The sequence below is a fragment of the Rhodamnia argentea genome, chromosome 3, assembly GCF_020921035.1.
Source record: "Rhodamnia argentea isolate NSW1041297 chromosome 3, ASM2092103v1, whole genome shotgun sequence".
Classification (NCBI taxonomy): Eukaryota; Viridiplantae; Streptophyta; class Magnoliopsida; order Myrtales; family Myrtaceae; genus Rhodamnia; species Rhodamnia argentea.
This window is the reverse complement of record NC_063152.1, coordinates 31,689,049-31,749,996: the sequence shown is the minus strand read 5'-3', so window position 1 is coordinate 31,749,996 and position 60,948 is coordinate 31,689,049. Positions and strand designations below refer to the sequence as shown.

General features: G+C 40.3%; 10 protein-coding genes across 12 annotated transcripts; 5 read left to right on the top strand and 5 right to left on the bottom strand.

The window, feature by feature from the left end:
* The first annotated feature begins 614 nt into the window (after window positions 1–614).
* Window positions 615–2,500, top strand: LOC115746413 (remorin-like). The gene is made up of 5 exons (XM_030682160.2): window positions 615–1,005; window positions 1,492–1,539; window positions 1,673–1,760; window positions 1,871–1,952; window positions 2,101–2,500. Exons 1-5 carry the CDS (start codon window positions 807–809, stop codon window positions 2,299–2,301), a joined length of 618 nt encoding a protein of 205 aa, XP_030538020.2. The 5' UTR covers window positions 615–806; the 3' UTR covers window positions 2,302–2,500.
* Window positions 2,501–4,451: 1,951 nt separating this feature from the next.
* LOC115746412 (tetraspanin-10) lies at window positions 4,452–7,220 on the top strand. 2 transcript variants are annotated; one of them, XM_030682159.2, is made up of 11 exons: window positions 4,452–4,749; window positions 5,149–5,261; window positions 5,380–5,434; window positions 5,542–5,597; window positions 5,985–6,032; window positions 6,105–6,153; window positions 6,267–6,350; window positions 6,432–6,499; window positions 6,763–6,888; window positions 6,961–7,036; window positions 7,135–7,220. In XM_030682159.2, the coding sequence occupies exons 1-11, from the start codon at window positions 4,696–4,698 to the stop codon at window positions 7,198–7,200; spliced, it is 795 nt and encodes a 264-aa protein (XP_030538019.1). In that variant the 5' UTR covers window positions 4,452–4,695; the 3' UTR covers window positions 7,201–7,220. The 2 variants fall into 2 exon arrangements, with proteins under 2 accessions (XP_030538019.1, XP_048131977.1); XM_048276020.1 differs by lacking the exon at window positions 4,452–4,749 and adding an exon at window positions 4,914–5,069 and having other exon boundaries at window positions 5,125–5,261.
* A 531-nt stretch (window positions 7,221–7,751) lies between these two features.
* Window positions 7,752–13,309, bottom strand: LOC115746410 (probable DEAD-box ATP-dependent RNA helicase 48). Of its 2 annotated transcripts, XM_030682154.2 has the most exons (10): window positions 12,094–13,307; window positions 11,714–11,814; window positions 10,893–10,948; window positions 10,597–10,818; window positions 10,235–10,441; window positions 10,058–10,144; window positions 9,516–9,611; window positions 9,230–9,445; window positions 8,855–9,037; window positions 7,752–8,443 (listed from the first exon to the last, which is right to left on the bottom strand). In XM_030682154.2, the coding sequence occupies exons 1-10, from the start codon at window positions 13,206–13,208 to the stop codon at window positions 8,213–8,215; spliced, it is 2,514 nt and encodes an 837-aa protein (XP_030538014.1). In that variant the 5' UTR covers window positions 13,209–13,307; the 3' UTR covers window positions 7,752–8,212. The 2 variants fall into 2 exon arrangements, with proteins under 2 accessions (XP_030538014.1, XP_030538015.1); XM_030682155.2 differs by lacking the exon at window positions 7,752–8,443 and having other exon boundaries at window positions 8,917–9,057; window positions 12,094–13,309.
* A 4,361-nt stretch (window positions 13,310–17,670) lies between these two features.
* On the top strand, window positions 17,671–18,766 carry LOC115746454. The gene is made up of 3 exons (XM_048276208.1): window positions 17,671–17,979; window positions 18,081–18,236; window positions 18,401–18,766. The coding sequence occupies exons 1-3, from the start codon at window positions 17,770–17,772 to the stop codon at window positions 18,512–18,514; spliced, it is 480 nt and encodes a 159-aa protein (XP_048132165.1). The 5' UTR covers window positions 17,671–17,769; the 3' UTR covers window positions 18,515–18,766.
* LOC125314175 lies at window positions 18,558–19,169 on the top strand. The gene is made up of 2 exons (XM_048275673.1): window positions 18,558–18,595; window positions 18,716–19,169. The coding sequence occupies exons 1-2, from the start codon at window positions 18,558–18,560 to the stop codon at window positions 19,167–19,169; spliced, it is 492 nt and encodes a 163-aa protein (XP_048131630.1).
* Window positions 19,170–22,511: 3,342 nt separating this feature from the next.
* LOC115746453 lies at window positions 22,512–23,284 on the top strand. Its single transcript, XM_030682215.2, has 2 exons — window positions 22,512–22,665; window positions 22,802–23,284. Exons 1-2 carry the CDS (start codon window positions 22,594–22,596, stop codon window positions 23,282–23,284), a joined length of 555 nt encoding a protein of 184 aa, XP_030538075.2. The 5' UTR covers window positions 22,512–22,593.
* A 4,296-nt stretch (window positions 23,285–27,580) lies between these two features.
* LOC115746567 (elicitor-responsive protein 3) lies at window positions 27,581–30,243 on the bottom strand. Its single transcript, XM_030682381.2, has 5 exons — window positions 30,003–30,243; window positions 29,065–29,130; window positions 28,708–28,834; window positions 28,111–28,225; window positions 27,581–27,868 (listed from the first exon to the last, which is right to left on the bottom strand). The coding sequence occupies exons 1-5, from the start codon at window positions 30,067–30,069 to the stop codon at window positions 27,800–27,802; spliced, it is 444 nt and encodes a 147-aa protein (XP_030538241.1). The 5' UTR covers window positions 30,070–30,243; the 3' UTR covers window positions 27,581–27,799.
* A 3,322-nt stretch (window positions 30,244–33,565) lies between these two features.
* On the bottom strand, window positions 33,566–34,383 carry LOC115746496 (protein P21-like). Its single transcript, XM_030682282.2, has one exon. The coding sequence runs from the start codon at window positions 34,303–34,305 to the stop codon at window positions 33,619–33,621; it is 687 nt and encodes a 228-aa protein (XP_030538142.1). The 5' UTR covers window positions 34,306–34,383; the 3' UTR covers window positions 33,566–33,618.
* A 6,092-nt stretch (window positions 34,384–40,475) lies between these two features.
* Window positions 40,476–41,345, bottom strand: LOC115746556 (protein P21-like). The gene has a single exon (XM_030682367.2). The coding sequence runs from the start codon at window positions 41,290–41,292 to the stop codon at window positions 40,612–40,614; it is 681 nt and encodes a 226-aa protein (XP_030538227.1). The 5' UTR covers window positions 41,293–41,345; the 3' UTR covers window positions 40,476–40,611.
* An 8,426-nt stretch (window positions 41,346–49,771) lies between these two features.
* On the bottom strand, window positions 49,772–50,731 carry LOC115746452 (HVA22-like protein i). The gene is made up of 5 exons (XM_030682214.2): window positions 50,696–50,731; window positions 50,437–50,540; window positions 50,289–50,345; window positions 50,116–50,179; window positions 49,772–50,002 (listed from the first exon to the last, which is right to left on the bottom strand). The coding sequence occupies exons 1-5, from the start codon at window positions 50,729–50,731 to the stop codon at window positions 49,772–49,774; spliced, it is 492 nt and encodes a 163-aa protein (XP_030538074.2).
* Window positions 50,732–60,948: the final 10,217 nt, after the last annotated feature.

The window sequence follows — 60,948 nt, the reverse complement described above, 5'->3', positions numbered from 1 at the left end:
ATGTTCACCATTTACAGAAATAGTCATGCATAAGTAGATGTTGATAATGAAAATATCTTTCGGTTAACTAATTTTTCTAAGCAATGTAACTAATCATTTTTGAAAAAATATTTTTTAAATTTTGTTATTTTTTCGTGGAATGAACGCACTCCGAAATGAATGAGTTGATTCTCTTTTCTTGGAATGCTGGAAATAATGGAGCAACATTAAAAACCATGATTAAGCTTAGCATTTCTGGCATTCATCACGATCGATATCCATCTTTTATTGGCAAGAGCTTGATTACTGAATATCCTAAAAATAGGGGGAAAAAATTGATTTTTTTTAGCACCATAAATGCGTATACCATATCATTAACCAATTTCTTTAAAAGCACCCAAGTGCGTTTTGCAACTTTTTCACCCCATTTACGACTCCTTTCCAAGGTTGCACCATAGTCAAAGGACAAGTGGCACATGCTGGGGATGAAACAATCTTTTCTGATAAAGTCCCATGTTTTGAAAATTAAAGAAAACACCAGAAAAAGGACCAGACAAATAATTTTTTCTTGTGACGTTCGTACCAAGATAGAATTAGTGAGTGATCAACTATATAAATCTTGGTCTTTGTTCCTGTTTTTACCAAACTTACAACCCACCTAGGAGTTTCCAGCACTATCGAGAACAGCCTGTTTCCATTTTTTTGTCTCCTCTCTCGACTCTTGACTTTTTGGGTTCTGGGCTTAATTGCAGCGAGTCTGAAAGTTTTTCATCAGACTTTTTCCCTGCTTTTGGTAAGTTTTGGGGGCTGAATTGGAGGAGTAACTGATGGCAGAGCAAGAGAAGAAAGCAGAATCTCAGGCACCACCCCCACCGCCGCCACCGCCGCCACCAACAACACGACCACCACCACCACCACCACCTCCTGAAGAAAAGACTTCTCGTGCTAAGAAAGAAGAAAAAGATGCTCCTGAGAAAAATGTTTCGCCAGCTGTTGCAGAGAAATATTCACCTGCAGTCCCTCGAAGTAATTGAAATCTCTCTCTCTCTCTCTCTCTCTCTCTCTCTCTCTCTCTCTCTCAGAGAGTAATCCACATGAGGATGTATGCAAACTTTAAAGAGATGATTGCGGTGTCTTGTTTAGTTTTTCAAAAGATTGTGGTTCTGAATGAACTCATGCCAAGTTGGGAAGCTGTAAGATCAGTAGTCCTAGTTTTGTTGATTGTTTTCAGTGTTCAGTTGATGTCAAGAAAAACACATTAATGCTTGAAGGGATGAGCAGATGATGAAAAGATTGTAAGTAAATCGAGTGAAGTGTCTGTCATGCTAGGTTAGAAACTGTTAGGTTGATCTTGATGAAGTTTGGACTGATTTGACTCACAGTAACAGCACAGTACAGCATTTGAAAAAGAAAGAAGCAAGAAAATTGTCTATAGGTAGACATCTCCTGAAACCCATATTTGTTTATCGCAAAAAAAATCTTGTCTTTAGTCTAGAATTTTGTTGTTTGCAGAGGTAGCAGATCCTGCGGAGAAAAATTCAGGGGGATCAATTGATAGAGGTATATTTTGAGAAAATTTATTTTAACAAAATTTGACATCTTTTTTTCTTTTTTCAATCCAGTGGGCCTAGATTTCACTTTAGACAGTGAAAACATTTTATGCAATCTCTGCTTATACTGCCTGTGTCCTCAGATGCTGTTCTTGCAAGAGTTGAAACAGAGAAAAGGCTGGCCTTGATCAGAGCATGGGAGGAGAGTGAGAAAACCAAAGTAGAGAACAAGTGAGAGCCCTCAACTCCTTACTACATATAGACTTGGAAGAATCAGAGTTCTGAACTGTCTGTTCTGGGCTCAGTGCCTCTAATTATACTTGCATTGGATTTTGAAACAGGACATATAAGAAGCTCTCAGGCATTGGAGCATGGGAAAACACAAAAAGAGCAGCTGTGGAGGCAGAGCTAAAGAAAATGGAGGTAATTAAGTCTTCTGCATTGTCTTAATCACACACTAAATTGAAGCACATGAAAAACTTGAACAGGGTAACTCCCTCAAAAATCGCCCGAACACAGAGCCTCTTAAAATGGGGGCTTTTTGTTAACATTCTCGCACGATGACCCACAGGAAAAACTGGAGAAGAAGAAGGCGGAAAATGCGGAGCTGATGAAGAACAAGATAGCCGAGATTCACAAGGCAGCAGAGGAGAAGAGGGCGATGGTCGAAGCCAAGAAAGGCGAGAGTTTCATCAAGATTGAAGAGACTGCGGCGAAGTTCCGGGCCACTGGCTACACTCCTAGAAAGCTTCTGGGGTGCTGCACCAGCTGAAAATTCCCATGGACATACGAAATTCTACTTGATGTTTTAAAAGAAATACAAAAAATAATGGATCTTTTAAGTGATTCTGCATTTTGCTTTGGTCTTTGGTGTTTTCATGATATTTCTTGTGCATAGGCACTACGATGTTGATGTGTTCTTTATGAGACAAAATGGATTTATATGGTGATCTCACGGAGATTGGCTACAAGACTCCTGCATATTCTGTCAAAAACTCATTTTGGCAATTGGCTATGTAACTGGTCGAGTTATTCCGGATAATGCATTCACAACGCAGGAGGTACTCCGCTTCATTGAGTATTGGAGAGTGAGGCGAAATAGGGAAAATTACTAGAAAAACCCTAAATTTATTGTAATTATATTAATTCAGTTTTAAATTTTTACTTTTGCTAATTTATTTCTAAACATTTTTTTTACTTAATTAGTCGTAAACCTTATCGCGTGTTGCCAATTGAGTCAATTCATTCAATTTTGGCCGAAAATTGCTGACATAGACTTCGGCCTTCTATGCGACACGGTTGGCGCTAGTGTGCACAAATTTTAATAATATTTAAAAAAAAATTACCTTATTTTTATTTTTTTTCTTGTCTTTTCTTTAATTTTTCAAAATTTTCCCTTGACTTAGGGCTGGCAAGGGTCACCAACCGACCCTCGCTAGCCACAAGCTCGTGCAGATCAGGTGAGGCTGTTGTAGCCCTTGACGGCCCTAAGTCCAGCCAAAAAAAAAAAGTAAAGAAAAGAAAAATGAAAACAAAAAAATATAAAATATTATTAAAAATGTCGACATTGGCACTAGATATGCCACGTGGGAAGGCCCGCATCCACGTCAATAATTTTCAGCTAAAATTGGCTGGACGGACTCAATTGGCACAAATACAAAAGGTTTGGGACGAAATTGGCAAAAGAAAAAGTTTAGAACCGAATTAACACAATTGCAATAAATTTAAGATTTTTTTTCTGTAATTTTCTCGACGAAATACCCACGTATAAATCCAAAATAAATCATGTACGTAAATGGAACTTCTGCTTCATATTAAAAAAAAAGGTTTAGAAGTCCTTTTGAAAAAAAATGCAAAATTCCCCTTTTTAAAATAGTCTTGTTAACGATTGTTCTCAAAACTCTTATTCAACACACTTAAGTAAAAATATTTCAATTTATCATGGTAGTGATTATACATAATATGAGAAAAATAATTCGTTGAAAAACATGAAATTTCTTTTTTATTATTTGCTTAACAAATGCTTTTGAAAGTAGTCCTTAAAGTAAAGCATATGTTAACAAATTCATTTGTTACAAATAATCGGAAGCCTTGGTTAAATGCGTTACCTATCCAAGCTCGAAGTTCGGGAGCAAAAGAAATTGACCAAGGCTCATTGGCTTGTACAAGAAAATCCGTAGAATCATTCATTTTTCAAGCTGTGGTGAAACCGTATTGCTTCTTTCAAATTGCACCTCCTAGGTTGCGTTTGGTGGTCCGATTAGAGTATGGATAGTATAACAAATTATTCTATTCAGTGCTTGGCAACATCTTCCAGACCGAATATACCTAGATAAAATGCCGAATAAAAAATACAAAAGAGGTGGTTGGCATACCCTAGATCGAAACCATCGCGAGTCCGCGACGGCCGCAGATCTGATCCCCACCATGCAGAATTTCCCAAAATTCCGCCTAGGAGTGCTCGTTCTGCAGCGTCTAGAGGAGGGTCTCGGGCAAATTCGCTATCGAGACCCGCGGAAGAAGCTCGAATCTGGCTCGGCACCTACAACGTCGCCGAGGACACAGTCCGATATTCATATTATGTTGGGACATTTATCAATTCAAAAAATAATGTATAAGATTTGTAATCTCATTTTATCTTATCCTACCTCAAACTATATTCGAATAATTAAAGGCACCCTCAACATAACTGCTCATGGGATAGTAAGAGAGATTTCCACTGACTCCTCCGTAGGATGACGCGAAATGACTGCTCTCGTGTCGGAGTCACACTACAAGAGTCAACCTTGTTAGTTGACGCGAGGACCAGAGAAAAGGTTGTGTTGATGATGAAAACAGATGGGGAGAGACATAAGACCATGACATGGATTGTCCCATGGAATGAGTACTGCTTCTTTTTTTCTCGGTGTGGAAGGTGGAAGGAGACATGCTGCGACCATGTGCCAGTATTGTTGGCTTTTGGACATAAATGCCCTTGTCTCCTCCATCCTTCCCACAAATTACCCCAACAAAACCTTTCTTCTCTTCCCTTGCACTGCAAGCGGCCATTTTTGCTCTCAAGGAACATCTTCTTCTATTACACGTAGCCGAAGCAGCAGACCGTTTCTCTTTCTTTCTGTGTCTCTTGTTGTATGAGTTCAGAGAGAGAGAGGGAGAGATTACATAGATGGGAGTCGGAACGAGCACGTTTGTCATCAGATGGATCAACTTTATCACTATGGTATAATTTCTAATTTCTTCTGGCTTTAAAGTCAGGATTATCCTCAAAGGAACCTCCTTTACGTTATTTACTTGCAATGTCAGAGTACCCATTTGTTTGTTGTTCACTTTTCCGGCTTATGTTCGTGTTTTTCCCAATTTTCCACAGTTTCTATGACTAGGTCATGGTGTCACTCAGAATGCCGGCCTCTTTGTTGTGCGCATTCTGTAGTTTTCTGCAAAGTCCTGTCTTCCTTTAGCTTGTAAAGCGTTCTAGCCATGGGTTATTTCGTATTGGGTACTCGTGATTTAGTTGTCTGGTATACTGAAGCTTCAGTCGAAGTCCTGTGCAGAAGTGGTAAAGGGAAGAAACGTGTGATCTTGATTCAGGCGTGAGTTCTATGTTTGCTTGTTCGTGCAGCTTTTGGCTGTAGCTGTTATAGGGTTTGGCGTGTGGATGAGTACTCATGATGACAATTGCCGAAAGTCTCTCACTCTTCCTGTTCTGGGTCTTGGGGCATTTATATTCGTAATGTGAGTTTTCTTTGCTCCTGTTCTTCATTTAATCTGGCACAATTCTTGGGTTAGTATTCCTCTGCATTGCCTTTTATCTCGGATATGTAATGGCTAGCTTGTTTGTTTCGACTTTCAGATCAATAATTGGCTTTCTTGGCGCATTAAAGAACAACTCGATACTGTTGTGGGCTGTATCCTTATCACATTCAGTGTACATTTTCATTTCTAGAGACAACTGCTATTTTTTCCCTTGCATTTTTTTTCCCTTTTGCAATGATCTTAACTTGACACTATACAGTACCTGATCTTGTTATGCCTGATATTGGTGGGAATCCTTGTCTTCACTGTGCTAGCGTAAGTACATCTTACAAAAGCCTTTGTTGATCTGTATTTTATGCTTCATGAGCTCAGGCAGACTTTTAGATGTTTGGAAAAAGAACTTAATATAAGTTGGCAGAAGGATGCTCAACCATTATTTGAAAATGGGGTACTCTAACTGAATTTACAAGCTACTGGTATTCTCTTGTTTCAAGTTTATAAAATTTTTACTCTAAAAAGATCTGCACATTTTATCAATGCTTGATGATTATCATTTTATGAAAGCTTGATAAATGATTATTTCGCATGCTAATGTTTAAGATTCAGATTATGAGTTGGAATTCTTGATAAATAACTTCATGAGTTTCATATCCTAATCCTGTGTTGACTCGGATGCTGAAATATTTTTGTGCACTTTTTTAGCTTCATTGTGACAAACAATGGTTCGGGGCACAGCGTAACCGGCTTAAAGTAAGCATTCATTTACGTTATCTGACAGCATCAGAGTTGAACAACCCTATTCTCATTACTGTGTCTTCTTAGGTACAAAGAGTATCAACTTCAGGATTACAGTTCGTGGTTTCTAAAACAAGTAAGTGTTGTATTAGAAATGTGCCTTTATTTTGTTGCATGCCATTCTTCTGATTTGTTTTTGTCTTTCTGCTGATTGTTATAACTTAAGACTCAATTGGCTTTTCTATTCAGTTAAAGGATGGACATAACTGGGAGCACTTGAAGAGTTGTCTTGTTAAATCTGAGGACTGCAATGATTTATCGAAGAAATATAAGGTCTAATTGGTCACTTGGGGTTCTGATTGGTCTAAATGATCATATTGACATTATTTGAGACTAACTGCTTTGTGATTCCAGACTCTCAGACAATATAAATCAGCAAAATTAACCCCAATTGAAGCTGGTTGTTGCCGACCTCCATCTGAGTATGTGCCTTTGTTGTCTCTCAACTCAAAGATCCTTTTTTGCTCATTCCCCTCCTTGCCATAGACCCCTACTATAGGAATTCGATATCCTTCTCAAAATTAGGTAATCATATTTGCAGAATTTGAAAAGATAGGTAACAAAAGCAGGAAATTGAAATCCATGCTGTTTCTTTTTGGAATTGTTTGATTGAAATTCTACATTGGCAAAAGTTCTTTGTAACTGATGTAAATCTTTATTGTCATGAACCTATTTTTTATCTTAGATGTGGTTACCCTGCTGTGAATGCGTCGTACTACGACTTGAGCTACCATCCCGTTAGTTCCAACAAGGACTGCAAGCTCTATAAGAACTCCCGATCTGTGAAGTGCTACAATTGTGATTCGTGCAAGTAAATGTCATTGCTTCAGTGCTTCTCTTATTTCTCCTGCTGTTAGGATATGTCTGACTGTTGCTGTCCTAGGGCTGGAGTTGCTCAGTACATGAAGACCGAGTGGAGGGTGGTTGCAATTTTCAACGTGATCCTGTTCGTTGTCTTGGTAAGGCAAGCTGAATCAGAAGATAAAGGGTTGTTCTATCTTACTTAGATTTCTAGTTGGTCTTTTTTCCTGATCTTCTTCTAATTGCACTTCTCCAGTCATTGATTTATTTCATCGGATGCTGTGCGAGGCAAAATGCTGCCCGGAACCATTCTAAAACTTGAGAAAAGCAGGCCTGTAATCCGAAAAAGGATTCACCATTGCGAAACTTCGAGAGACTTCTCTTCAAACAAGACTTGTCTGAGAGCAAGCCGGTGTCATTTTTCACACTAGATAAAATATGTTGGGCTTGCTTCTTCATCGTGATTTGTTCTGCGAACCCAAACATGTGCTTTGTGAGCTTAGTAGTTGGAAGAATGAATTGTAAACATTGAAGGTTTCAAATGCTTCTGTATTTGTCTGTTGTTGTCTTGTGGAAGAAATATAGATTCGTTAATATAAGTAAACTTCATATTGGTTTCTCTTCTTACCTTTTGAAGTTATACGTAATGAGAGATCTTTATTTGCCAATTGCAATATAAGGAGAATTTCGATATTTGATTCGGACAAGTGGTAGCTCCGTGAAGACTTTTCACGTGCAATGAGAAATCAGTAGCTGAAGAGGACAAATTATATGTTGAAGGGGCAATTTGAAGTCGATCTCTTCGGTATGTTGTTCACACAGTTTACCCATCTTTCACTCGGCTAAAAGTTAAATTTGCACAAAGAAGTGAGCAGCACCAATGTGTAATTATAAATTCGAAGTGCCAAGCTTCTACAGAAAGGGTTGATAAATACATTACGAATGAAGTCATTCATTACATCAAGTCCTGTGTATTGATTCGAACAGTGGATTGCTATCAGGTTAAACACCTAATGCCACTGCAAGATGGCGCTTAAATCTAGTGGCTCGACACTCTGAAGCTCTACCACAGGTTCCAGGAAATCTAAGGCATATTGGCAGGACAAACGAAACCGGGAGCTTGAAGATGACGACAATGCAAGCGGCAAAGCAGGAGGAGATCAGAATCACCGTGTGGTCCATGTCTCCTGATTGATTAACCCCGGTTGATCACTTTCTTCTGTATCAATGACAAGCACTGTTCTCTCGTAACAAAGTCAATTGAATAAGCACTGAACCAACATGAACAAGCCATTTCGGTTTTACTGAAGACTCAGGTGTCACCGAGACAAGGATCACTTGCGGATTCGGATGCCGGGAATATCCTTTAAACCCATTTTCAGTGCTGTCTTTCGGAAAAGCGCAGGAGGATTTTTCAGGCCAATGGACTCGCAGAATCTGTTAGCTAGCTCCACAAGTGTTGTTTTGTCTCTGCCAATCTCCCTGATCGAGTTATAGTAGCCAAGCCAAGCATGGTATGCTGCTTCTTTGACACTTGTATCAACTTTTGCCATCGAGTCCTCCATCTGCAGCAGAGAGAATCTTAAGCATGATAGAAAGGAAAGGCGAGCCAAACTTTGTTATTTACGAAGAGTGTCAAAAGCCAGAAGAGAAGCATTAGCGGAATTGATCTTTTGATCGTGAGTGAAACCACCATACTGCTTAGCCCGAGAAAAAAGAAGGAACTGTTAGTAGTTTACCTGCAAGGATGATTCCCCCGTAAAGAAAAAAACCCATATTGTCACTTTGATCACTTATTTTAAACTTGAGAAAAAGAAAAGGAAAAAAACTAACATTACAGCGTAAGTTAGGATATGTAAACATCAACTTATCAAGCATGACAGCAAAAGTAAAAGCTACTTCAGTCAGGTTCCATGAGCAGCATTGACATATAAGAAGCATACAAGTAGCAAAAGAAGAATGTGGCAGATGAAAACCTTGACTTTGACATCTGGATCCACAGATGGTACAGGGATTCTATCAATGGGAAGATCTTTCACTTCATCCAGGAAATATTCTTCCCATGGTGCAAGCAACAAAACACCTGTTCCTTCTTTCCCTTCACGTCCTGTTCTCCCAAGACGATGTATATACTGTTCTCTGTCCAAGGGTATACCCACCTGAATTGAACTCAATATTACTCCCAGAAGAAAGAATGACAACGCGACAAAGTGTGAGCAAAATCCACGATCATTTTTCCTTAGGATTTGCTCAGAAATTAAGTCCAATGCTAGCACCAGCCATCTATCAATTAAAATACTTTATTTTTTTTACCAGAAAAAGTAAATTAGACTCAAATCTTACTAGCATACCTGGAGGACCAATGTAACATCCGGGTAATTCATTCCACGGGATGAAACATCAGATGTGACAAGTATCAATCGCTTTGATTCCCGAAACTCGTCACATATGCGAGTTCTGTAAAGTTGAGGCTTCCTAGAATGCATCTCTCTAACATTCATCTTCATTTCGCGAAGAAGTAAATATAGGAGCGAAGTTACCATCCCCGTCGTACAGAATACAATGACCTGAGCACAGTGATATTGTTAAATGGGTACAAAATGAAATCATTATAATAAAGAATACTCTCATTTATACCTTGTAATCAGGTGCCTCCAAAATATGCTCCTTGAGAAAATGATAAACAACTTGAAAATGCATGTCATGAGGAGCAACTACATAAGACTGCTTAACCTGCAAGCAGGTAAAACATGTGTCCAGCTAATCAAAGATAAAGAGGAACTATGGATACATGACACATACAATATATTTCTCATGCTCTTCATAATTAGCTGAAATTAGTAAAAGAGTGGAAAATGAAATACATATGGCAGAAAATTAGTCCATTATTAACACACATGTTTGTGTTGTAACCACCTCCCACATTTGGAATACAATACATGACTACGAATAAAGGGCAATCTTGGCTCACTCATAGTTCCATATTTTGTCACTTTAAACTACTACATGCCTTTCGACCAAAAAAAGAACAAAAAAATACTACATGCCAATATACCCACTCATGGTGACAGTCAGAGTGACCATAGCAAACTTAACAGCTTGAGACAAGACCCGGCGAGAAATTTAGATGTCTTAGACTACTTATGATGATCAACGTTCAGCAGAACACCCCAACATACCTGGGCATGAGTCTCCACACAACCGACACCCACAGTGTCAATGAAAGCATGTTCTCTTTTTAAAACAAGCTGAGATATCCGGCGAACCTGCACAGTAATGATGAATCACAGAAATGTCATGATAAGCAGAGTTTCTATAATCTCAGGATCTTAAGAAGAAATAAGGATCAATTTTACCTCTTTTGGCATGGTTGCAGAAAATAGAAGAGACTGTCTTTGACGAGGAAGACAGTCAACAATTTTCTCCATGTCTTTGCGGAATCCAAGGTCTAGCAAGTGATCAGCTTCATCAATTATGAGCATTTTCAGCCCCATCAAACGTACGGATATACTCGATTTATTCTCCACATGGTCCAATAACCTTCCAGGAGTAGCAACAATTATCTGCAGAAGGATGAGGAGAGATTATATCTTTTGCATCACACTCAAGTTATGCGTAGATACGTGTATCCATCTATTTTTACACGGCATATACATCCAATGTCATAAAGTGATACTTTATCAAGAAAAAGATTCAGAACATGTATATGAAGGCTAACCTCGCATGACTCAGATTCCAAACGTTTCTGGTCATCTTTGAAACGTGTACCTCCAACAAGTGTTTGCACACCAATACCATCATGGTACTTTATCAAAGCTCTAGCTTCTGCAGCTATCTGACTGGCAAGTTCTCTCGTGGGGCACAGAACAAGAACATATATTGGGGGCACCCGCTGATTTTTATTGCTACGTGACTTTAAAGCTGTTTCAATAGCAGGAAGCTGTTTGAGTATCAACAAAAGCGTTGTGGAACTTGATGAAATGAATGATGATAAGAAAGGAGCAGCAATCCTACCAAAAAAGCTACACTTTTCCCAGTTCCAGTTTTAGCTTTGACCACAGCATCCTTGCCTGTCACAGGTCAGACCCTAAAATCATCGTCTACCAACATAGGATCATAGCATCGACTGGGGAAGACAATGCATGGTAGGGTGAAAGCATTAATCTAAAAAATGTACAAATATGGTATTCGGAAATAAGAAATCTCTGTGCGTTAAAGCGTTATCGTGTTCACATTTTTTTTCATTTGCATAATCACAACAATTAAACTTTTGAAATTGAGAGAGATATTTGACTCAAGAAGGAAGACACGGAGAAGAAAATATAGTGCCAACTGCCAGCCGAAATTAAAAATGGCGATTGGGCCAAAACAAGAAAATAAAAATGGTGAAGCAAGCTGTAGATCTCATTACAGGGTACAAAATAGTGACACAATCAGAAATATCAATATATTGGTGACCCGAAATCATGCAGAACCTTTAAAATCTTATCTCTTTGAGACCTAAACTCCAGAACGGATCAAAGTATGTAAGCGTTTAACTACTTCTGAAGCATTTGACCATCTTTTGTCTTATCAACTCACAAGCTTGCAGTTGTCGGAATATTACCATCTTGCTGACTCACGAGGCAAACAGAACTCATCCATAAAAAATCATAATTGCTCTATGGCTAGTGCATGGAAATGGGATGGTGAATTGTGTAAGCTGCTTTTCGTGAAGTAATATGTTAGTAGGAGATCTAAAACCCAGCAAGTTGCACTTGTCCTTTATAATGGGCTGATTCAGCCCTAAAATTAGGCGACATAGTGATTAATATACAAGATGAGGCAGCTACTACCGTCAAGTGAGAGGGTAGCTTCCTGGACTTTGGTCATTCGAGCATACCCAGCTGACGAAAGAGCCTTAATCGACAATGGTGAAATGTCACATTCATCAAACCTGGAAAACGGAAACACAAAATTACCAGAGGGCACACAGTAAAACCCACAGTGGAACCCATCATTACATCCAACAGCTTTGGACTTTCTCAATGCAAGAAAATCAGGGAATCGATGAGCTGTCTTTTGGAAACAAAATCCCGTCATCAACCAATCCACTCATTTGTCACGTAATAATCTTCTGTGAATCCAATTACACTGTTCTTTGCCACTCAAACAAAAATATAGTAACTAAAGAAGTCGATTTTTGACTTGACATTCATCTGGAGAAATATCATACCTTTTCTGAGTCAAAATGGAAACTTCCTCCATGTCTTCACCCTGATCTTCTGCCAATTTCTTATTGTTAAGCTCATGCCTAATCAACCCTACATGTTGTAAAAAATTAGTCTCTTCCTCAACAAACTTCAGCGGCACCCTCTTCTTAATCTTGTTATCATACTTCCCGAGAGAAGCACTACTTCCCCTCGTCCTCTTGTTTGTGCCACCATTCATTTCCTTCACCTCATCCCCCGACCCATCTCCACCTGCACTCAATCTTGGCCACCTCAAATTACCAGCATCAGGCCTTCCCACATCATCTGCCGTGTTAATCTCTGATTCGTCATCACTAGAAGAAGTTTCACTGTCATTCTTGAAAAACACCCTTTTCCTTTGCCGTGAAAAGTTCCTACCTTTCATGAAACCACCAAGACTCCTTGAATCCTCGAAGTCTGCCCGATTAGCCTTCAAACCATGCGACGATTTAAATCGATTATCCCTTGAATTACCATCTGAATCACTCTCGCTCGAGGAACTCTCATTTCTCCGGAACCTCCTACTACTCACAACAGAGTACTTCCTACTCATCACATGATTGGTCCCACCAAAACTTCTCGAATCCACATTCTTGCCATTACCAACAACACCACCATGCCCCTCCACCAACTTCCTCAAATCAATTGGCGACCTGACTGGTCCTGACCGCGCACTTGCCAGCCGCATTGGTGGGGGAGGATCTTTCAGCGGACCGTCGTCTTCATTCCACAGGTCCTCCGCCCCTTCCTTCATGAACCGGTCGGCTAGGGCTTTGACATGGTCTGTTGGAGACATCGGACCGTGAGTCGGCGCCGACTCGCGATCGGCCGATGCGTCCGGCTTGCCAGCGAGCTTCGCCCTGATTTCGGACCGAATTCGAGCCTGGTAAAGCTGCTTCTCTTGCTCGAGAAGTCGCTTCTCCTTCTCTTTGGCCTTCTTCTCGTGCATTCGTTTCCACTGCCACTTGTTCAGGCCTCCTGGAAACGTGCGCGGCCCTCCTCCCATAGACCTGGAGAAGATGACGTTCGAGAGGCTTCTGGAGCATTCTAGAAGGTTCGAGAAGTGGACGCGATGCTCGCGAAGGAGAGATGAGAGCATGATTGCGAGTTTCGCCTGCTCAGGTTTAGAGAGAGAGAGAGAGACGGAGGGAGGGAGGGAGGGAGCTAGGGTTTTAGAGGGAGGAAGACTAAGAAAGAAGAACAGGCAGGGTTTAAGGCCATTTGGTAATTATAAATCAGGGAATTTTCAAGTTGACCCTTGAATTTTCTTTTAATTAGCATTGGGCCTCCATAAAGACAAGGTTTTACTTTTTAGGCTCCTGATAATTACTATTGGGCTAAGATTGACCCAAAATTAAGAAAGGGGTGGTCTTTTCAATAATTGGTATTAGATGATCCAGTTGGCCCTTGAATTTTCAATCAACGCTTCTTAATTCCAAAGCGCCACGTGAAAAGCTGGCGTGAGGAGCACGTTTTCCTTCTAGCCATTTATAAATGAACATTAACTATAATTTTTTTTTTTGTCGAAAACATTAACTATAATGTGGAATAATAAGATAATGTGTTATTTCTTTGAAAGAAATTGCCGGACTCGAGAAAGGAGAGATGAGATTTCTAGGTTTCTACGGACGGTGGTGGCCGGCATGGATGACTACTTTGTCCGCTGGCAATGGCGGCTCATTCACGCATGGCTCCTGTTAGGATTGTCGCACATTGGTTGTGGAAAGAGCCGATAGTCAATTTTTAAACGTGAGGGAAAATCTCATCCTTTGAGCTAACTTTTGGGACGAGAGAAGTCCAATAACACCTAATATTAGGATCAAAGTCGGATACCAACAAGTCTAAACCCTCCGCATTTTGCCGGTTTCGGATTCCTCGAAAAGTTAAGGATTAATAATCATTTTTAGAAATCGAATGGATTCGGTCTTATACATGAGCGAGGATGGTAATCAAAAAAGAAAGAAGATTAGTTATTCTTTCTTTTATCACTTAGTAGCCGTGCGAGATGAAAGTCTCATGCACGCTCATTCTCCTATTTCAGTCGTTGCTTTTCTTTATTTTACTTCGACAGTAGCTGCTTCGGTTTCAGCCACTCGAATTTTCGATATTCCTTTGCATTTCTCATCAAACGAATAGCATATTCTTCTAGAAATCCTAGCTATTCTTAGCATGATGTTGCCTGAGGCCATGGCTCTAGATATGGACTTTCGTTGGTGGTTTTTGACTTCTTCTTCTTCTTCTTCTTCTTCCACGGTGTTCCTCTCATTTACAGCTCTTATTTTGGTTCCTTTTTCCTAGTTTGTGTTAAGGGCTCCAATTCCTCGACTTATTTTGCTCTTTGATCTGTACTCACGAGTCACGAGGGTTTGAGTTTAAAGTTTCATACTTCCACACACGCAAAAAACCTAGAAAAAAAAGAAGAAGAGTGATTCGTCCACAAAAGAGTGGCCGTATGCTGCCTTTGGGATTTCAAATCGAACCTGCTACGAAGGAAGAAAAAAAATTAAAGTCTTCCTTCGTTATGACCGACGATATGAGAGTGATTCGTCCACAAAAAGCAGGAGAATGACCTGCTACAAGGTTAGAAGTTCAAGTTGGAATATTACACAGCAAACACTCAGGAACTCAATTCCAACACAGGAGTCTAATGCCTTTCTAAAGGAATCTGACTCTGCATATCTACTAGTTCGATGGCAATCTCTAACTAGTCTCTTGATCTGGGAAAGAATGGAGTCGGAATCCGCAGAAAGAGAGAGAGCAACGAAGGCAAACTATCTAGCTTCCCACAGTTCAAAAGAAGAGCGCACCGAGAAAGCTTTGAACAGCGACTGAGGAAATAAGACTTCTACCAATAAAGGATGAAGCTGAAACATACCCTTCTAGACTTGCAAAGAAATGGAACATCCAGAGAACTACTGTATCATTTTATCCTCAAAAACCAGCAGAAGCTGCAGAGTGGCGAGACTCTGCAAGTTCTGCTTGCTGTGGCTAACAAGTTGTGCATGGCTAATCAAGAGAGAAGGCAAAATGCCTCGGAATCCAAGGACCGAACCGAATCAGCTTGAACTGGACACCCTTGGAACTTTTTCAGCCTCAGCAAGAAGTTCCAAGCACTTGCAATCGGCGAGAACATCATAGGAAGACGACCTCTAAATCACTCTTTTATCACAAGCAAGAGGGAGCCACACGAGTCAGTTTGACCTCTGGTTCTAACTTTGCTAGACTCGTTGAACCACTCGTTAATTGGACATTAGTAGCTCTATGGATTTCCCTTTTTAGCCCATCAACAACAACTCTCGTTAATGCACTTCCAGTGCTTCCTTCGGAACCCTCCTCGTCAGTCAACGATGGTAATACTTGCATATCTCAGCATTGTATCTACTCTCTTAGCTAGTTGATATTCAACCATAGGAAACATTACCCCAAAAGCCTTAAATCTATTGCAATCGTACCAATTCAATCCTAATCCTCTCTTTTTTTCTTTACTAGTTGAGTCCTAAATCTTTTGTATTTATACCAATTCAGTCCATTCAGCTAACTTTAGCTAGAATTTGCCGACATGGACGATGGCTGTTCACTAGTGCTGAAGTAGATAATTTTCTATTAATTTTTCCCTTTTTCCCTCTTTTTTTTTTCTTTCCTTGCCTTCTTCCTCTAGCCGATCGCCCGACTTCTCAACCGGCCAAAGGCGAGGGCCGGCAAGGCTCAACCTCGCCTAGCCATGGCAACGGCAAGGTCGATCTTGCTAGCCTCACTAATGGACAAAAGAGAAAGATAAAAATAAATAAAAATATAAAAATACATAGTAAAATATTTTTTTAAATTATTCCACGTCAACAATTTCCAGCTAAAGTTCACTGGATGGTCTGAATTAACACAATTACAATAGTTTTAGGACTGGACACCAGTGACTTTAATTTTCCCATTCTCTAACCTATCGACAAGTATCATCAATGCACTTCTATTGTTCCCTTTGGACCTCTCCTCGTCATCCCATGATGGTAACAATTGCATATCTCGCATATAGGAAGAAGAACACAAGGAGTACCACAAGTTGTGTACATCACTCACTTTAATGAGAAAAATTTTCCTCAAATCACTTAAGTGCCAACTGTGATATGTTTGGCTGGAAATCTAACGTGGCATTTTTTATTAATATTTGAAGCCAACGTGGCTTGTCGGAGGTCCAGTCAAGAACAAAAAGAAACTAAAAGTTGAAAAAACATAAAAAGTGCAAACTTAATTAGATTAAAAAAATAAAAAAGCTAAAAATTTCAAAAGAAAAAAAAAATGCACTAGAAGTCCTAGAACTTGTTACGAAAGCACAATTGACTCCTAAAACTTATAAAAAAATGCATTCAAGACTTAAAACTTGTCAAATTGATGCAATCGAATCCTTCCTTTAATTCCATCAATTTGGATGAATGAAAAATACATACGTTTTTTTTAAATTTTCTCTCTCCTACGTGGTAATGAAGTGGTTAAAATGACTTCATTTTTGTCCAAATATGATTTTTAATACAATTTTTATTTCAAAAAAATTAAAATAAGCTCAAAATTAAAAAAAGATAACGCTAGCCGAGGCCCGGCCATCCCCCACCCTAGCGATGGCAGGGCGGCGGCGGTGGCGAGGGCTATGCAAGCTGCCTGATTTCCATCGTTAGCTCTTTTTTAGGTTCTTTTAATATTTTTTAAAAAATTACTTTTTAGCCCACGTGGACTGAATTTTGTAAAGAAAAAAAATACCATTTCATATTAAAATTTAATTATAAATGTTACGTATTAATTTTGGCTAAAATTTCTCATCCGATGCACTTAAGTGATTTTTTTTTTTATTATTTCACATTTAAATGATCCGGCGAAAATTTTGGTATTAAGTTAAGTATCGTACATAATTTTTTACACTTCCGGTATTGTTTCTCCCCGGCATATATATCCACTTCCTCCTGTCTTCTAATTAATTTCGTAAAATAAGAAAAAAAAAAAACCTTTGCATTTTTTTTTTCCAGTTTGCTCATTAAGAACCTTTGCTTGACTCGGTGGATTATTTATCAATTGGACTTCAGTGCCGTTCTCTTCCCCCTCTTTTTGGGCCGTCGACAAGTGTCATTCATGCCCTTCTGGTGCTTCCTTTGGACCTCTTCTCGTCATTTAACGTTTGGTAAAACTTCCTCACGTCTCTTCTCGAGTTGATGGAATAAAGGACGCTGAATCGACAATTGAAGTTTCTTCCTAATTGTTTGTTTCAGATCTTCCAGGTCAGTTCTTCCCAGATGAAGTCAAAGATTGGGTTGCTCCTTCTATTTTCACTCGTTTGCCTGCAAGCGAGGAGCTTGTCCCCTGAGGAAGATTCAGAAATAGAGGAGGAGCTAAGGCGTCTGAATAAGCCTGCTGTCAAGACAGTTCATGTACGAATTTCACCTCCCTCTTTTAGTCCATGCTGGAGTGAATTCTTGCGTTCTGTAATTGAGAGTTGTCTCCGTTTGTAGACCGAGCATGGGGATGTGTACGGCTGCGTGGACTTTTACAAACAACCCGCGTTCGATCATCCTTTGTTGAAGAACCATTCCTTTCATTTCGGGGTACGCTTCCTGTTGTTTCTACCAAAACATTTTTCCTATGTTTTTTCTTCTTCTTTTTCTGATGAGTTGGTCTGATAGATGAGGCCTAGTTTCCGTCCTAAGAGGACGGACCAAGGAACGCTGTCGACAAGTGGAATTACAAATGCAACTATCAAGCGCGTCGACTGTCCTACCGGTACCGTCCCTATCAGAAGAACAAGCAAAGCAGAACTCATCACAGCCAAAATGCAGGCGAAGGTTTACGCTCGACTTTCCGATCCGAACACCATCGAGGAACATGGCCTCCATGTAAGTAGTCTAATTTTCAGGTACGTAATCAAAGTACCAGGTTTGGCTTGGTACTGACAAATCCAGTTTTTCTTGTTTTCTTCTTCTTTTTATTCTTACAGCTTGCTATTATTCGAACCGAATTCGGATCCCTAAAGAAGTACAATGGAGGGGGGATGTTGAGCAGCATAGAAGTACCAAAAGTCCACGGGGCACAGTATAGCGCAGGCCAGATGAAAATCGAAAATATCCCCGATTTCATTCAAGTTGGATGGATGGTAAGCATCTGGATGAGCAGGTGTAAATTTCCCACTTGAGGTTTTCTCAGATGATCTGAGAAGATGTTGCAAGTTTCGTGCTTTTCCATTTCTTCTGGTTTTATCAACATTAATTTCCATCTGGGCATATCTCATCTCATCTTCTGCTCATGGAACTCCCTCAGGTGAATCCATCCTTGTACTCGGACGATCAGACCCGCGGGTTCATCTTTCAAAAGGCTAGTTTCCGCCCATTGTACAAGATTCTTTTCTTTCGACATATTCATCGAATGACCTGACCGTTTAACACTTCCTGCGCCGAGCGCCTAATTTTTGCCACAGATGGGCCAGTCATCTTGCTTCAATGTCCACTGTCCAGGGTTCGTTCTCGTGCGATCCGATCACCCGGTCGATGCAGCTTACGAGGCACATTCTCGAATGGGAGGACCGGTGTACACGTACAATTACTTTATTTACAGGGTAAACTTCTGATATACCAGAGCCCCATTTCGCTTTGCTCGGTCAGTTATTTCCTACAAGACCTTAGTTAAGGATTGTGAATATATGCAGGATCCAAAAAGTGGACTGTGGTGGCTAGAACCTGGCGAGGACTCCATTGTGGTTGGGTTCTGGCCACGGAGGATATTCTCCAGGCCCGGCTTGCAGGACTTGGCCACTTACATGGAATGGGGAGGCCAAGTGTACAGCCCGCCGGAAGAGAAAAGCCCGCTGATGGGGCGCGGCGAGTTCCTGGACGGCATCAAGACGAGCGCCTCTTGCCAGGACATCACCACCATCACGGAGGCCCACGACCAAGTGCCCGCCGTCGATACCCAAGAATATTCCGACAGGCCCAAGAATCACTTGGCCCAGGACATGGGCTATGTGAAGGCCCCCCTACGGCATTATATGTGTTACGGTGGGCCCGGCGGGGCCACCGGCTGGGCCTGGTGAAGCCCGATCATGTGCTATTTTCTTTTTTTTTTCTTTTTCTTCTGGCCAATAATTTGAAAAATCAATTTGAAAAGGGATATCAAATTTGGTATGGGATGTGATTTGGTCGTTGAAAGCATCAAATCTGTTCTCTATATATTGTGTGCGGTACGAAGTCTACCGCTCTCAATTTTTTCATGAATCGTATATTAACGATCGCTTTCGAGACCCTCATCGAGCAAATTTAATGTAGAATCTGTTCGGCACCAGCAGCATCATAAATTCAAGTTGTAATACGGAAGAACATTAGGATAAAAGAGTACCGGCCGATGATTTTCGAAGAACTCACGACCTTTGCTTTTCAAGATTGAGACCGTTTTTTTTTTTTTTTAACACGAGGTAAACGATTGCCACATATCATCTTTTTTTTTTTTTTTTTAAATCAAGAGTGCTAACATTTTTGTCCAATCAAAAGCATGTCGTGCATCCATGAGCCTTTGAAACGAATTACTTCGACTTTCCCCTAAGCGGTTCCATAGAGTAGGGATTGAATCGAAGATCTCGGTTTTTCTTAAACATAGGATCGAAATCATTTCACAACTATGATCTTTGGTGTTAAAAAACTAAATTCAATTCGTTCCAAGAGATTGATTTCAGATATAAATTTAGGATGTATATTTCTCTTGATTAATATTGATTGATCGTACTTAAATTTTTGTTACTTTAGATAGTCGTCATTTAAAGTCAGTAAGTAGGCTCCGTACTCCTCACTTGATAAGTACAGATTATAACATTTTTTCGGTCATCACGATCCTCAAATTGGTATTAAAGCCTCATTTGAGGAGGTAACCCGGGCGCACCGACCCAAATAACTTTATCATTGCCGCCATTCGATTAGTTTCACCCTGTGCACACAAGAAGTACTTAATCATGTCCATTCCACGAAGGTCGTGTTTCAACACCAACCACGCTATCCAATCGAGCCTTTTCCACGGATGTGGCTTTTTCTTTGATGCCGACCACACAGGCAACGCCGCTCTCACAAACTAGTTAGTCAGCGTATCTCGATATCTCTCCAAAAACTTTGTCATTGCCGGGAAACCCATTTTTTGAATAGTGTATAACTGTTGAATATTGCATCATTAAATTGTTTTCCCCATTTTTAGCCTACCTACAAATTATCATAAATGCATTTTTGGCTTTTTTTCTTTTGACCTTTGACCACTGCAGTGCCCTCTCCTTCTTATTCACTGATGAGTTACTCACCTTAAAAATTACAAAGTATATTCAAATAGACCCACCCCAAAAGCAAAAAGCTTTCAATGGCCAATTTGTCTCATCTCATCCAGGTCAGGATTTGCTCGAATGGAGTCAAAGGTCGTATTGCTCCTTCTGTTTTCACTCCTTTGCCAACAAGTGAAGAGCTCATTTTCTGAGGAAGATTTGGACATAGAGGAGGAGCTAAGTCGTTTGAATAAGCCTGCTGTCAGGACAGGAAAATTCAGGTACAAGAAAGTTTCCTTCTTTCCATTTTTAGAGTGGATTGTTTTGCATTTTTGTAGAACAAGAAATGAAGAGCTTTCGTTCTACGAGCGCAGACCGAGTATGGAGACGTATACGATTGCGTGGATTTCTACAAGCAGCCCGCGTTCGATCATCCCCTGTTGAAGAACCACTCGTTCTATTTCGGCGTATTACTCTCTTCTGCTCCGACGAATGTGCTTCACCGAGGGTCCCGCACGTTCGGTTCGGTGTGCGATCAAGTCCTCGACGTTTGAAAAGCTTGAAATCAAGTCCCTAACTTTCTGAATCCTCGCAATCAAGTCCCTTTTGGCAACTACACCACACGTGCTCAAAGATATTAAAAAGCGTCACGTGGGGTTTTTGGCACCATGCGTCTGGAAAATTGGCTTACACCTTGTTAGACTGACTTAATTGTTGCACCGGATTCAAAATGTGTAGGAATCGATTGCACTTTTTCGAACGGTTGCGATCTGGATACACTTTGAGGAAACATGTTGAGGACTTTTCGGTATAAGTTTTTCAATTTTTTTTTCCTAATTGTATGATTTTTCCTAATAGATGAGGCCTAGTCTCCGTCCCAAGAGAAGGACGAACCTCGAAGGGTCGGCGGCGAGTGGAGTCAAAAGTGCAACCATCGAGCGCTTGGACTGTCCAATGGGAACAGTTCCGATCAGAAGAACAAGTAAGGAAGAACTTATTGCGGCCAAAATGCAGGCCAAAGTTCATGATCTGAATGCCGATCCGAACACGGAGGAGGCGCATGGCCTTCATGTAAGTCAGCAATCGTTCCTTGCTATATAACACATGATAATGTTTTGGGGGGAGGACTTCGGGATCGATCGAATTGATAAGACGATCACGGCTTTACACCGGAAATGGCAATTGATGTTTTTGATTCTTTTTCCATTTGGCTTATAGACACTTAAGGTCATGCTACAACAAAGGAATTCCTTATGAATCATCCAATTTCAATACGAATGACGTGTCTCCGATCGGATCGGGTAGAAGACTCGTATAGATGCACAAAGCCATCCTATCAATAATACTAGAAATTATGTGGAAGGCATATTGGTTTTACCTTTTTTCGCTAGGAAAATTTATTCTTATTTGGTTTAGGATAATGAGAATCTCCCGAGTTTCTTCAAATTTGACAGGTGCAATTACTCAACTCCTTTAATGCTAATAGAAGCACTATTCATGTACCATGTAACTGGCTGGACGATTCGAAACTTCGTTTGCAAGTCAAAGATCTTGATTAATTTCATGAAGGACGGGTTCCTCGCTCGCACCCATTGAGGCTGCAGCGATGGGCTCGTCGAATTGACTCCTGCCGTTTCGCTGTTGTCTTAAATCGAAAATTCCACAGCGCTCGAGATCGGTCATGGCCCCCTCCGAGCCTTTTTCGGAAAGTAAAACAAAGACCAGCTTTTCAAATTATCTTTCGCACTAAAGAATTAATTTTTGTTCTTTTGTTTTTCGTTACAGCTTGCCGTCGTTCGGACCAAATTTGTTGCGGAAAAGAAGTACAATGGAGGGGGAATGGTCCGCAGCGTGGAAATGCCATGGTCCAGGGGATCCCAATACAGTGGCGGCCAAATCAAGATCCAGAATGGCCCTGATCTCATTCAAGCTGGGCGGATGGTAAGCCTACTGAATCAAGTCAAATCATCGCACATTTCATCGTTGATCAAACTGTTCATGAACATTATTCATTCCCTCAGGTGAATCCGTCCTTATACTCGCATTACGACCATCGGTTCATTTTTACCGAGGCGAGTTTCCATACATTCGTGATGCTCTCTTTGGTTCTTTCGACACGGTGCGGGACAATGTTAATCGTTTAATTTATGCACAGTCGGCCCGGTCGTCTTGCTTCAACGCATAATGTCCAGGATTCGTTCTCTTGCGCTCGGACCACTAGATGGACGCGGTTCTACGAAACATCTCTCGCACCCCAGGACCGGTGTACACATACAATTACTTCATTTATCGGGTAAGGTTCGGATGTTTCGAAACCCGGTGTCCTTTTATGTTTTTCCACCAATTTCATATCAAATACGACATTGTAACCCGTTCTTGTAGTCTGCCAGCATTCTTCCCTATATGTAAGTGTATTTGTATGTGTACAGGATCCGACCACTGGATTGTGGTGGCTAGAGCTTGGGGACGACTACACGGTGGTTGGATTCTGGCCGAAAGTAATATTCTCCGGCGGTGGCTTGCAAGACTTGGCCACTTACATCGAATGGGGCGGCCAAGTGTACAGTCCGCCGGACATCCCCAGCCCGCCCATGGGACGCGGCGCCCTGCCGCTGCCCAACATCCTGTACGACGCCTCCTGTCAGGACATGACTACCATCAACGAGAACCACGACACGGAGGCCGCCGGAGGTACCCAAACGTATGCGGACCAGGACAAGTACTACCGGGCCAAGGACATGGGCTGTCAGAAAGCCCCGCTCAACCGCACCATGGCTTTCGGCGGGCCCGGCGGGGCCACCGGCTGGGCCCGGCGGGGCCACCGGCTGGGCCTAACGGGACCCGATTGGTTGAGACATCACTCTGAAATTTCATATTGGTGCTCCATCGTGCAACGTCATGTCCAGTACTAAATAATCAGACTTTATTGACACCGTGGCCGTCCTTGCGAATAGAAAACAATATACCCTACGGCACTCCATAGAAGCAAGAACGTGCGACGAAGCAAAATGAGCGGCGCAGAGATCACGTGCGCCACGTGTCGCGGCGGCCTCGCACCACGTGTTCTCACGACGAATCCCAAGTCTTCACCGCCACTAATTTCCACTGCCGGAAATACAGACTGACTCAACTTGATCTTATAATGTGAAGTCAACGACGACAATCTCTTGAGCAACCGCGTTTCGGCTTAAACAAACTAATAGTTCATCGGCGGAAGGACGGTAATGGCCTTTGACTTCTCAAAACGCCAATATAGGAGGGGGTGTTTTCCGTCATTTCGCAAGGAATCAATTGCGGGCTTTTGGCTGCTTCCACTTCCACACCACCAAACTGGTGTCTTTGCCTTGCCCGATCCCGTATTAAAACACTTTCGAGACGCTTTGCACATTATATCACTGGCCAAACGACGCTCTCTTTCCATCTTCTTTCATCGATCCATCGCTTGAAAACAAAACCATGAGAGCACATAGCTCGAAGCTGCCATTCCTCTTCTTGATGACCCTCTTGTTCGTCTCTCGGCTCTCCAGTTGCCGACGCATCCACGGGTTTGCGGGTGATCACCGCCGAGAGGAGCCTCTCAAGTATCGCTCATGGAGGCCGGAGTACTCGTTGCGGTTCCAACTCTCGGGTAATAAAGCCGCTGTTGGATCGAACGGGGACCACGGCGATGACCCGATATTCGGTGCTTCGAAGAGAGTCACGCCCGGCGGGCCAAACCCTCTGCATAATTGATCGGCCGGCATCTTGATCTTGCGACTCCAAGAGCTGGTCTTTTGCGATGCGAAGTTTTGCAGTTTATAGTGATCTTCTGTTCTATCTTGTAGTTCGTGAAGGGTGTACAGTAGACACACTGTTCTATACAAAGATATGTTGATCGAAGTCCGAGAGATATCGCGACTTTTCACTTTGAGCTAAATTTTGATATATTTTTCGAGCTATTATCGAGATTTCTTATACCGACTAATTTCCGACTGCACAGAATCATTACTGTAGAGGCTTTGTTCACGTAAGGTTGCAGAAGATGCTGGTACAAATTGTTCATTCTTGATTCCACTCACACAAGAAATGGAAACACTACCACGCCTGCCTCCGGTCACCGGTCGGCGCTCATAATTCAAGAGAAACTGCAGCGGAGCAGAGGTGTAATCGGAAAAATCGACATCCATGGTGATAGAAAACAAATCCAAGAGGGGAAAGGGTTAGTTGGGAAGTACATGTCTAAGTCTTGGACTAATCAGAAAATTCCGCATCAAGCAAAAAGAAAGAACCAAAGGGTCTGTTTAAAGTTGGGTGGGGTCAGAAACAAGAGAAGTTGGGAGTTTCAGGACAAATTTTGCAAATAATTAGGTTGCACTAAAGCCCAAGAAACAGACATTAAATTATGTTTTGCCACCGACTAACACTGTTTTGGCGACAAGTATAGCAAATCTATTGAATGAAGTCAAGACAAAGAACCTCCATAGTCACCCCTATAATCAACTAATTGATTGCTGAGGACATTGCATCATTTTTGGCTCTTTTTGAACTTTGACGCATGATTTTCTAATCGAATGTGCTTTCTTTCTCTTTGATCTGATCTCTCAATAGTGGTCAAAAGATGCCATTTGGAAGGACTTGATCAGCTCATACGTTCCATGACGAAAAGAAGGGGAAAATGTGACAAGGGGGTTTTAAGGAATGCTTTGCTTGAGCAATTATATTTCACATTTTATGTTTAACTAGATTTCAGAAATTCATTTAAGATTATTACATAGAACTAAGGAACTGTGGATAGGGAAGAATTACCAAAAAAAAAAAAGTTCTAAACCTATTGTTATTTTGTCAATTCAGTCATACATCTTTTTTTTTTTACGCTAATTCGGTTATAAACCTTTTACATTTGTGCTAATTTAGTCCGTCCGGCCAACTTTGAATGGCTGGCGCCGACGCGGACGCCAACCAACTCTGGCATGGACATGAAATTTTTTTAATAATGTTTTAATATTTTTTGAATTATTTTTTTTCTTTTTTTCATTTCTTTCTTTTTTATATTTTTTTTCTTCCTTCCGCCGGTCACCGCTAGCGCCAGCAAGGTCGACCTTGCCGGCGTCAAGCAAGGCTCGCCCCCGCCAATGGCCGGCAACCTGCTGGAAGAAGAAGAAAGAAGAAAGTAAAAAAAATAATTCAAAAAAATATTAAAATATTATTAAAGGTTGGCCGAATAGACGGAATTGGCAAAAAAACAAAAATAAGTTTAGGATTGGATTGGTACAATTACAATAGTTTGAAGACTTTTGATAATTTTTCTTGAGATTGATCAACCTGACGTGTGCTGCGGGAGTCATTGATGGATTTTCTAGTAAGAAGAGGCGAGATTTTTGACTCTTTACATCATTCTACTTCTAGAAGAGAGAGAGCACTAGCTTGAGAAAATGAAGAGATTGGCATAGACTTAAATGTGCCAGAGAATAGCTTAAGGTAAATATCTGGCTGTATGATCCGTAGAGGTGTGGAAAAAAAAAATAAGGATCAACCCGAAAACACGATCCGAAACAGCCGTCTCGAATCATATTTCACTATTCGATTCAGATCGGTCGTCCGCGCTTCCTATAAATGGAGCAATTAGACAGAGAGGAATCAGCACAAAGCACAGTTGCAGATTTTAGATCCATTTTTTGAGAGCTCATACATCATAGGTGTTTGCAGTGTTTCGACTATTGGATCATGTTACTCCTTACCCCTATTGCTTTATTGAACAAAGTGTTCAAGTTCAAAGGGGCAACAACATCGAAACAGGAGAGTGTCGACCCTGTAATTGGTGGCTCTACTAAGCTAATCGGATCGACCTTGGTCAAGTAGCTTTGATTGGTCTTTTCTTGTTTCTTTCCACGATGATCCTGTTGATGGCACCTTCTACATCTAATGTAGGCCAGGATCATTCTCAACAAGTCCATGACAAATGATAAGGGAAATTGTGCAAAAATTCCTAAAATTATTACATTTTTTCAATTCAGTCCTAAACTTTTTTAACTATATCAATTGAGTCCTAAACTTTTTCACGTTTTTTCAATTGAGTCTATTCAATCAATATTGGCCAGAAATCACCGACTTGAATATCAATTGTCCTATGTGGAACTGCCGATGCTAGCGTAGGACAATTTTTTATGGTATTCTAATTTTTTTCTAATTTCTTTATTAATTTTTTTCTTTTTCTTTCTTCCTTTGGCCGATCGTCGGGCCTCGACGATCAACCAAAGGAGAGCGACAACGAGGTTGACCTTGCCAGCCTATGGCGAAGCTCGGTCCCACCGGCCACCGACGAAATCGAGCCTAGATCTTCTTTACTTGTTCACATCAGCATCGATCGTGTCAAATAAAATGTCCGACATTCACATCAGTAATGTCAACCAATATTGGCCAGATTGACTCAATTTGTAAAACATGAAATAGTTTAGGATTAAATTGGCATTAATAAAAGGTTTAGAACTAAATTGACAAAAGTGCAATAGGTTTAAAAAAAATTTGACAGTTTTTCCCAAATTACCTGTTTTCTTTAATCGGGCACGGATGGAGATAAGCAGTCTTGAGCCATTAACATCACGCATTCTTTCTCTTTCATTAATGCGAAGGATATGGTGGTCCTCGCGATATAAACCAGATTTGCACTCTTATCTACCATCTCTCAGATTGGATTTGCCCGATCCACGTCAAGTTCAATGTCGAAATCTATCATCAGAACCATGTTCGCGACCGTTCGCCCGATTAAACTCGCAATATATAAGTTCATGCCATTCCTTATCTCCAAAAATCAACTATTCTATTTCATTTTTCATATCTCCCTTCTGTTCATGCATTGCACAAATGACACAACCAGAAGCATCACAGGCCTTACGGCCGTGTTGTTTATCTATACTACAACTCATTCATTCGCGCTTCTATGGTTTGTCCCCGTTGATACCTATTTCAAGACAAATTATGCAAAACAACCATTGTTTGTTGCAACATTAGCGCTTCGCAAACACGATGTCCGAACAAGCATTTTTGTTAAAGGTTACCTTTTTTACCAGCTTCTTCAAATACATCCTGGTTTCCATCCCTGTTTTTAGTCACTTGTCTCCCTCATTCTTTCTCTCCCTTGAACCACTTCAATAGAAACAAGCTACAGAACCCTAAAATACACGCGGGCGGGAGCACAATGTGGTAAATGCAGGGCAAAGCAGAAACGAAGATTCTAAAAAACACAACCACGCTAGTTCGAGGCGCTTCATCAGACATCAGACAATAAAAGATCCCAATCTGTAGCATCGAAAATTAAAATGCATCCGCTCAAACTCCATTACTATCCACAAAATGGAAAGAGAGTAGAGACGGGAATTACATTGTTCTTTGCCATTTGGGATGCATCAAATGGCAGAAATTTCAAAGCAAGTCCAAGACCGGGACTCTGTTCAGTTGAATGAAGACTCTTTCCATCCGCCATAGCTTTCCTCTGGCTGAAATTCTCGCTCATTGCTTTCCTGTGATGAAGGGCCAAGAGTGAACGTACGTAAAATAAGCTAGTCAAATTCAATCTTCTTTCCATTGAATCAAGAGGTTAGCACCATCACAATCATCAAGTACGATCAAAGACAGGACTACGATCAGCATCAAAGTCCACATAATATTTGATAGGCACTCGTTGCTATAGCACTCTTTTGTACCATTCTTGTGTTCCCTGACAAAATAAATTCGGACAGAGAGGTTGATAGCAGAGAATTACCTCAGGAGTAAAGGTGAGACCGATTCTGATCTCTCCACAGTATTCTTCATCCTTGACCACATTGTATGATGTCGGGGGAACATTACCTTCCTCGAACACCGGATCCAAAGGAATCCTGCAAGGACCCAAAAAGCCAAATGTGGAAGTCACTTCTTGCATCTCAAAAACAAAATGAAAAAAGATTGTTCTACCACTTTGAATGAGTTGAGGCCGCAAGTTCTAATCTCAAACTTGCTATTTCTTTTCCTTTTGGTGTTAAAAATCTTGGTTCTTTATGTCTCTAGAATGATTAGTCATCCCCCAATTCTGATCAATTGAATTATGATACAAATCAATTGACACATGTGTGTGATGCCTGTATAAGTTAATTGGAAATTCTACTAGAAACTTGCAGGAACATCAGTAACTGTTCCACATAACTGCATGTTGTGGTCAATCAACAATAACTTATTTCTTTGGTTATTTATTAGCAGAACATCTAGACATTCAGCTTGAGCAAAGAGTTGTAGCAGAGGAAAATCAACACTGCTCAGACTGATTGGGGAAAAAAACCAAGAAATCAGGATTAATATATGCTGGATGGTTCAAAATACTCACGTTACTTCGCCTACAAAATCATCTGACGAAAAGTTGTCACTGTCCATTAATTTCAATTTGAGCTCTGAAACTCCATGTGATACTGTGAATAGGAAAGTCTCGTTCCACTCTGGGTCGGTCCCTTTTCCTGCATTATCCATTACAGAAAAGTTTATGAGATATATGTCTTAGGATGCACATTTATCAGGCATCAACCAGGACGACGCCCATTTAAATGTCCAATGCCATTGCATATACGGTCCTAAACTTCGAGCAGATATGAACTGCCAACGCTTTACAGATCATATGCAATTTGGTTTTTCTACAATTAGCAATCAAACTCAAGCAAACAATATGATGAATCTAAACAGTGCCAACCTGATGCAACACTGCTTTTCTTCTCCTGAGTCCGGCATGTAATGATGACATAGGGGTCCATGTTACCTGTGCATTTACAGATCAAAAGAAATTAAAAACCCGGAATACATATTGTTAGAACAGCAAAGTCTATGCAGGATATAACCTGAATTTGCAATAATTTTCCTATAAAGGGACCACGTTAACTGAATGGGGCACCCCTTGAACAGTGTTTGCAAATATTCAATAACCAATCATCAAAACTCGAGAAAAAAGAGAGACAACAGAATTAATTTTCTCAGTCTGTGAATCAATGTCCTACACCTCCTCAGTTTCACATACTTCCTCGAAGTTTTGGATTCAGGCAATTTTATCAGTATGTATAGATAGATCTAGCAGGTAATTGCATTTTCACAATTCAAGCCAAATACGATGTGGCGTGTTACTCGCACTACCTGCCTCTGCGATAAATTCTAATTGATGTGGAGGAAATGAGGGGTATATCAAGGAAATTCTGTGGCCCTTAAGAGCATAACATTATGATGATGATGACAATCAGTCACCGATCATTGGATCACAGCAGATAATAGCCAAGACAAATGTCACATGGATCTACTGAAAGAAACAGAACGGTAACAGCCCGTCTCAGCTACAAAATGATCAGAATCATCTCAAAATCACCATATTCCACCAAGATCTTAGGAAATACTGCGAATCAACTCCGCGGCTGGCATTTCCATTCCATCGTGGATGAAAAATTCCCCACCTTCACATCGTTTGTTCTAAGATCCAAACCCATACCAATCTACGATCCTGATGAATCGAGATTCAGATTTCGCAACACAGAAACGCGACGAACGTGACGGACCCTTTTGACAAAAGCACGCAAAAGAAAGGATATACCCCGACAATTCATCTAACAATTACAAAGGAAGAGACGAAAGGCGCCAAGAACGTACTGAGAAAATCTGTGTTCTCGAGGCCCTTGGCGCCCACGAGGAGAACTTCAAGCTTTCCCTGAGGCATTTTCGTTTCCGGACTAGGCGGACGGACAGAGCAAATGCGACCCCTTTTGTGTTTCAGGGATCTTTCAGACAACGAGGACGATGAAGCAAACGTGGGACGGAGGAATGGACTTGCCGGGGTATTTATATGGGAGGGTGTTCACGAGAAGAACCGGTCTGGATACGAACCGGATCGGACAAAAGGCCGGCCGTCTAGCCGAGAAAGGAGGAGGCGGAGACGCGGTTGACTTCTTTATTGTCTTGCGGCGCAAAATGAAAGGCCGTCCACGTGGGAGGCACGGGGCTCGCGCTTTTGCCACGCTGGCAAGCACGTTCCATTCAGGGAGTGCCAAATTTTGCTAAGGTGCACGTGGATCCTATATGAGGCCCACGAGATCCAACGGTCTAGATGCGTTGGACTGATTGCATTAAAATATTATAATAACGGTAGGTATGAAGATGTACATGTGAGTAATGTTAGAAAAGTCTCACATCAAAGAATTAATATGATACAGAGCAATTAATATATTCAAATTGGCCCATAACTCATTATCCTAAGCTTTTGAGTGAATATGGTTTAACCGAATATGTTGGTCGGCTCGGACTTTAGGCTCATCATATCTTAAGTGATAAGGCCATAACAAATATGATTTATTTCTTTAAAAAGTGCTATTATTAAATGATTTGTTTCATTATTTATTTATTTTTTTTTTGTCAGAATCTGTTTTATTACTTCGTATAGTGATTTATTGAATTGATCTTAGTATACCCGACATTATTTGTTTTTGTTTTATTTTCTGAGCACATAGGTTTTGGGAGAAAATATTCCCTTTGCAAGTGAACATACGGAGAATAAGAAGGAATATTTTCAATCTAACAAACTCATTTTACTTAGAAAATTACTAATTTAAATGAAGAGCATCCAACCGTGGCTTGTGGGGAAAAATACTAAAAAGGTCATAAACCTATTGTATTAGTACCAATTCAGTTTTAAACATTTTGATTGGACCAATTTAGTTTTAAATCATGTCATATTGATACCAATTGTGTCATGTCGCATCCTATTTTTCCTCTGCACTGATAGAAAAGGGGATTTAACAAAAAAAATCCATTTCGAACCGCCAAAATAAAGTGTCAACAAGTCCATTCGGCTAATTTAGGCCGAAAATTGCTAACGTGGACGACAGTCCTATGTGATAGAGCTGGCGCCGACATGGACATTTTCAATAAAATGTGTCAAATTGGGCTATCCCGCCAACGGTCATCAACACTTGGTAAATCATGCCTCTACTATACATCACTCGCTCTTTCTGCCCAAGTTGACTGTCTTTATTTATTGTGTCAATAGGTTTATAACAATTCAAACAAAAGGTGATGGGTTATATTCTAAACCGAATCAGAACAATCACACAGAAAATAGAAAAAAAAAAAAAAAGGAGTATACACGAGTTTTACCCTAGTTTACCCCATAATAGGGCTACAGCATGCAAAGAGATTCCACTATGATTTTAAGTTTACAACCACAATTACTCGTTACAATGATATCTCATACGAGTATAATATATATAACTGAAAATAGGCACAAAGCCCAAGCCTATCCAAACCCATTTGATCCCTTCAACCGGTTTTCTCAAGCCAGCCCATCCTTGCACCGGAAAATGTTGTCCTAATCCTTCCATTTGTTGGAAGGACATGCCGGGCTTGTCCCAGGTCCTTCGACCATAGGCTAGTCTGGAGCCGCTCTGAGTTTTTCACGACACTCACTATTCAATAGTAAAGCAGCGCAATAGAGACGAAGCATAGAGTACAAAAACTTTAGTGAACTGGTGTGCTCGTCCCTCAAGGGAAAACTATAAAAAAAAAATCCTAAATTTGTTGCAGTTATGCAAATTCAGTCATAAGGGAAAAGTACATTAGAAGTGTCATAACTTTTGTACGGCGTTCACTTGAGTGCCATAACTTTCAAAACGTTCACTTAAGTGCCATGACTTTTAAAAATCGTTCACTTGAGTGCCATGTTGACGTGGCAGCCGGAAAAGCTGATGTGGCAACCGGAAAAGTTACCGTAGCACGCCGGAAAAGTTACTGTAGACGCCGGAAAGCCGACGTGGCACGCCGGAAAGATAACGTGGCACGCCGGAAAAGTTACTGTAGCACTCAAGTGAACGATTTTACTCCGACGTAGCACCTAAGTGAACGATTTTTAAAAGTTATGGCACTTAAGTGAACGTTTTGAAAGTTATGGCACTCAAGTGAACGCCGTACAAAAGTTATGGTACTTCTAATGTACTTTTCCCCAGTCATAATATCTTTCTTTTTCTTTTTTGCCAATGGAGTTTTAAACATTTTTCATTTTTATTAATTCAGTCCGTTCGGTCTATTTTGATCCAAAAACGATGACGTGACGCCGGCCATTATACATGGGGCGGCTGGCGCCGACAGCAAGGTCGACCTCGCCGGCCCTCGCCTTTGGCCGGTCGCCGACTAGAGGAAGAAGGGAGGAAAAAAAAAACAATAAAAGGAAGAATAAAAAATTCAAAAAATTGTGAGTTCACGTTAGTGCTGATCTCGTCACATAGGACGACCGGCATCCACATTAGCTTTTTTCGGCCAAAATTAATCGGATGGATTGAATTAGCATAAATGTAAAAGGTTTAGGACTCAATTGATTAAAAAAATAGGACTGAATTGATACAATTACAATAAATATAAGACTTTTTCGGTAATTTTCTTCATCGTCCGCTCGAAGTTCACCGCTAGATTTGTGGCTTCCCTCTAAACTCTTTGACGAATGATTGATCGAAGGAGAAAATGTCAAAGTTGATAATAACTTGAGCAACAAGTGCAGGAATTCCTGGAAACTTTACTGTACTGGTCTCAACTTATTCCCCAAAATCAAACACAACCCATGTACAGGCTTATGATAATGACCGTGTCCATGGTTGCGGTCCTCTTATTATTTTTCCCACACGCTTTTAGACATTTAATTTCAAACGACTTGGGAAAATTCCTAAATTTGAATAAAGAACCTAAAAACACCAGAAATTTTCTTTTCATAGGTAGTTTGGAACCGACTTTCGCAAGGGGAAGGCATGGATTTATACAAGTTAAAACAGACATGCGCTCTCCAAATTATGTTAAAGGACCGGAGGGCGCGTTCGGTGACACAGACAAGAGATGTTATCCTATCAAGCATTTGGTGACGTATCTCGGACGGGGTAAGTTCAAATAAGTCCAGGAAAATGAAAAAGGAAACCGAGGTTTTGATTTCGCCATTTCATTTTGTTTTTCCAATGTAAGACATTTCTCGCTTGCCCAATTTCGAATCATTGTTTAGTTTTTATCTCATAGCACCCAAATGGGCCAAATACTTGTCCCGACGGCCAGACGCAGTCCAAATGATTCAGCACTTAGTATGAATGCAGTAGATCCCGAGTTCAAATCACCGCGTTCTACTCAAATGACATTAGTAGTTGTACACGCCGCTTCGTTAGCATAGAATGGATCTAACATAAATCGTCTTGGAACTTCGCTCATCGTGGAAGGATGAACTGCTTACTTAGTCATGTCTTCAAGGACAGAAGACAACCTTATAATTTGTCCCCCCGGGGCAAGTGAAAACACTGGTGGCATCATCCATGGGGTAACTATAAGCATCCGGACATCTTTGTTTGAAGTACCTGGAGTAATCGGTGGGCCCGCAGCTACCCGAATTGCAACAATACTCATCCGTCTTGAAAACTAGGCACGGCCCGTTGCACCCGCCGGGGACCTTCAGTGCGGCCGGGCATTGCCCGACGATGTCGGCCGTGCACTTGATCACCCGGTTGCACCCGCCAGAGGTCGAGCTGAACTCTATCGGGATGTTGAACCCTTCGACGAGCGACATGTCGAAGAAGTCCATGTTCATGACCTGGTTTAGAGCGAACTCGACCATCGTGTTCGGGCTCTTCCCGTAGGCCTGGCACTGGAGGAGCCCGCTGCAGTCGCCGGTCTCACAGCTACCCCTACCGGCACCATCGAAGTGGCAGTTGGTGCGGGCCCAGATCCGCGAGGCCGTCGTGCCGGCGGCGGCGACGACGTCAAGGGGCCACGTCTGGCCTCGCTTGAGCTGCCGCCCGCCTCCTGGGATGGCGGCGGCCCACACAGTGTAAGGGCAATTGTTGGTGATGTCAAACCTAGCGGCCCGAGCGAGGGCGGAGCAGCTAATCAGCAGGAAGAAGAAAGTGGGGATGGAGACAATCGTGAGGAACCTCATATTGTTGTGATACTAATTTCAGAATTCAAGTTTGGTGCTTGAGCTCGTTGCCAAAGGCTCTTTACAAATAATGGAATTGAAATGGTAAGGAGGGATGACTAATGGGTTGTGCCGGTCTTTGAGGACCTTGACTTGCACTAACGTAAGGGGGCTGCAGAAGTCTCTTGCGTCAGAGATTTCCATGGAGAAATTGGGGAACTTTATGGCCCACTTTAACGCGGTACCCGTCAAGCAAATATTGATGGCACGCGGATAAATCGGAAAAATTGTCGGAAAAAAATATTAAATTTATTACACTTTTCTCAATTTAGTCCTACATTTTTTAATTGTGATGATGGAGTCCTAAAATTTTTTTTACGTTTTGTCAATTGAATACATCTAGTCAATTTTGGTAGGAAATCGCTGACGTGAATGTGACCATTCTACGTGATATGGCTAGCTTTGGCGCAGATAATTTTTTTTATTTATAACATTTTTTATTTCTTTTCCTTCATTTTTTCCCCTTTACCATAAGGCTAGCCTTGCCATGGCCTCTCTCAAATTTGGGCAAGTACGCCTCGCGTGGCTGGCGAGGAACCTACGACCATCGCCGGCCACATTTAAGAAGAAAAGAGAAGGAAAAGAGTAGAAAAGAGATAAAATTTAATAAATATTAAAAAAATTGACTATGTCGATCCACGTCAGCGATTTCCGATCAAAATTTACTGAATTGACTCATTTGGCAAAAAGTGAAAATATGTAGGACTGAATTGGAAAAATTTATTCAACCAAAAAAATTTTGAAAACGGTACAACATGCTTAGAATTTTTTGGACAATTTTCCTTGGATAAATTAGGCCATAAACATTGCCGTCTTGCATCTCACTCATGAATCATGCCACACGAAAATCCAGATTATAAAGACGATGATGCCTAATGTCGTGTCCGTGACCATCGACCATTGCTCGTGCAAAAGCTCAAGGCTTTAAACAAAGCGGGTTGCAAACCTCGTAACATAGATCAAGACATCCTGCGTCGTCTACGCACCTAGACTCAGTCCAATACGATGCCAAGTCTGACGTAGCACTAGGATCATTGTGTCCGAAATTGGAGTGATTTGAATTTTTAGCATGAAATTTAGATGTATAACGTCATTCATCAACGGAGGAGGAGAGAATTACCAAAAAGGTTCAAAACTTATTGCAATTATGCAAATTTGATCAGAATTTTTTTTGGCCAATTGAGTCATTAATCTTTTTACATTTGTCTAAATTCAGTCCATCCGATTAATTTTGACCATAAATTGCTGACATGGACGACAGCCGTCATACGTGGCACGGTCGGCGTTGGCGCGGATAATTTTTTAACAATATATTAATATTTTTTCTATATTTTTATTTTTATTTTTTGTTTTTCTTATCCTTTCTCTTTCTTTTTTTGCCTTCCCTTCTTCCTCTAGTCGATTGCCGGACCTCGGCTATTGGCCAGAGGCGAAGGCCGGCAATCGGCTAGAGGAAGAAGGGAAGAAAAAAAAAAGAGAAAGAAAAGAAAAAAAAATAAAAAAAATAAAAAATTGTAAAAAAAAAATTCACGTCGGCTTTGGCCATGCCACGTAAGACGATCGGTGTCTATGTCGGTGATTTTCAATCGAATAGACTGAATTAACACAAATATAAAATGTTCCAGACTCGATTGATCATAAAATAGTACACGATTATAATAAATTTAAAATTTGTTTTTGGTAATTTTTCTGCAGATAAGTTATCGACTGTTTGAGTTGTCACGGCACTCCAATGATATTTCCCTGAAGTTTAAAGATTGAATTGGGTCAAAAAAGCCGTGCTCATAAAAGCCAGGGACGTAAAGACGAGCTCGATTCAATAATTTAAAAGTTGGAATTCGTGGCATTCGAGGAGACTTGGCTTTTCCAAGGTCGCGGTCCACAATGCTTTTCGTTTTCCTTTTAAAACACTTCTCCTCGGGCACTAGTCAATTAAGACTCTTTACATGAATTTTGAAATGAAGTAATTTCCATTCGATATCTGTGGTAAGTCTTTCAAAAAGTTTTGAAAAGGGAAATATTATTAGGATTGAATTACGGAAAATGAATTTTTCCTGACCGATTAATACTCAGGAATGCCTGAAAACTATCGTGTGCTTACGAGCATTCCACAGACGGGGTGACCTTCCTAAGCACTAGGGTTACTCCAAGCAGGGGACGCTCAAAAGGGCGTCGACGGTTTACAGCCCGCCAAGATAATCTCCTCCTGCCACGGTGGGAGGGAGGAAGATATGGTCCTTCCTTGGGATATCAGGTTGGATATTCGGATTCTAGACCCGTATTTCCGCGGGGGAGAAGAGAAATTCCACCACTTGAATGAGCGGTGCTGCTTACATGTGTGAGTTGTTCTAGTTTCCTTCCTCTTTGATGTTGATCCTACACTAACTTGCAAGTTGGGACGAATGACTCCATCCTTGTCATATCAACACATGGGAAAAAATGTTGACTGAATCGATAAGGATATTGTTTTCGCTAAAGATCCGTTCTAATTTGATTGAAGTAGAACCCGGTTCGACCGGCCAATGTAATCATTATTGAGCTTTTACGTCAGGACATGTATTAAGTTCGAAACGGTGCAAATTGGTGAATTACGTGAGTGTTTTTAGTAGTCTTCAGGCGATGTTAAGAACGAGTTAAAGGTAGGTGAGAGGTGAACTGAGTATCGTTCGAAGAATTACACAAGCTTTTCTCGTCACATAGAGGAAGAGTGTTTGATCATACATAAGGCAGGGTCACGAATACTTTCCGTGCTTTGTTTCATGGATAAAGAACGAAGGTGCTCAAAAAGCTCTGAACACTTTTCTAATTGCTACATTGATGACTATCTTCATGTTGGTACACATTATTCCCTCCGTAATATGGATTTACTGTGTTGCCGTCGGACCCAATTAAGTCCTAAAACTGCTTCGTCTGAGGCTTTTTCCGAACGTCAAGATCCCTCATACGTAAAGCAAATAGAGGATATTCCCTATCAACAAGGAAGAAAAATATATGTTCGGCAACAAGGGGGGTGGTAGTGGAAAAGGTAGATCCCACGTACGAAGCTCTTCAAGAGCAAGACATGGCCCTCTAATTAGTCGTATCCGGGGCACGCGCACGGGCACGTGCGCGCGCCAGTCCAATCATCCTTAGGGTGACTGTGACCATCCAGGCGCCTATCTTCGAAAACATTTCGAGGAATAAGTAGGACCACAGCTTCTAGAGTTGCATCCATGCAAGACATGGTGCACAAGGTGTTGCACTCGCCCGGAGTTGGGCCAGGCACTAGCCGTCTATGTCGGCAAGAGCAAACATCACTCACTAGTCACTAGTCGTCTATATCGAAATGATCAATTTCCAAAATCAAAATCCGTGGATATATTCAAGATTCTACATCACAATGAGAGATAATATAAATGTCATGCTTCGTAATAACCTATATCAAATCAAAAATAGAAGCAATTTGGTTAAGATCTGAGCCCTTCAATTTCTCCTTTCCTGCCTCCGAGACGAACAAAGATTGCAGTACCTTCTTGACTTTCCCCCCTCGTTCAATTTACTCGACCACATGCGATTCTCGAGCTTCATTCCTAGACGTGTGAAACGGAATTTTAGGATGAGAAAGAGTGTGGAGAAAAAGGATCATGTCACGACCATAACCTTTGACTTTGGACAAGTCAGGCACCACGCGACGTGAGACGATAACTTTCCACAAAGACTGCTTTACTTCATAGCGCAATCCATGTGGAGACTCTATCCGACGGAAAGAACCAATCCGTCTCCTCAATAGTGAACAAGTAAGTTACGCGGAAAGTGATAAATGGTTCTGATTTTGACACAATATGTAATATGATCTATAAATTTTAAATTTTATTTAATGTAATCCCTGAATATTTTGTATATATTCAATTTAGTCCCTAGACTATATAAAAAAATGTTCGAATCTGTCATTCCATTAATTCAAATTTAGAGACAACATTAAACATTTTCATATAGTTGAAAAACTTGATTGAACATGAACTAAGAGTTTAAAGGTCACATTTGATAAATTTAAAATTTAGAGATGATATTGCACATTGGAATAAAGTTCGGAGACTATATCGAACAAATTGAAAATTTATTAATTACATTACATATTGAGTTAAAATTTGAAAATCATACGTGTCATTATCCCTAGGCTATGCTGGCCCGTAGCGTCTCACCCTAGAGACACCGCTCAATTCTTCCTATGAAAAGTCTAAACCCACCGTCGTTTGTCAAATTGCAAAAGCAAAACGACAAAATTGTTTATTTTGTACATAATCTGCGCTTTGAGCCGGCATGTCTTTTATTAAAAAAAAATTGTTTCAGAAGGTAAGTGAATTTTCTACTGGATTATACCAAATTATTTGGAGAAAATTCAATTGTGCTTTGGTTAGCAATAATAGATTCAGCAATGGAAACACATATATTTGGAGTGCGATTTGAATGTTGTTGAGTTTTTCTACTTTTAACTTTTTTTTTTCTATATCAATACCCCCAGAAAATAAATTTTTGATTCGTACACTGTCCAAATGCTGAGTCGACTGTGGAAGATGAATGATGACTTTGGCTCCGTTTGTTTCACATAAAATGAATGATTTATAAAATATTTTCCTGAAAAATAATCGATGCCATCACTTGAAAATAATTAATTATTGAAAAATATTTTCATTATCGACAACAATTGAATAATTGCATGGACGATGGAATTATTTTTTACTAACTAATAATTTCAAGCAATGCATGTGATCATTTTATTACACGTGTCAGTCACGAGGCCGACATGCAAGTGCACAGATCCATCAGAAACGTGTCGGATGAATAAATTTCTCTCGCCAAAAATAGAAAATTAAATAAATAAATAAACTAAATCTCGACCTTTCAACGGTTTTAAAATAATATTTTGTTCCATGCAGACCCGCCAGGCCTCTCCTCAGCCACTCATAATCATAACGTCACTCACTTCACATTGAATTTCTCATGATTACTCCAATGGAAATCAGAAACGCATGAATAAAAATAACCTCCATCGATTAATTCATAATTATTATACGATTTACGTCTTGAACGAAAAACGTGATTCGCTGCAGCATTCCAAAGTGTATCGATTCGACTGTGATCATAAATGCAGACGGACTACATCAACATCAACATGGTAGATGAGCGCAAACACCAAATCTAGTAAAAGAGAGAAAACGTGATTATTCGCTTTCGCAATTTTGCAAAAAATCTTTGACATTTTTCTCCATCGCTTGCTGGACGTTCACCGCTAGATGTGTGGCTTCCCTCAAAACTTTTTGACAAATGATTCATCGAAAGAGAAAATGTTAAAGTGGATAATTGCTTGAGGAGATTTGAAAAGTTGATAGTATAACAGTATACAGTACAATCTCAACCGTAAATGTTATGAACGGTAAAAAATATATAATAATCATAATGGAATCCATATATGATCTTATGCCTAACATTTTACCGTTATAATGTCACACTATTGTGATAGCAAAATCCTTACTTGAGCCATAGGTGCGGGAATTCCTGGAAACTAATTGTACTGGTCTCAACTTGTTCCCCATAATCAAACTCAACCCATGTGCAGGCTTATGATAAAGACGGTGACTATGGTTGCGGTCCCCTTGTTATTTTTCCCGCATAACCAGTTCACGTTTCTAGACTTTCAAACGACTTGGGAAAATTCCTACATTTGAATAAATAACCTAAAACACCACAAATTTTCTTTTTTAGATAGTTTTTAACCGACTTTCGCCAGGGAAAGGCCGAAGGGAGGGTTCGGTGACACAGACAAGCGATGTTATCCTATCCGGCATTTGATGACGTATCTCAGACGGGAAACGTTCAAATAAGTCCAAGAAAAAGAAAAAGGAAACCAAGGTTTTGATTTTGCGATTTCATTTTGTTTTTTCAATATGAGACATTTTCTCACGCGCACAATTTCGAATCATTTTTTTGGTTTTTGTCTCATAGCACCCAAATACTTGTCCCGGCAGCCAGACGTAGCCCGAGTGATTCAGCGTTTAGTATGAATGCGGTAGATCCCATGTTCAAGTCATGCCGCATTCTACTCAAATAACATTGGCGGTCGTGCTCGCCGCTCCGTTAGCGTAGAATGGATCTAACATAAAACAGAAGTATTTTTATAGCATTAGCATGAGAAATTACATGCATTTATTTACGTATACATCCTCTGGTTTTATTCGTCTTCGAACTTCGCTCATCGTGGAAGGGTGAACTGCTTAATTAGTCATGTCTTCAAGGACAGAAGACAACCTTATAGTTTGTCCCCCCGGGGCAAGTGAAAGTGCTGGAGGCATCATCCTTGGGGTAACTATAAGCATCCGGACACCTTTGTTTGAAGTACCTGGAGTAATCGGTGGGCCCGCAGCTACCCGAATTGCAACAATACTCATCCGTCTTGAAAATCGGGCACGGCCCGTTGCACCCGCCGGGGACCTTCAGCGCGGCCGGGCATTGCCCGATGATGTCGGCCGTGCACTTGATCACCCGGTTGCACCCGCCGGAGGTCGAGCTGAACTCCATCGGGACGTTGAACCCTTCAATGAGCGACATGTCGATGAAGTCCAAGTTCATGTACTGGTTTAGGGCGAACTCAGCCAGCGTGTTGGGGCTCTTCCCGTAGGCCTGGCACTGAAGGAGCCCACCGCAGTCGCCGGTCTCGCAACTCCCCTTGCCGGCACCGTCGAAGCGGCAATTGGTACGGGCCCAGATCCGCGCCGCCTTCGTGCCGGCGGGGACATCGAGGGGCCACATCTGGCCTCGGTCGAGCGGCCGCCCGCCGCCCGGGACTGCAGCGGCCCACACAGTGTAAGGGCAATTGTTGGTGACATCGAACCTAGCGGCCCGAGCGAGGGCGGAGCAGCTAATCAGCAGGAAGAAGAAAGTGGGGACGGAGACATTGGTGAGGAACCTCATATTGTTGTGTGCTAATTTCAGTATTCAAGTTTGGTGCTTGAGCTCGTTGCCAAAGGCCCTTATAAATAGTGGAATTGAAATGGTAAGGAGGGACGACTAATTGGCTGTGCCCATCTTTGAGGACCTTGACTTGTAATAACGTAGGGGGGTTGCAGACGTCCCTTCCGTCAGATATTTCCATGGAAAAATTGGGGAACTATGTGACCCACTTTAACATAGTACCCGTCAAAAAGTCAAAGAAAAGAAAAGGACGTGTTACCTGTCAAGCGAATATTAATGACACGAGGAAGATTTGAGAAAATTGTCCAAAAAAAAAAATTATATATCTATTACGCTTGATCAATTTGATCATAAATATTTTCACGTTTTATCAATTAAGTCCATCCAATTAATTTTTGCCAAAAAATTTGCTAACGTAAATACCGGCCTTTCTATGTCGCACGATCGACATTAACGTGAATAATTTTATTAACTTATTTTTTTTCAAATTTTTATTTATCTTTTTATTTCTTTTCTTTTTCTTATTTTTTTCCCTTTACTATGGTTGGCAAGGGTACACTAGGCGAGGGCAACGAAGCCCACGCCATGGCCTCTCCCAGATCTGGGCAAGGTAGCCTCACTCGTGGTCGGATAGGGCCCGACAACCCTCGCCAGGCACAGCAAAAGAAGGAAAAGAGAAGAAAAGAAAAGAAACAAAAATTTAATAAAATATCAAAAAAATAGCTAAGGGTTACACATAGCGGGTCTCTTGCGGAGGCGAGAAAGAAAGTCACGACGGTCTGGTCTGTCCATTGCTCAAAGCAAAACCCTACGATGACTCACTTGAGGTTTGTCCTCTTTTTTGAGTGGGAATATCTAGAACGCTAACTAGTCTAGCTCCATGGTACCGAAAATGTATGTGAGCTTCCAACCCTTTGCCTGGCCTCAGGTGGTGGATCCTGTCAAAGAAGTGTTAAGAAACCGACTTATTATATAGGCCTTTTGTTTTCTTAAAAGCTTCAGTATTCGGCCGATTCCTTTCCAATGAGAACCAGACACGCGTTAAAAATTAGGAAAAAAAAATTCTCTACGTCGGCATCGGCCATGCCACATAGAAAGACCCTCAGCGATTTTCTGCTAAAATTGACCACATTGACTCAATTGACAAAACGTGAAAAAGTTTATTACCGAATTCGAAAAAGTGTCCTACCAAAAAAAATTGAAAAAAGCGTAATAAATTTTGGATTTTTTAGATAATTTTTTTGGGATAAATTAAATTACATCACAAACATTGCGTCTACATCTCACTCATGAATCCTACGACTGCAAGTTCGCAACCTTGGAAAAAGGTTTATGATTAAATTGGTCCACTTGAAAGGTTTAAGACTGAATTAGTATCAATATAATTTGTTTTAAATGAATTAGTATCAATGTAATATGTTTTAAAAAAGTCTACAACATATTACATTGATATTAATTCGGTCTTAAATTTTTCATGTGGACCAATTTAGTCCTAAATATTTTTGCATTAATACCAATTTAATCCATTCAGCTAATTTTTGCTAGATATTGCTAATGCGAACGCCGGCCATTCTATGCGATACTGCTAGCGCCGATGTGGACATTTTTATATATATTTTTTGAAAATAAGTTTTATTATTTTTTTCATTCTTTTATTTGTCTTTCACTTTGAGGACCTTGACTTGTAATAACGTAGGGGGGGTTGGGGGAACTATATGGCCCACTTTAACGTGGTACCAGTCAAGCAAATATTAATAACACGAGGAAAATTGAAAAAATTGTTAAAAAAAAAGTCATAAATGTATTACATTTGACAAATTTAGTCATAAACATTCTTACGTTTTACTAATTGAGTTAATCTTGTTAATTTTGATTGAAAATTGCTGATATAGATACTGACTGTTCTACGTGATATGACCATCATTGACAGTAAGGTAGCATCACCCATGGTCGGATAGGGCCCAAGGACCCACGTTGGCAATAGTAAAAGAAGGAAAAGAGAAGAAAAGGAAAGGAAAGGAAAAACAAAAGAAAAGAAACAAAAAAGTTAAGGACTTTCTGTCCACATTATCTATCCTTGTCATATCAAGACATGGAAAAATGCTAACTGAAACGAGACGAAGACTTGATCTAGGTCGACCTCGAAGAAAATCTTGACATTGATATAGTTTCGCTAAAGACCCATTTTAATTTGATTGAATTGGAACACAATTCGACGTCAGCAATATTCGGCCAAAATTAACCAGATTAGCTCAATTAGCAAAATGTGATAATCTTTATGACTGAATTGGTCAAGTATAATAGATTTATGAATTTTTTTTTGGACAAATTTTTCAATTTTCCTAATGTCATTAATATTTGCTCGACTCGTACCACGTTAAAGTGGGCCATATAGTTCCCCCAACCCCCTCCCCCTCCCCCCGACGTTATTACAAGTCAAGGTCCTCAAAGTGAAAGACAAATAAAAGAATGAAAAAAAAAAAAATTATTTTTAAATAAATATTTATAAATATCCACGTTAGCATTGGCCGTACCGCATAAGATGGCTAGCTTTCGTGTTAGCGATATCTGGCCAAAATTAGCTGAATGAATTGAATTGGTACTAATGCAAAAAGATTTAGAACAAAATTGATCGAAGACATTTGATAAAAAATTGGTGCACTTAAAAAGTTTAGGACTGAACTAGTATCAATGTAATATGTTTGAAACTTTTTAAATATTTTTCCGTCGAATTGTGTTCCAATTCAATCAAATTAAGATGGGTCTTTAGCGAAACTATATCCATGACAAGATTCTCTTCGAGGTTGACCTAGATCAAGTCTTCGTCTTGTTTCAGTTAGCACTTTTCCTGTGTCTTTATTAGTTAGTGTAGGGATCGACATCAAAGAGGAAGGGACCATGAACAATTCCCACATCTAAGCACCACCGCTCGCTCAAGTGATGGAATTTCTCTTCTCCCCCCGCGAAAATACGGGTCTAGAATCCGAATATCCAACCTAATATCCCATGGAAGGACCACATCTTGCCCCACCAAATAAACCTATTACATGGGTAGATAAGATCGAATTTGGATTGAGGTCGAAAATGATCCAACCCGTTTTGATCCCTTTTTATGCAAAATAAATCCAGCGGCTCATATCATTTAACACTTTTATATTTAATCCAAGTTAAAAAATATTGTTTGTTATAAATTTTTGTTTTCTCATCTTTTATATTTTTCTATTTTCTATGAACTCGCCAAATTTCCTTCTTCCTCAAGAACCGGCGACAGGCCGACCATTGACGACGTCCAACGGCAGCACCGAATGACAGGCCGGATTTCGTAGAAGAAAAAAGAAAAAAAAAAAGAAATAACAAAATCCAAAACATCAATAAATTAAAAAAACATAAAACTTATTTACGACTCACTTAAAATAGTTAAGTAACCCATTTATGACCCACTTAAGTTTATTTTTAAAACTAAATACGACCCATTTATGACCCATATTGTGAAATATCGGAGTCTCGACTTAGCGAGATGAGATTTTCTTTGACCACTCTTCTTATCTCGATGGGCCTTAAATCGCGGACGCATTTTCGAGCATCTCTCACTCGGAGTAACCTTAAGACTTAGGCACGCCGCCCCATCAGCGGAAGGTCCGTAGACACACGACAAGTTTCGTGCACTCGTGAGTATTAGTCGGTCAGGAAATTTTCATTTTTTGCAATTTGATCCTAAGAATATTTTTATTTTCAAAAATTTAAAAAAAACTTACCACACATATCGAATGGAAACTATTCCATTTTCAAATACACGTAAGTCAGTCTTAATTGACTCGTGCCCTAGGAAAAGTTTTTTAACATTCTCCCTTAAAAGAAAAAGGGAAAATATCGTGGACCGCAAGTTCGCAACCTTGGAAAAACCAAGTCTACTCGAATGCCTCGAATTCCAACTTTAAATTAATGAAGCGCTCGTCTTCAGGTCCCTCTACTTTATGAGCACGGCTTTTTTGACCCAATTCAATCCTTAAACTTTTAGGGAAGTATCATTGGAGTGCCGTGACAACTCAAACGGTCACAGGAAAATTATCAAAAAAAAATTCTAAATTTAAGTCTTAATTTTTTTTTCTGATTAATTGAGTTCTAGACCTTTTGCATTTATGCAAATTATCTGGCTGAAAATCGCCGACGTGAACGCTAATTCTCCTCCGTGACGCAGTTGATGCTAACATGAATAATTTTTTCGCCATCCCTCACCTCTGGCTAGTTGCCGGACCTTGGCAACCGGCTAGAGAAACAAGGGAAGAAAAAAAAAGAAAGAGAAAGATTAAAAAAATAAAAATAAAATCGAAATAAATATTAAAATATTATTAAAAACTCTTCACGTCGTTACTGGTCGCACCACATAGGACATCCAACATCTATGTCGAAAATAAAAAAAATATTTATTTCTATTTTGTTGTCTGGTTTTATTTTATCTTGTATTACTATGTTGTGTGTCGTGTGTAGATTGCGAAACCCTACTCTATTCCCATATGTCCCCACCCCACTCCCCTTGAAGGTGGAGATTCGAACCCTCCACCTCCCTCTTTCCAAATTGTAATATGTTTAGAATATTTTTGTTTTTGTTTTTGGTTAATTCTGCCCTTCTACGCTAATGAAGGAAGTTATACATCTCAATTACGTGCTGAAAACTCAAATCATGCCAATTTCGGACTAAACGATTCTAGTGTTACGTCAGGCTTGGCATCGCATTGGACTAAGTCGAGTGCGTAAAACGATGCCGGATGTTGCGATCGATGTTATGAGGTTTGCACCCACTTTGCTTAAAAGCCCTTGAGCTTTGCATGAGTATTGGTCAATGGTCACGAACACGACATTACACATTAGGCATCATCGATCGCGACATCCGATGTCTTTGATCAATTTAGTTCTAAATCTTTTTGCATTAGGATCAATTCAATTCTAAATCTTTTTGCATTAGTACCAATTCAATTCATTCAGCTAATTTTGGCCAGATATTGCTAACGCGAAAGCTAGCCATCTTACGTGGCACGGCCGATCTTGACATCGATATTTATAAATATTTTTTTCTAAAAATAAATTTTATGATTTTTTTTCATTATTTTATTTATCTTTCACTTTGAGGACCTGGACTTGTCATAACGTAGGGGGGTTGGGGGAACTATATGGCCCACTTAAACGTGGTACCAGTCAAGCAAATATTAATGACATGAGGAAAATTGAAAAAATTGTCCAAAAAAAAGTCATAAATCTATTATACTTGACTAATTCAGTCATAAACATTCTCACATTTTGCTAATTGAGTTAATCCAATTAATTTTAGTCGAAAATTGCTGATGTAGATATTGACCGTTCTACATGGCACAACCATCATCGATGTGAATAATTTTGTTAACCATTTTTTTCAAATTTTTATTTTTATTTTTTTCTTTTTTTTTTTCCTTTCTTTTCTCTTTCTTTTCCTTATTTTTTTCCCTTTACTATGGCTTTCGAGGGTCCACTGGGCGAGGGCAGTGAAGCCCTCACCATGGCCTCTCCCAAATCTAGGCAAGGTAGCCTCGTCCGTGGCCGGATAGGGCCCAACGACCCTCGCCGGCAACAGTAAAAGAAGGAAAAGACAAGAAAAGGAAAGGAAAGGAAAAACAAAAGAAAATAAACAAAAAAAGTTAATAAAATATCAAAAAATATTTAAAAATTAGGAAAAAAATTTTCTACGTCAACACCGGCCATGCCACATAGAAAGACTAGCATTCACCTTAGCGATTTTCGGCTAAAATTGACTAGATTAACTCAATTGGCAAAATGTAAAAAAAAATTTATGACTAAATTGAAAAAAGTGTCCCACAAAAAAAAAAAAAAACATAATAGATTTAAGATTTTTTTAGACAATTTTTTCTGGATAAATTAAATTACGTCACAAACATTGCGTCTCCATCTCACTCATGAATCCCGCAATGCAAAAAGTTCAGCTTATAGAAACGATGATGCCAAATGTGTAATGTCATGTTCGTGACCATTGATTGTTGCGACCTGACCGGAGTTGAGGCTAATGGATTGCCAAGTCGGCCCTCCTTTGGAGGCACTAGGCTTTCTTGATGCGAGCCCTCCCATGCCCATACCAAGTCGCGGGGGGAGCATTTTTGGATGAAATTACATCAATTGATCATCGATCAAGTTCGACCTTAGTGAGGTCGTGTGACATGTGCAACGTGTGCATGCAAAAAGGAGTCGCCACCCGCCATTTTTGGAAAATTGGACGGATACCTCACTAAACAATTGGAAAAGAACGTTCGGTTCTACGAAACTAGAGATTTTGGGTTCGAAGACTTGGTTACGTTGATATTTCTATCAACGCCCTTTCGGTACCTAACATCGAGTGATTATCCTAACTATGATTTCATGCAGGAGCGGTTTTTAAGTGAGGTAAGTCTAAATCTAGGTATCATGCAAATTAAGAAGACCAATCCCATCAATCACAATCAATAAAGTAAATGCACAGCCAAAGATCCAAAAGGCACATCAAGATAAGTCAAGACGGCTTTGAAAAAAAATATAATTAAAGATTGACATTGCTTTGGGAAATATCAAGGACAATTCGCCAAAAAGGGCAAAATCATCAAATTGGAAGGATCGGGGGACCGAGGACACTCGAAATATGTTTGGCTAGTTGATTGTAGCCATTTCCTATTTGTTGGGATTTTTTTGAGATTTTTTAGAATTTTCCATGATAATTTGCCCATAAAGGGGCAAAATCGTTATTTCAGAAAGAATGAAAGGATAAGATCATCAAAAATAGGATTGGCTAGTTAAAATGGGAACCGGATCCCCTAACATTGTTTAGTAATGTTAGGGGTGGCATGATCGATCTGGGCCGTCCAAATAAAAAATGGACGGCCCGAATTGATTCACATCACTTTTTTTAAAATTTTAAAATTTCCCATCAAAAAATTTTCTCTCCTTTTAAAAGGTGATGTGGATGAATCTGGCCACCCATTTTAAAATGGATGGCCCGAATCCCTCAATGTCACCCTTACCTTTATGGAAGGGGATCCGGATCCGTTGAAATGAGCCAAATCCTAATTTTTGGGATTTTTTGAGAATTTTTTGGAGTTTTTTTTTTTAGAATATGAATTTTTCGTTTTTTTAATAATAATTTTATTTGCAGAAAATTATCCTGACAGGGCCAACAAACCCGGCCCACGCCATAAGCGCCCAACTCGGGCCTTAAGGGCCTGAATTAGTCTAAGACCAAAAGCAAACTTGGGCTAGGCCCATTTTATATTTTTTTAATGACTTCAAGAGAGGCCCAATTTTTATTCTAAAGCCTAATTTTAGTTAAATCTAGACCTGGCCCAACTTTCTTCCTATTCTCTCCTCCAATGGCCCAATCCGCAAATTCAATGCGTGGCCCAACCGTATTTCTGAAGCCCACTCTCCAGCCCATCCGCCCAGACATATTTTCAAAGAGAGAAAAAGGCCTACGAATTTCTAAACCTAGGCCCAACTCCAACAACAACTTTTCCTTCTTTGCTCACCTTCTTCCTCCTCTATTCGCCTGGCCCAAGCTAGCGACCCGCTCAAATTTGGATTCGGATCCCCTGCCATAGAGGGTTAATGGCAAGGGTGGCATAGAACAAAATCCGGCCGTCCGTTTGAATCCGAAGGCCGAGATTCGTCCACGTCATCCGAAGAGGGGTGCTCAAATTTTAGGCGCACGAAACCAGCTTTTCTAAATAAAAAATTAAAAAATATACTTTTCTCTCTCCTCAAATCAGGGGAAATCGACACTCTCCCTCCTCCTCCGTTCGCTTTTACCTCTCTCTCAAACTTCCTCCATCCTCCTCCTTTTGCTCCGGTGACGTTCCTCTTCGACGCGGGCATCCGCAGAACTCTCAAATTTCCTCCATCGTCCTCCTCCTTTTGCTCTGGTGGTGCTCCTCTTCGACACCGGCATTTGCGGAACCGCCGTCGACTTTCCCAACACCAAATCCAGAGGCTCGTCGGTGGCTTTGAAGCCGAGCACATATCCATCTCTCTAAAAAAGATTACGACTCCGTGCGCATCTCCTCGATTACGGGTTGGTGCTCGATCGATCTCCGCTTCTCTTCTTCGGATTTGGTTTCTATGATTCGGCGTTCTTGAGAAGTTTTTAGGACTTTTTGGTTTAACTCATGTTGGTGAGTCTAGGACTTTGCTCTGCATTTAAATGTCCGCCGACCTCAAGGCTGGATTTTCGACGATTGGCGCGAATGAGTCGTAGAAGCACCCGATTGGTGTGGTCTTTGTTGTTTTCCTTGGTGAAGAACATAGAGGAGGAAAAAAATTATCTGTCTTGTTTTGAGTCTTTAGTTGAATTATCGAGCCCTGTTTTTTTAGAGGCCTTTTATCATCGTTCTTATGAGGCGATTTTCATTGTTGTGCTTATTTTGATTCATTCGGAAAGAAGGAAAAAAAAAGATACTTCTATGGCGGTGTATTATAAATTTAAGAGTGCAAGAGATTTCGATTCAATTCCTATGGACGATCCATTTATGTCGGTTGGTGTTTTGAAAGAAAAATTTATCCGATCGTAGCTCATTGCCTTTTGCCACATCGAAACTGCGTAATCCCCCGCCATCACCTTCGGCTCCAGCAAGTTACGGTCGATGACCTTCTCATGGATGGCCAAGTATGGCCGAAAGAAGTAGCAGTAGATGTACTGTGTGCCCTGGAAATTTCAAAAATGATTGAAGGGGGGCAAAAAGATCATGAACTCAAAAAGAAGTTCTCAAATTCTGCGTTGGATGAGACATGAAGTAGACATAAATCCTCGGTGCATACCTTTGTCCGGGGATGCCATAAATAGACGAAGAAAGCGAACTTCACTTCGCCGTACAATGGTAACCTTCAAGAAAAAGCGAGAATCAAAAGATTTCAAGGCATGGATAGCAAGAAAATCTCTTACTCTAGGTTATTGAAGTTAATTCTTCTGCTGTGTTGAATTGAAACTATACCATGATATGAATGCATCACCAAGTCTCTCGCAGACCGAAAGAAAAGCTACTAAAATCCTGCAAAAAATGATTGGAAGAGAACGTATTGAAGTCTTATTTCCAACAACATAATTGAATTGTATGAAGACCGAGAAGTATAATCCACGACCGATCCTGGCACCGAAAAAGAAGTTGTTGGGCCTCCAGTTCGTTGTTCTCGATGGTTTTAAAACAGTTGTAAGCGGGATATTTACTTGGAATTGTAAATATCACCTACTTTGATATTTGAGCGGAAAAGAGCTCTATGGAGAAGCTGAATCATAGAAACCAAATGCTAAATCAGCGGCTTAGAAACCAAATGCGGTGTATTTGAGATGTCTTTAAGGCAATGTATTTTTGGATGTTCAATATACATGTGGGTTATTTACTTGGAATTGTAGGTCTACATCATCATTGTAGGCCATGTCTTCATAGTTTTCTTGTTTTTTCCTGATGCGATAGTCTCTGCTATTGGTGGGTTAAAAGTTGGGGTGACCGCAATTGGGGCAGGCAATATAATGTTTAGTGATTAGTATTTCTTACTTATATGCTCCTCTTAAAACAAATTTTCTTTTGGTGAAAAGAAGACGTTTCATCTTTTTCTTCGTTTTGTTTTTATGTTAGTTTGTTTGAGAGAAGCATTTTAAGAATCCTCTAAGTAGTTGTTCGTTAAAATGTAAAAAATGTAAAAAATTATAACTCCCTACCTCGGACAATGTACTGGTAGAATGTACCTTAGGGGTAGGCCTTCATTTCTTTTGATATCTATAAATGACAATTGTAAAGGGAAGTTTAGCATGATAATGAATAATATATTTTTCCCCCTTTCTAAGCATTACGGCCTTTTCCCGAGATTAGATCGGGATACCTATAGCGGTGATGCTTTTAATGAGAAGTGATGCTTTTCTCGGACAGCTTATTGGTTGGAATTTGTCTCTTGTGCAAACTCATGTCGTTTATATAATTTGTACCTGACCTCGGTTTTTCATTCATGTTTGGCACTTTTCTAATGTGAAGCCCTTTTAGCGTAGAATCAAAAACTTTTTTTTTTCATAAAAGAAAAGTTAAAAAAAAATCTGAAAGGGGGACATGAAAAGGAAAAGTAAAATTCATTTTCATCAATGAGGAAAGAAGATTTGCATATATACGTTTCAAAGAAAGAAATGCTGATTGGGCGACGAAGTAATGTCCATGATAGAGTGGAGGAAAGGAAAGGACTATGAGACTCCTCATGCCTGTCCTCCTTTCAAGATGTCATTACGCGATAGTCTAAATATCTCTCACAGTAGGAGGTGGTTATTGTGTTCCTCACACAACCTTCATTAACCAACCCCGACTGTTCTAAAGCGCAAAAAAAAGCATTAAGAGCTTATAAGGCGTATGCAAACAATTCTCGACAACAAAAACATGAAAACCTGTTTGCGACTTAGAGGGAAAAACTTCAACAAGGGTAGGTTGTATTAAGAAAAAAAAAACACTAAGTCATTCTGTGCCCCGCAAAAAAAAAACACAAACAATTCTCAGCAGCAAAAACATGAAAACCTGTTTGCGACTTAGAGGGAAAAACTTCAACAAGGGTAGGTTGTATTAAAAAAAAAAAAAACACTAAGTCATTCCGTGCCCTGCAAAAAAAACACAAACAATTCTCAGCAGCAAAAACATGAAAACCTGTCTGCGACATTACCGGTCATCCTTCTGTATGAGCGTATAAGCCGTATGCAAAGAATCTTTAACAGAGAGAGGACCAAATATAAAAGGTAGTCACATTTACTTAGTAATATTCATTAAGAAGCTCTAAATCTCCAGAAACAAGGTAGCATGTACTTTTGAGTGATTACAAAGGCATAAATGCATATACTAACATCTTTTTCATGTCCTATAAGTTCAAGCTACATCTTCCACAAAACAATAATGCAAGAAGCATTTCTAATCGATGTTAACATTCCCGAAGCCACTAATCATATCTTGGAAGTTGTCATTCGCCTCCCTTGCATTATGTAGCTCCCGTACTGTCAATCGAAGCGAACCTTTTGTATGTTCCAATTCTTGTATAGTCAATCGATGTGAACATTGGCTATGTTCCAGCTCCCTTCGGGTTTGTTCCAGCTCAAATCGGGTTTGTTCCAACTCCATTTTCAGATCTCTAATTATACGGCTACAACCATTGGGACAATCATCGTCCCGATTAGACATAACAATAAACCATATAATTGTTATATCCCTAAACCATTGAAAAATTAAAGTGTCTTATTACAAGAGTAAGGAACTAACATACCTGCTTCACATGTTCATTATTGGGACGAAATCGTGTAGGTAAATGAATTGTCGTTGGCAACTCCTTCATATTGAAAAATTTCAAGTATGCCTGTTTTGCGGCTTCCCAATTGTTATATCCTTTGTAATTAGCATTACTAAAACCACTTACTTGAACTTCAGTTTGAGGCCAATTATCGTATATGCCGATATTACGGCCATTGAAAACAGCATAGTATTCCTTTGGCATTTCAACAAACCTAAAATAGCATAGAGAAGTGACATACAACACCAAGGGGCATTAGCATTCAATTTACAAAGCATTCTTGTGAAGATCAAAGTAATCACTTTGATGAGAAACCTAAAAAATTATCCACCGAACAAAATCAAGTGAGATTAGCAAGTTCGTTGAACCATATGAGAAGTTACAGAACCAATAAAATGCGACAACCAATAGATGAAGCAACAAATTTTCTAATGATTGGCAATCAACCAAGCTTTGAACTTCTAAATCAGAGCATCTGCATTCCTAAAAGTATCAAAGTGCAACAAAGAGAATATATATGGATAAGACCCTCCTCCATCATCAACTCCATTCCACACGTGTTTATATACGAGTATGTGAAGGTGATCTCGAATTCAAAAAATAACTCCTTCCAGGGAATAAAATATGCGGGATGGAAAAGAAACATCAATGGAGCCAATCTTAAATTACCTAAATGCTGGCCAACCGCAAAAGACAACATTGTAATACACAACAAAGAATTACCTCGACGAATGCTTCTTGTCGGCCTTAGTTTGTGCAGTGTGCTCGTAAGCCCGTAGTTTTGCAACTAACTCGGTTGCATCATTTGCAGCATTGATGGCAAGCACCTTCAGCAGAAAAATAATTTAATAAAACAAGGAAGATAATTTGCAAAGTCTTGGCAAATAGGATGCGGTGCTCCATTAAGCCCAAACAAAAATCAAATTAAAGTTTGAAAAACATCAATGCATGTTAATCCAGACCTTTGGTATAATTAATAATGACTTGGTAAATTGTGCAATAGCCAACTGTTCACGGGATCCTAGCGTCGTTGCTACATACTCCAAGTAGACAGACAATGCAGCCTCAAATGCACCACCACCTGCCACCACCTGTAATAGTGTCATGTCATGGAATGAAGTTGATGGTGGTATTGCTTCCCGAAGTTTGCACTTAAATTGCTTGCTAAGATAAGCATGAATGTTTCAAAAGCTTCTCCCCGAAGCTCTTTTCCGCTCAAATATCAAATTAGGTGATATTGATTGTGGAGAAAGTACCCTCCTCCTCCCTCAGCCAGCCTTAACTAATCATCAGGTCAGCCTCTAAAAGCTTCTCCAGAGAGCTCAATTTCCCCTCAAATGTCAAATTAGGTGATGTTAATCATGGAGAATGTACCCTACTCCTCCTCCCCCAACACCCCCCCAAGAAAAAGAAAAAAAAAAAAGATCACAACATACAAATCACTTGCTAGCACGCACTACACAAACACTACCACGGTTCATTTGACAAAAAGACTCGGGATCGGCGGGTATTGCTACCTCAGGCCAAAACCCAGGCCCTAACACTATGAATACCTCACTCACAATCATTTCAGCCTCGACAAGTTCAGCATAAACATCACCAATATTAGACTCAAAAGGCCACACAAACAGCTTCCCACTAGACAGTTCTCTCCAAACTTGATAGCCTTAATTGTTAAAAAAATTTAATTGATTCATGAAGCAAGAAACCCACCTTCATTAGTTTGAGCATTAGTTACCACAAGGTCGAAATCAATGCCTCTGCCCAAGTGCTTTGGTTCGAAAATTTTTTCTTTCAAAATACCAACCGATATAAATGGACCGTCCATAGGAATTGAATCGAAATCTTTTGCACTCTTAAATTTATAATACACCGCCATAGAAGTATCTTTTTTTTTTCCTTCTTTCCGAATGAATCAAAATAAGCACAAGAACGAAAATCGCCTCGTAAGAACGATGATAAAAGGCCTCTACAAAAACAGGGGCAGATAATTCAACTAAATATTCAAAACGGTACTGATTCTAACAACACTCAATAATTTTTTTCCTCCTCTCTGTTCTTCACCAAGGAAAACAACAAAGACCGCACCAATCGGGTGCTTCTACAACTCATCCGCGCCAATCCTCGAAAATCCAGCCTCGAGTTCGGCGGACATTTAGATGCAGAGCAAAGCAAAGTCCCGGACTCACCAACATGAGTTAAACCGAAAAACCCTAAAAACTTCTCAAGAATGCCAAACCATAGAAACTAAATCCGAAGAAGAGAAGCGGAGATCGATCGAGCACCAACCTGTAATCGAGGAGATGCGCACGTAGTCGTAATCTTTTTTAGAGAGATGGATATGTGCTCGGCTTCGAAGCCATTGACACGCCTCCGGATTTGGTGTCGGGAAAGTTGACGGCGGTTCCGCGGATGCTGGCGTCGAAGAGGAGCGCCACCGGAGCAAAAGGAGGAGGACGATGGAGGAAATTTGAGAGTTCCGCAGATGCCGGCGTCGAAGAGGAACGTCACCGGAGCAAAAGGAGGAGGATGGAGGAAGTTTGAGAGAGAGGTAAAAGCGAACAGAGGAGGAGGGAGAAAAGTAGATTTTTTAATTTTTTATTTAGAAACGCTGGTTTCGCGCGCCCAAAATTTGAGCACCCCTCTTCGGATGACGTGGACGAATCTCGGCCTTCGAATTCAAACGGACGGCCGGATTTTGTTCTATGTCACCCCTGCCATTAATCCTCTATGGCAGGGGATCCGAATCCCTCAAATTTAACACAAGTCCAAGCCTCAAGCCCAAGACCAGATCAGACCTCAAATCCTCTAGCCTGATTTGCAAGAAATGCCCCAGCGTGCACTCAATCTGCCCATTCTCATCACCCACAGGAGGTCGTCTTCTCCACGATGCTTTTCACAGGGTCTTCTTCACAGGTCCTCTCCTTTGGACCTCACGGGACCGCCGGTCAGTCACAGCAGCCGTCGGGCCCGACTCTGATTTTTTCTTTTTACCAGCGAACCGATCCCGGCATTCAACAACAAGCATGAACATAAACCGCACTCTCCATCAACAATCTATCTAATCTCTTACCGCGATCGATGATTAGTCCCGAACTAAAGCGAAAGCATAAGAAACTAACACAAGGATTTTTGTAGCCGCAGACTGCCGGAGAAGTAAGTCTGGAAAAACGCCTCAAGCTCGTGGATGGTTGGCACTGAGAACCAAAAGCATAAAATGGAAGAAAACTCGACCGCAGACGATCATCAGTCAATGAAGCAATCGCACAACAGCCTAGTGCTAAACACCAGCTAAGCAAAACAACGCACAGGTTATAGGCAGCGCAGCAAACAAACTTCCATTCAAGTTTAATGGAGTTCTCGGCATAAAATTTATAAATGACACTTCAAGTCGACACTATTTACTCCAATCCATCTTCGTTTTATCACGACTGAACTGCGGATCTACCGGTTGAAGTTAGTGTTCTTGGTTACCAAGAAGCAGGGGAGAAAACAGAGTGTCGGAAAGAGATTTACCTGGCCCAAAAAGGACGAGCGCCTAGTGGCGAGCAATAGGACTCAACACGGACGCCGGAGATCTTCGAAACTCCGGATTCCTCTTATTTTTCTCTCTCGATTTTTCCTAGTTTTTCTTGCTTCTCGGTCCTGGATTTTCAGAGCCAAAAATCACATGCGAAACCCAGCCAACTCTCTCCCTGGTGGTCTTTGCCCTCCTTGTTACTTGGCCCTTCTCTCTCTTTCTCAGCCTCTCTTTTTCTTAAAACCCATTGAAGCTCCACCATCCAGCTGTGTTTTTTGTCCCTTCTGTGTTCAGAAGATCACCAAGGAGCAGGGGGGAGGGGGATCTCTGATGCAGCATTTGCGGAGGAAAAGGCGCAGGCTTGACTGAGCTTCTTTTGGTGTCTCCCCACTCTGCTTCACTGTGCGCGCGAAAGAGGGTGGGGATGACTTCTGCTTCCGGCTTTTGGTTTCCGCTGAATTCTGTCGGGGTCCAGCTCAAGCGAACCGGCTGATAGAAATCGGGCCGGTTCTCGCAAAAATGAAGGTGGCTCCTTGATCTAGACCACATTTAGGGGTGCATGAAATCCATCCAGAAACAAAATTTTTGTTCCAAACCTATTTCTGGAACAGAAACTCGTTTGGTAACGTAATTCTACTTTTCTATTTTTGAAACAAAAAGTTGTTTCAGAAATAGATTTGAAGAAAAAATGAGAAACAAAAATTTTCTACTTTTTCGAGAAACAGAAATAGAAATCTCATTTTTTCTCAAATACCGGGCGCCGCCGACCACCTCCCAATCGCCGCCGCCGGCCGCTGCTCGCCTCTCTCTGGCCGCCGCCACCGTCGCCGTCGGTTTCTACAGCCACCTCTCCCTATCGGCCGGCCGACACATTTTTCAGAAGTAGAAATTTTATGTCTTTATCAAACACATTTTTTTGCTCAGAAACTCATCCAGAAACAGAAATAGAAAAAACTATTTCTAGCCAGAAATCTATTTCAGAAACAGAATTGTTATCACTCACCCCCTTAGGACCACACCATGGCATGCTTTCGTCCAACCAATTTCGAATTTTGCGACAATCGAAACCTTCTTTTGATCGAATCGAGGGGTTTTCCTATGACCCAAATCAAATCCTCGAAAATATGAAGTGGCAAGACGCAAATGGGACTAAAAGAAAATTTTTGAATATTTTTCCAGAATTTTCCAGCCTCATTTGTTTTTTTTTCTTCTAATTTTTGGCTATTTTTAAATGAAAAGAAAATTTAAAAATTCGGCCAAAATGCGAAAAGTTTTTTTTTTATTATCAAAATTGGTTCCTTATGCTTGGCGAAGGGTTCCACAGTTGATTTCAATTTTAAAATTTTATTTAATTTTTTAAAATAAAGATGATTAAAAATTAGGTGTCGACATTAATAAATACTCATGCAACGGCTCAAGGGCTTTTAAGCAAAGTCGGCGCAAACCTCATAAGATTGATTGCGACATCCGACATCGTTTTACGCACTTGACTCAGTCTAGTACGATGCCAAGCCTGACGTAACACTAGAATCGTTATGTCCGAAATTGGCGTTATTTGAGTTTTTAGCACGTAATTGAGATGTACAACTTCCTTCATCTGCGGAGAAGGGTAGAATTACCCAAAAACAAAAACAAAAATATCCTAAACATATTATAATTTGGAAAGAGGGAGGTGAGGGTTTGAAATCCCACTTTAGAAAGGAGTGGGGTGGGGACACATGAGAAGAAAGTAGGGTTTCGTAATTGGCACACAGCACCCAGCACATATAGTGTGGCTTGTATAGTAGTATAGGATGAGATAGAATCAGACCAAAAAAAATATTTAGTAATAACTCTTTTTTTATTTTCGATCAATTTTGACCGGAAAATCGCCGACATAAATGTGAGTTGCTTTACATGGTGCGACCCGCGCTAACGTGAAGAGTTTTTAATAATATTTTAGTATTTATTCGATTTTTTTATTTTTATTTTTTTATATTTTTCTTAATCTTTCTCTTTCTTTCTTTTTTCTTTCTTTCTCTAGCCGGTCGCCGAGGTCCGACGACTAGCCGCAGGTGAGGGCCGGCGAAAAAATTATTCACATTAGCATTGGTTGCGTCACGTAATACAATTAGCGTCCACGTCGGTGATTTTTGGCTAGATAATTTGCATAAATGCAAAAGGTCTAGAACTTAATTGACCAAAAAAAAAAAAGTTTAAGAATGAATTACATAATTATAATAGATTTAGGATTTTTTTTTTATAATTTTCCTGTGAAGAAATTATTGACTGTTCGAGTTGTCACGGCACTCCAATCCAATGATGTTTCACTAGAAGTTTAAAGATTGTATCGGGTCAAAAAAGCCGTGCTCATAAAATAGAGGGACCTAAAGACGAGCGCTTCATTAATTTAAAGCTGGAATTCGTGGCATTCGAGTAGACTTGGTTTTTCCAAGGGTGCGAACTTTCAGTCCCGGATATTTTTCCTTTTTTCTTTTAAGGGAGAATGTTAAAACGCTTGTCCTGGGGCACGAGTCAATTAATACTGAGTTACGTGTATTTGAAAATGGAATAGTTTCCATTCGATATCTGTCGTAAGTTTTTTGAAAATTTTTGAAAATCAAAATATTCTTAGGATCGAATTGCGAAAAATGAAAATTTCGCGACCGACTGATACTCACGAGTGCACAAAACTTGTCGTGTGTCTACGGACCTTCCGCTAATGGGGCGGCGTGCCTAAGTCTCAAGGTTACTCTGAGTGAAGGACCCTCGAAAATGCATCCACGATTTAAGGCCCATTGAGATAAGAAAGGCGGCCTAAGAAAATCTCATCTTGCTAAGTTGGGACTCCGATATTTCACAATATTGGTCATAAATGGGTTGCATTTAGTTTTAAAAACAAACTTAAATGGGTCATAAATGAGTTACTTAACTATCTTAAGTGAGTCGTAAATGAGTTTTATGATTTTTTTTTTGTTTTTTGATGATTTTAATTTGTTATTTTCTTTTTTCTTCTATGAAATGCGGCCTGTCGTCCGATGCCGCCGTTGGCAGGCTTGTCTCTAGTTCTTGCCATAGAGGAAGAAGGAAATTTGGCGAGTTCATAGAGCATAGAAAAATATAAAATATATGAAAAAAATATAAAAGATGAAAAAATAAGAATTTATAACAAATAATAGTTTTTAAATTGGATTAAATATAAAAGAGTTAAATAATATGAGCTGCTAGATTTATTTTGCACAAAAAGGGATCAAAACGGGTTGGATCATTTTCGATCCTAATTCAAATTCGATCTTATCCACCTATTTAATAGGTCTATTTGGTGGGGGAAGATATGGTCCTTCCACGGGATATTAGGTTGGACATTCGGATCCTAGACCCGTATTTTCGCGGGGGGAGGAGAAATTCCATCACTTGAACGAGCGGTGGTGCTTAGACGTGGGAATTGTTCATGGTCCCTTCCTCTGTGATGTTGATCCCCACGCTAAGTAATAAATAGGACGAACGACTTCCCTTCGACATTCTCCATCCTTGTCATATCAAGACATGGGAAACATGCTAATTGAAACGAGACGAAGACTTGATCTTAGGTCAACCTCGAAGAGAATCTTGACACGGATATGGTTTCGCTAAAGACCCATCTTAATTTGATTGAATTGGACCACAATTCGACGGAAAAGTATTAAAAAAGTTTCAAACGTATTACATTGATACTAGTTTAGTCCTAAACTTTTCAAATGGACTAATTTAGTCCTAAATCTTTTTGCATTAGTACCAATTCAATTCATTCAGCTAATTTTTGTTAGATATCGCTAACAAGAACACTGGTCATTCTATACGGCACGATCAGCGCTGACGTGGACATTTTCAAATATATTTTTTTTGAAAGTAAATGTTATTATTTTTTCATTCTTTTATTTATCTTTCACTTTGGTTGGTGAGGGTCGCCGGCAACCCTCGCCGAGCAACGTGGCGAGTGCCTTCGCAGCCTCACGTGCTGTCAACGAGGCCTTCGCGGTGGCGGATGAGGGTTGCCTCGCCCAAATCCGGCAAGGGCCACGACCCTCGCAGTGGCCGACGAGGGCTAGCCGGGCCTCGCCCGGTGACTCTGACCCTCGTCGGCCAATGCGAAGCAAAAAAAAAAAAAGAATGAGAGCAATAAATATATAACTAAACTAATATTTTTAAAAAATAATTTCTTTTTTAGAAAGAACATTAAAAAAAATATCTATGTGAGAGCCGTTCGCGCCACGTAGGACGATTTCCAACCAAAAATGGCCGAATTGACTGATTTGATACAAATGCGAAAATATTTATGACTAAATTGATCTAATTAAAAAATTTAGTACTGAAATGGTATCAATGAAATAGGTTTATTAATACATAAGGCAGGCTCAAGAATACTTTTCGTGTTTTATTTCATGGATAAAGACGACACTGCTCAAATAGCTCCCAACACTTGTCTAATTGCCACATCGATGACTATAATGACGTCGCCTTCGCGTCCGTGCACATAATTCCATCTATCATATAGACTTAAAAAGGAGCTCTTCAAGGGCAAGACACGACCCTATAATTACTCCCATCCAGGCGTAGAAATGTGCCGGTCCGATCATTCCTTAAGGTAACTATGAGCATCCGGACACTTATCATTGAAAAATTTCGAGGAATTAGTAGGACCACGGCTTCTAGAGTTGCAATAATATGGGTCGGTCTCGAACATGGTGGTGCATGGGGTGTTGGACCCGCTCGGAGCTGGGCCGGGAACTAGTCGTGGAATTCGGCAATAGTAAACATCACTTTCTATCTGTATATATCACTATCAGAATGACCTATTTTTCAAA

Bases quoted from the DNA above. Each gene is read 5' to 3' on its own strand.
- LOC115746496 (XM_030682282.2), bottom strand. From the start codon at position 34,305: ATGAGGTTCCTCACGATTGTCTCCATCCCCACTTTCTTCTTCCTGCTG.
- LOC115746453 (XM_030682215.2), top strand. From the start codon at position 22,594: ATGGACGCGGTTCTACGAAACATCTCTCGCACCCCAGGACCGGTGTAC. The intron at 22,666-22,801 runs GTAAGGTTCGGA...GTATGTGTACAG, and splicing joins ACAATTACTTCATTTATCGG to GATCCGACCACTGGATTGTG.
- LOC115746567 (XM_030682381.2), bottom strand. From the start codon at position 30,069: ATGCCTCAGGGAAAGCTTGAAGTTCTCCTCGTGGGCGCCAAGGGCCTC. The intron at 29,131-30,002 runs GTACGTTCTTGG...GTAAATGCACAG, and splicing joins CGAGAACACAGATTTTCTCA to GTAACATGGACCCCTATGTC. The intron at 27,869-28,110 runs GTAATTCTCTGC...CCTTCATCACAG, and splicing joins GTCTCACCTTTACTCCTGAG to GAAAGCAATGAGCGAGAATT.
- LOC115746410 (XM_030682154.2), bottom strand. From the start codon at position 13,208: ATGCTCTCATCTCTCCTTCGCGAGCATCGCGTCCACTTCTCGAACCTT. The intron at 10,442-10,596 runs GTTAGCCTTCAT...ATCCTTCTGCAG, and splicing joins TGGAATCTGAGTCATGCGAG to ATAATTGTTGCTACTCCTGG. The intron at 9,038-9,229 runs GTATGCTAGTAA...AGTTCAATTCAG, and splicing joins ATGTTACATTGGTCCTCCAG to GTGGGTATACCCTTGGACAG.
- LOC115746454 (XM_048276208.1), top strand. From the start codon at position 17,770: ATGAGGCCTAGTTTCCGTCCTAAGAGGACGGACCAAGGAACGCTGTCG. The intron at 17,980-18,080 runs GTAAGTAGTCTA...TTATTCTTACAG, and splicing joins TCGAGGAACATGGCCTCCAT to CTTGCTATTATTCGAACCGA. The intron at 18,237-18,400 runs GTAAGCATCTGG...GAACTCCCTCAG, and splicing joins TCATTCAAGTTGGATGGATG to GTGAATCCATCCTTGTACTC.
- LOC125314175 (XM_048275673.1), top strand. From the start codon at position 18,558: ATGGGCCAGTCATCTTGCTTCAATGTCCACTGTCCAGG. The intron at 18,596-18,715 runs GTTCGTTCTCGT...CTGATATACCAG, and splicing joins TTCAATGTCCACTGTCCAGG to AGCCCCATTTCGCTTTGCTC.
- LOC115746452 (XM_030682214.2), bottom strand. From the start codon at position 50,731: ATGGCCTACAATGATGATGTAGACCTACAATTCCAA. The intron at 50,346-50,436 runs GTCGTGGATTAT...CATTTTTTGCAG, and splicing joins CTTTTTCGGTGCCAGGATCG to GATTTTAGTAGCTTTTCTTT. The intron at 50,003-50,115 runs GTATGCACCGAG...TGAAATTTCCAG, and splicing joins TATGGCATCCCCGGACAAAG to GGCACACAGTACATCTACTG.
- LOC115746413 (XM_030682160.2), top strand. From the start codon at position 807: ATGGCAGAGCAAGAGAAGAAAGCAGAATCTCAGGCACCACCCCCACCG. The intron at 1,006-1,491 runs GTAATTGAAATC...TGTTGTTTGCAG, and splicing joins TTCACCTGCAGTCCCTCGAA to AGGTAGCAGATCCTGCGGAG. The intron at 1,761-1,870 runs GTGAGAGCCCTC...ATTTTGAAACAG, and splicing joins AAAACCAAAGTAGAGAACAA to GACATATAAGAAGCTCTCAG.
- LOC115746412 (XM_048276020.1), top strand. From the start codon at position 5,007: ATGGGTTATTTCGTATTGGGTACTCGTGATTTAGTTGTCTGGTATACT. The intron at 6,500-6,762 runs GTATGTGCCTTT...TTTTTATCTTAG, and splicing joins TGTTGCCGACCTCCATCTGA to ATGTGGTTACCCTGCTGTGA. The intron at 7,037-7,134 runs GTAAGGCAAGCT...GCACTTCTCCAG, and splicing joins TGATCCTGTTCGTTGTCTTG to TCATTGATTTATTTCATCGG.
- LOC115746556 (XM_030682367.2), bottom strand. From the start codon at position 41,292: ATGAGGTTCCTCACCAATGTCTCCGTCCCCACTTTCTTCTTCCTGCTG.